Below are 52,063 nucleotides of genomic sequence, written 5' to 3'. Positions count from 1 at the left end.
ATGGTGTAAATTACGCCGTTCCAAGTCGAACTTGAATGTCGGACCTTCCGGACACAACAGGAGCAGTATGGAGGAATGTTATGTTATTTTTCTATTGTTTTTTTTTTTACGTTTGAAGAATCTGTCCCCAGTTACTTCAATTGTATTGGTATTGTATATCCAACGCTGTTTACCCTTGAAACTCAAAAAGTGTTTTGTGGACTCAAACACTTCACCCACCCCTCCATAGTGGTGAGTAGATAATGAGTGAATTTTCATTTTTGGGGTAACTTTTCAGTTTAAGGTGCCAAAGGTGACCCGAATTTGTTTTGTGCCATTTTAAATTCATATCCAGATTACACCTTGCCTGGAGCGCCGCATGTTTGCCAAAAAAGTCCCACATCTGTTTTGGGATATTTGGGACACATCCTTTTTTACAAGTGGGCCACTTTATTCTTACATCCGTTTTGTTCGGGCCATAAGAAGGCCAGCATCATTGCCTGAAGTGGCCCACACGCTCATACTACATATGAATGGAGAAGGATGTGATGCGGATGGGAGTTTGAGGTGAAGGTCATGATGCTTTTCATTCTCAATGTGTCATTATTGTAAGATAATGTGAGTGCTTGGAAGAGTGTGTGTTAGGGGAGGATCTCCGCAGGGGCTGGTACAGTCTGGGGTCACCCAGAGGAGCCCCGGGGCCCCTGAGATGTCCTCCCTGCTACAGGGCCCTTGGTGGTCAGTGGCTCTCCACGCTGTGATCCTGTCGCCCTGGTGTGCCGAGGTGCGCATGCCCACTGAGGAGGACGCAGCGGCTCCATGTGTGTTGAGGCGCATTATTTGGCAACAGACGCGGCAGCGGGGAGGGCCGAAAAAAAAAGAGGATATCCCCTGGCTTTCAAAAAAGCAACGATTTACCGAGGTTAACTGCAGACTAAACATCCCCGGGTCGACCATCGGCGACGATCGGGCCACAAAGCGACCGAGTAAGTTGACAGAGGTGAAGCCGAAGTTTTGTAGAGAGTGGATCGAGGGGAGCCTTTTATTCGGACGCGTCGAGAGGAGCCAGGTTTTCCTCCACCTATCTGTGACGATAAAGAAGCTGATGGGCTGTTGAAAAGTAACACTTCTCCGCAGAGCCAAAGGTTGAGCGCCGGGGAGGAGAGGAGGGGGCTGCTGAGCCCGAATGGGTTTTATTTCGGGTTTGGTGGAGCGTGGCAGTTTGTAAATATGAGCCGGGACCTGGTGTGGTAGCGGTGGAAGTCGTGGAACGAGGTGAGGATTAAAACGTTACACCGCCAACGGCTCAGCTTCGTCCGTGGGGCCGGTCGATGAAATGTACGAGTTCCGACTCGGAGGTTTTTCCTCGGGGAGGGGGGGGGCACCCAGGTAAACAGTCCCACTGAGCCCCACACAGCCTCACTTTTAGCGGCGGGATGAAACTTTGTGTCCCCCCTTCCGGGGCTGCTGCTGCCGCTGCCGCTGCTTGTCCCGCAGCGGGGCGCAGGCGGCCAGGTCACCGATTCGGGCTCGGTTCTGGTTGTTGTCGAGGGGGCATGTTGGCGTGGAGCCGCCCGGCTTGGAGGACTTTTCCTACTTAGGTGTTGACCCTCCCGCCGGCTGCTGGGGGTCAGACACGAACCGCTTGTTTCCGTGCTTCGTGTTTTTGTTTGTTGCGATGTAAGCTAACGCTAGCACCCGCTAACTAACAACAAGCTCACCTCCACTGAGGCGGCGTCAATAATTAGAAAAAAAAGCCGGCTGCTTGCACATGTAGTGTGGGCTGGGTTTAGTTTTTTAAAGGGCTGACGGTGGTTGTGGACGTTGTACTGGGTGGTGCAGGGGTAATGGTGGACGCTGCTGCCAGCTTTAAGCCCCCGTGGCGGTGGCACCAGTGTTGGTTCTGCTATCTGGTAGCTAATCTTCCTACTTCTCTCTGTGACAACCGTAGTCTTCCTCCTCTTAAAGCTGAACACACATATACACATATACACACACACACACACACATACACTTCCCTGCGCTTCGGGACAAAGCTGTAGCTGGATCTCTGTCCTCAAACCAGTTTATACACATTCCTCCATGATCTGTGGATGTGGACGCTCACAGATGGATTTTGAAACTTTTATTAGGAATGATCAAATGTTGACAAAGCTACACGCAAGCGCTGAGAGGTGCTGGTAACTTTCAGTGATTGTTTCAGACTTTGCAATTCAATGGAACATTTGATGATGTTCTGTTTTTGACATTATTATTATTCAAGATCTTTTACATCATGTCTACCCTGTTGTTGGAGAATAACAGTGATTCAATGTGCTAATTAGACTAATGACATACGTGTATGGATTCAAGAATGCATGATGTCATTATTCATGAATCTTCAATCGATTGATTTTATTTGATAAATTATTAATTATTCGTTTTTTCCACGGTCCAGAATAACAACTTCTTGGGCAGTCTCATGAATCTGAAATCAGTTAATCGTTGTCCTTTGTTGAGGTTGCTGCTGATAAATTCCCTAATTAAAATAAATTAATTCCCTAATGTATTTAACGTTCTTAGTGGCAATTGTTGTATAAATGGTACTGAAGCCAGGCCAGGGAAACGCAACACAACAGGGGCACTTGAAAGTCTTTTGGTAGACCGTGGAGGGTATGGCAGTGAAGTGGTCGGCTTTTAGGAGACTTTATTGCCTCTTTGTGGAGTTCTAGAATGAACACTCAGTTGTTCATGAGAACAGAGGCCTTGTAAAGTGCTTTTTCCATGTTAACACACCAGTGCACGGGTGCTTTGTTTACAAACTGTCATTGTGAACAATATACAGGTTGCCTTCAGTGGAGGGAGCAGAATGCAATGCTTTGACCCTGGGACTGCTGAACTACCTGTCGTGACAGACGGTGCCGAAGTTGTACCTCCATGGCACGATGCTGCGGTTGTTCCTCTCCATCCCAGAGTGACTGGATTCGTGGTATTAGAATAACAAGACTTGAGTGAGTCAGAGGGTTCAGTCTGGTTTTCCAGAGAGGACTGTTGCACAGTGTTGCGCACACAAGACTGATCCAGAGTAGTTGTGCAACCAGCCGCTGTTCTGGAAAGGGTCATCCGCTGGCCCTTGTTTTAAGCTGCTGCACATGACTGCAGGGGTCACAGGGCAGCTGTTTGGTCAAGGCTCTGTGACTTCATCAGATATATAGGGAGCCATTTGCTTTTTAATTGCCTTTGTTCTGCCTGTTTCGTGGAGACAATGGTGTTAGCTGCTGCATAAAACACCGACTTGTTAATAGTCTGAGTTATTTAATTGAGCAAGCTAGTGACCCACAAATATTAGTTTTGGCTATGACCAGCTCCTATGCTCGTTTGGTAAATTACACCCAGTCAGATTAAATTGTTTTATGTGTAATCATGCAAAAGTGGATGGTTTCATGTTAGTGCTCAGAGGCCATGGTCACTATCATTTGTTATTGAGAGAGATGCAGCCAGATAATTGATACGAATATTTTTGCGGGTGCAGCAATTTTACAAGGTGGTGTGTGTCTGTGTGGCTGCACAGTTTGAAACCCTTGTGTGGTGCAGGAATGCGTTTCCACAGGGTAAAGGTCTGTCGGTGGATAAATAAAATGCTGAACACATACTGCAGCCAGACATCATTGATGGTTTAGAGTGAGCACTGACGACTGAGTGGCTGAAGATTGACAAAGATTGACATGATCCACGAGTGACAGGAGGAATAAGCACCTTGGGGCAGGAAAAGATGGCACTGAGCAGAAAACCAGACAGGTGCAGATAAAGTGTAAACTCTGTTGAATGGAGAACCCCAGATGCCAGTTTAAAGTATTCTACGATGGTGAAAAGCCACACTTGCTAAGAGCTGAAGGCCTGCACAGTGCACTCTGATAACGTGGCAGTGATCACTATGATTTAATTACATAGCAAATGTTAACTGGAGGATGATGTGATGGTGTGATTAGATCAGATTCTACGATAATTGCTCCTGTGACGTTCACCAAAGACGACAAGCGAGACATGAAGTAATAACTCAATTTAATACTCTCATGGCTTATCACACATTAAAGTACACAGCCTATCTGCTTTAAATGTGTTATTAGGAACTCTGTAGATTAAGAAGCCTTACATGTTTATAAGGTATTAACTAATTAATGAACATGTCATGGTGATATGATAAAGATAGAGGTGGCGTTTGTTACTGGAGTCATATGGTGGTGTTAGTTAATGTAGTCTGAGTAATGAGCACACAGGCGCACGGTTGGCAATACTATGGCCAAAAGAGATAAAGTTCATTGACAAATTATCTGTTTTCAGTGAAGTTACTTTGCATTTAGCCTTACATGCATTGCTGTGTTACACTTCAGACATGAAACGTCAGGAGCTAATTTTCCATTGTTTGCCTTTCACATATGATGAACGCAGCAGGAGATTGTTTGGGTCAGACACGTTCACAACAACAGGAAAATGTCCAGACCACTAAGGTGAGGGATAGAGCAGGCAGGAGGCAGGACATGACGTATATATCCCACTGTGGAATTCATATGTTTTTGCTTACAGCAGATCGACACTGGCATCGCCCTTATCGACAAACGCTCTTGAATCTTGTTGTCTTTCTGAGTTGACATGTTTGTCTGCATCTTACTTGTATTGCTCCTCTTTTTCATCTTCAGATGTTTGTGTTTCTCCAGTTTTGCTTCAGGCTCACTGGCTCCCGGTGAGTTTTCTGGATATACTCTCACTCTGTCATTTTCCGGACATTTTATTAAGGGCATGGCAGAAATAGTTCTGGAAAATGTCCAGAGCAACTTGCATACAGCCCCTCTGTAAAGTTTCAGGAAAATGTCTGGACTTCAATGCATGTCTTTAAAGTGATATTTGCATACAAATTCAATGTTATGTCATACTTACTTAATGATTACACTGAGCTGAGGCTGCAGGAATTCATATTTTATAAAACTTCTTCAAACAGTGGTTTACATTAGACCCTTGAGAGACATTTTATTTAAATATAACCCTTGTCTTTTCTTTGTCTGTAGCTCATCACTAAGTTCGTCAATGTAAATTGGTCTTTTTTTATTTAAATATTTATTTACGTAGCATGGACTAGTGCTGGTGCTGTGACTTTACAGTTAATACCACAACATATATGTGACAATAACAGTGTCTATGATAACAACAGCACCAGGTAATATGCAGCGAGTACACATAATGTTATCACTGTACAAACGTGAAAGAAAGTTCATATCAATGCTCATATCTCTCCTCGTGTTCTGTTTGTAGACCTTGTACATAAATGCCACCCACCCCTACAATGGAAGACACAACAGTATTCTGGGAAATACACAGATATTGTAGAATGGTGAAGAAAGATGTGTTTTGTTAAAGGCCATGGAGACAATGTCACTTGTTTTCTTTGTCTATAGTATATTGCTGCAATTGAAAAGATTTAATCTATGACTCTGATTACCAGCACATCACCATGACCACCACACACTGTATAACGAGGAATTTACAGTGTTGTGAAGTTGTGTAAGTATTTTGGATTATGTTGATAATCATACCCTAAAAACCTTCATCTCACCTGCCTACTCACAGAAATTGTATTATATTGAAATTGATAGTGTCCTGTCACCCTCGTCCAGATAGTTAACAGTTAGTGAGTTAGTAAAGGTCGACTTGTATGTCAACTGTGTGTATCGTGAATATGTGTGTAATACCTGTAAAGTCGAGTTTTCCTTTCAGTTTTAGCTGCTGTTAGAGACTTTACACAAGTGATGTTATTTCGTCAGCTGGGTGGAGGGTCCATTCAATGTGTGTGTGTGTGTGTGTGAGGATGAGTGAAATGTGTGTAAACTGCCATGGAGATGAAACGCGAAACCCGTCGGCCATTCAGATCCCCTGCTACAAAGATAGGGTCAGTGTACGTGTAAGTTTGGTGGAAGGGGGGGTTGCGGGAAGACGTTCCCCGTGTCTAACTTCTTCCACCAGCATCATTTCACAGATACATGCACCAGAATTGATGACCATTACACCCAACCCCCCTCACACACACACCGTGGAAGCTCTTCTCCAGCACCTGAAGGGTTAAACTAGCTTCAGCTTCTCTCTCACACACACACACACACACACACACACACACACACACACACACACACACACACACACACACACACACACACACACACACACACACTAGCCAACCGGTTTAAACCGGTTTGCAGGAAAAGTGCTTTGTGTGTCCCAGTGAATCCTGGGAAGGGTCATGTCATGCGTGTCTCAGTGATGTCAGAGTATTAAAAAAAAAACTTCGACAGCTCTACTATCAGATGATTGCTCTGCATGCTACGTTGTGACTGCACGCACTGTACATTGTGATAGGTACACCGTGGACACACTGAGCCTGCTTTGTGCTCGCTACCATAAGCGTTCCGAGAACAGGAAGGGGAGGAGGTTGGAGTGTGTACAGTGTGTCCAGACATAGCCTAGGTCTCAAGGGTTAATTGTAGTCCCCCCCCCCCCACGGCAAAAAATCATAGCTTCCTGCAGTGTGGTGCTGGGCAGCCTGAAGGCCTCAGTTGGCAGGACTGGGCCTGGTCTCTGTAACATACATACTCATGTATGATTCAGAGCATAACTTTGTTGTCTTTGTGGTTGATCAGTGTACATACTGTACAGCAACCATGTGAGTGTACTCTGAATTTCATTTGTGCTTTCTGTTTGAGAGTCTGTGAACTTTGACCATCGGTCACTTCCTGTACCATGTGAGACAGCATGCGTTCACCTTTAACACATTTGATAATGACTAAAGTCATTTCAATGAGTGTGTACATATTATTATAGTATCATGGTTTTGACGTTTTAATTGAACTTAAAGGTAGGGTTGGTAAGTTGTGAACACTTTTTAAAATCTTATTTGTTGAAGTTCTTTCCACATTGTGATAAATGAATAAATAAAGTTGTCGGGGAAAAAAACGCCAGTGTCTATGGCCTTCACAGGACTGGCAAAAACATGACCAATCATTTCATTCAGACCGAATGAAATTATTCGCTGTTGTACCTGTCATTAACCGACCTTGTGAGACTTACAGACCTACACCTCTGAAGCAGAGACAGAAGCCAGAAGTTAGCGAGCCAGTCTAATGGTCAACTTTAGCTTCACTTATAACAAAAAGTGACAGAATAGTTGTGTGAAGACCTGTTCAGATACTGTGAAGTGTGATTGTTCTCGGACACAGTCTCTCAAACATTGATATATAGGGTGTGGTGTCTATTATACATAAATGGCTCTTGACATACTGATGTGGAAAGTGCATCAGAGATTTACACAGAACAAAGTGGTCGGCCTTTATCTAAACCTTCAAGGTAAACTTGTATCGACCCATGTGGTCCATCGTCTCTCTGTGTCTCCTCATGTCTGACTTGATGCTGAGAATTCAGAGCAGCCGCTGCATGGATGTTGTTTGTCTATTTAGGAGTAGTATGCAATGCTTATCTGTCTGACACACAAGCTGCTCTATCCACTGCTTCCAGAAGTCATCATCTGGTAGGACTTGATTTGTTTTCCCGGGGACATCAGATGTTAATGTATCTGGTTCTCCTTGGTGCCAGACCCGGGGGAGGGGGAGGTTATACACAAGATTAAGTCTTTGAAATAAATATAAAATGTTTCACTTGCACACATAAATAACTAAAGTACTCCTAGCCACTGGTCGTTATGAATATTGTAACAGAAATCATGCTCCAGTTAATTTTAGATATTCTCCCAAGTCCCTGTTAAACTCGATTTGATTACGATGTCATGTTCTTGCAGCTGTTTGATGTCTCACTGCAGCAATTTTTTTACCATCTTTCAAAATAACTCGTTACAATCAGGTGATCCAAAGATTTTTTTTTTTTTCATTTGAACTGAACACTGAGTATTTAGTGAGAACTCCTTTTTTGGTTTCCACTGAAATTTGGATAATTGGATGTTTTGAAATTGTACTTGAGTCAACATCTTGGTCATGTGACCTCACTAATTCAACCTGTTTAGTCTGGTGATCATGTGTTTTCTGCAGCTGTCTCAAGGTCATTTTTGTTTGAATTATGATATATATATATATATATATATATATATATATTAATAGCTCCGTAGTAGGGGTTGGTGGTCTGACGATGTTATACAGTGATGGGTCTTTAAGACACCTGCAAAAACATTGATGACGTTTCTATCACCTGACAGATAAAAAACTGAGTACAAATTTCTCAGGATGAAAAGCATACAGAGGACGCAGATGAGGATGTCAACTTGGAAAGACAAGATTCCAGAGCTTTTGGCGATGAGGGCTGACGCCGGTGTCAATGTGCTGTAAACAAGTTCTGCAGCAGTTGGAATTTATACGTCCTTGTCCTGCTTCTTGTATGTTCTACCCAGACGCCACCCCTCACATGAATGCTCCGGAGATTTTCCTGTTGTTGTGAGCACATCTGACCCGGACAATCCTGCTGCGTCGTTTATATGTGAAAGGAAAACTCAAAACAATTGCTTCCGCACATTTCCCAGAGTTCATGTTTGAAAATGGCTGTGGAGATATTTAGTGATATTTTATGGCATTTACACATTCACAAACTACATTCACAAACCAGACAGGGTGGCCAAAGAATATTCTAAATTCAATTCTATAATCAAATTGTTGATTGTAAAAAAAAAAAAACAGCCATTTGATTATGGCTTGGCTGTCTGAACTAAATTAACTGCACGATGGACAGGAGTCACTTTGATTGATTTAAAATGACATCGACAATGACGTAGATCAAACTGAAACAAACAAATAACTTAACTGTAACTGTGTGGTAACGATGGCAGAGAGGGCACAGCCCAACTCAGCCTCTGAGACTAGAGTGATTTGAACTTTGAGCTTCCTAAATAATACTTCTTGATCAGTGACATTGTAGAACCTCAGGGTAAAAAGTTGTACGTAAGCGAGGCTAACATGTCATTCCTGCACAATCAACCTGAGGGCACGTGTCAAAAATATGCAAACAGCTCAGTATGGCCTGATGTCTGGAGCTCCACCCAAACAGCCACATCTTGACTCATATGTGACACTCTAATGTGTAGATATGTAGATGTTTTTAATGAAAAATATACCTATTCAAACAGTTATGTTTGTCATATTGGTTTGCTCTCCCCTTATACATATAATGCAATAGAAATTTGAATGGTTAGTTAACTTTTTAAAGCAATATTCCAACAAAGTTTGGGCCATTTTTGACAGTGATACTACTAAATGGCTGTGCTGAACAGGGTCTGATTCATGTGTGATTGGACATAGCAGATCAGGAGCCGGTGCCAAAAAAGGACTCAGAATCACTAGTGCGGCAGTGGTTCGGTTATGCACCGTCAGATATTGGTCAAAGTAAAGTTATCTATAAACATTGCCTGGCAACAGTCAGCACTTCCGATGTAATAAGACAAATCTATTCGACAACCTTAGAAGGAACAACTTCCTTCGAGTGCCTCACTCAGATCGGTACAACTCCACTGATCTGTATCTCACGGGGTCCAGAAACACTGACAATTAAAGTCAGTTAGCGACACATGAGTGCAGGTGAAAGGATACAACAAAAGCAGCATCTGCTACTACTATGATCTTTTTCTACTTGAGAAAGAACAGTTTTTCAGTGGTTGTGTAATTTATTGACTTCTGATTCAAATTGAAGTTTAACTTCTGGTTTTATGAAAACAGTGTCAATATTTGGTTTTAAAGGTGCAAATAGAAAAGTCCATATGCTGGTTTTCGTCTGGATATTCTTGAAGGTAAATTTCAAAACTGGAGAGATAGATCGCAGTTCAGATTGTGGTGGTTTTCTGTGTTTAAAAACATGTCTTGATATTTTTGGGAAGAACTACTCTTACTCTGCAGTTTGTCAGACAATCAACACCTGAATGGTATAATGTTTTTTTTTTTTTACATTGAGCATTTCTGGAGTTGCTTTGGTTGTCGTACAAAACAAAGATAAATTTTGTAACCTGTTGACCAACTTGTTCACATAAATATGTAGAGAATATGTGCTGCTCTGATATACTTTTGTCTGGCTAAGAGGCTTTCTGTATTATTTCTGTAGCCTGTGGAATTTGATCGATAACTTTGATCCCCTTTGAATAAATAACAGTCAAGATAACAGTTATTTCTTCCTCTTTCTGCAGGGGATGTCTGAGGAGGCCGTGCGCCAGACGCGCAGCCAGAAGAGGGCGCTGGATAAGGATACTGAGCCCCAGTCTTTAGAATCCTCTGATGTTGAAAATGACAGCAAAAAGCCTAAACTGGACCCATCTGAACCCACAGCACAGGCTGAAACTACACCAAAACCTGACCCTCTCATGGCGCAGGATGGTCAGAGCCGGACTAGCACCGGATCAGAGGACGAGCAAGAGGACGAGCAAGAGCAAGAGCAGAGCAGCTTGCCTTTACCTTTAGTGTTACCATCGGCCTCCCAGACGGTTAAAGATGATGGGGAGACAACCCAGACACAGCAGGCGGCTGAACCCAGCGTGGACAATCGGACTGAATGCAATGATAAAGCCAGCAGGACGGAGCCAGCTATAGATGCGAGGAGCCGGACTCGACCGACAGAGCCAAAGGCGTCAGGTGGCATGCTGGCTGCGGGCGAGGTGAAGGCCACCATTAAAGTTGAAGTTCAGATGGGGGAGCAGCCTGTGGATATGAGCACGTCAAAGGGGTGAGGAACGGTTCACAGTAAACTCAGCTCAACTGAAACAAACACGAGAAAGTAACTGTCAGAAGAAGTAATGGGGTGAATGTGCAGGAAAGACTCGAGCTCCTTTTCTAAATTTGTACTCTTCAAAAAAAAACACATGGGAATTTACAAAAAGAGAAAATAGAATCTAAAAAGACTTAAATATGTTTAAAGTTACTTTATGAGCGGGATGTTGTTTAAACTTAGTGTTTGGGGGGGATTGTGGGTGGTGTTGTTGTGGTCAGAGGTGATGTATAACTTCCTCTTTGACTCTACCTCCATTTTCCCCCCACTAACCACCTGAACCCTAAAAAACTCCCCGCACACAAAATGAAGCCGTGTGTCACAAACCGGTTCCAGCCGGTTGTTGCCATGGTTTCCACAGTGGAAGGAGCAGTCAGGGGAGGAGGGAAGGGGAGAGGGTGGGGGGGAGGAAAAGTGAGTGTCACGTGATGATGACTTTGGGGTCATGTGACTTCTTTGGAAGAGAAGTGATTAATCCACAGGAAGTGATGATGGCGCTAAGCCCTGAGGAGGGACTAACACACGCACACACACGCAGGCAAAGAGACAGGCCTCACGTTGTCATGCGTTGACTTTAACGGCTCTTTATGCCTCATAGAAACCCATAATCTGTGAAACGACAAGGCCATCCTTGTTTTTTATGGGAGCATTGCTCATGGTCTTCAGTTGGTGAGTGACACTAGTCAATGAATTTAGGTCATCTTGCTGTCACATATAAAGCCTGCGATGTGAAGTCAGCGCCGTGCAGCCAAGGTTATAGATGTTTGTGGAATTAAGTGCAAAATGATCATCAGAAAACAGGATTTTGTAGACCAGAGTGACGGTTGATCCAAACAACCTCCAACCTTCCCCGCTTGTTTTAATTTCTGTAGCATGCTTTGTATGATGACGTTAGTCCTGTACAGGTGATTCTCTATTATACATTATATCCTGTTTGTGCTTTCAAACGGCCGTTTCACTGTGAAATAAAGACCTTTGACTGCTGCTTTGTGTCCCACCTTGCCCCTCTGTGGCATTTAGAACAGATCTGTTGTTAGTTAGTAGCATCGACATGAGGAGAATCTACGAGGAGAGTCTGGACTTGCTAGATCATCGTTGAGCAAATCAAGCCGCGGTCATAAATTATAATTATAGTTGAGGAGCAGACCTCTGTGAATTCAGACATTTCTAATATAATCTAATATTTGAGCCAGTTCAGGAGTGCTTCTTCACCTTGCCTCAAACAGCCTTGAAATATTGTTGCCCTCTTCAGCTCATGCTTAGCAGCTAAACAGTGTTTAAACCCAAACAACATTTATTTTAGATTCTAGTGGGGGACCCCAATGTCTTTATTTGAAACGTCTGAATAAAAGAAAAGGTGTGTATAAAATGATGTGCAAGGCCCCTATGATGTGTTAATTTGATGGAGAGATGCTGCTGTAAAAATATAATGTGTGTGTGTATATATATATACATACACACACACACACACACACACACACACACACATATTTTTTATATATATATTTCATATCCGGAAGTAAAGAGCTGGAACAAGCCTATGCACAATATTTGTGATTCTGTCAAACAAAATCCTAAAGCTACTTGCATAATAAGTCACATTATCCCGATATATTCCTGTTTTTGTGTTCATGATTTACAGTATTAGTGCTTGCATTTTAAAAAGCTGAAATATAAATCAGATTGTCTTTGTCTCCCTCATGTCCAGCAGTATAAAAAGGGAGAAACGCCCTCCGTCCCCTGAAGATGATGATGTAATCATCTTGTCGGATAATGACTCCCCGAGTCCTCCGAGGAACGGCCTGAGCCACTTTAAGGAGCTGGACACCGACCTTCTCATGGTGAGACAAAGAAACATGAAGCTACAAGTTGTACACTTCGTGCTGCTGTTCTGTTGAGATTGTTTCCTATGTTTAGGCTTTTTTCACAACCTCGAGTTTGAACTTCAAGATTTTTTTATGCTTCCATGTCTTTGAAAGCCTTTGCAAGAAGTTTAATGTTTTCCGATTGTTCTTCTGTTAGGTCTGACCTTTTCTTGGGAAGTAGATATCTCAGAAACACCTTGAGGGATTTTCCTTAAATTTGGCACAAACGTTTACTTGTGCTCGATCATGAAGCGATTAGATCTTGGTGATGATTCAAGGTCACTGTGACCACACAATGTGTTTTTGTTTTTAAAATACAATTACAATACATTTAAGTCTTCACCAAATATTGTATATTATGGTTGTAAAACTGAATCCTGATTGGTTGTTAGAGGCGCATATATATGTATGAGCATTAATTCTAGTAAGATCTTGACACAGGAAAGTGGGACATAGTGTGAAGAAGTGATTTTTATTTTTTACCTCATAGATTTATGTCAGAGATGCCCAGAGCTGCTGAAAATGTCCCATATCATGCATGACTGTTGGTGGAAACAAGGTCCAGATGACATTTTACATTTCAGTAGCTGGAGAGGTATTTTTGTCTTTTGTAAAGTGGATGGTGTAACAGGGATGTTCTGTGATCTGTTGCGTGTAGAAGAGCAGCCCTGAGGAGAGGGGGCGAATCATCAAGCAGCTGAAGGAGGAGCTGAGGCTGGAGGAGGCCAAGTTGGTTTTGCTGAAGAAACTCCGACAGAGCCAAATACAGAGGGACAATCTCCAGAAGGTAGACCATAGTTATTACCCACAGCTGCACAGGGTCACACAAAGAGTTGCACATCCCTACAACACAGGTCTTCCTCTTAAATTTATTTTTCTGTTCGTCGTTTATTATCTTCCTCTTTTTCCAGCCGTCGGGTCTGTCTGGCTCCTCTGCTCCTCCTCCTCTTATTCGAGGGACCATTGTAAGCAATAAAGGCTCCCAGCAGGTTAGTGTGGAAATATCACATACTGTTTGCACTCAGGTGGCAGTGTGGATCCCCCTCGTACTGTTGTTCAAACTGATGGTGCTTTTCTCTCACCAGATTTTGACGGGCAGGAGTTCAGGCACGGTCATCCCTCCGCCACTGGTAAGAGGAGGGCAGCAGATCTCGTCCAAACATGGCTCCCAGATCATCATGCCGCCTCTGGTCAGAGGGGCGCAGGTGAGTCATGGGAGGAATTTAAATGCTGTTATTAGCATGGTAATTATTATTTTGCTATAATTTTAGCATTCTAATTTTATTCATTTAAAACACTTTTTTTTTTATTTTATAAAATCTCATTGTCTGGGCATTGATATTCTAAGGTATTCGGCCTCACTGCTTTCTTTCACTCCTCCAGACAAACTGCTGGGTAATAATTATAATTAATAATAAAACATAATAGGACTTATGGTCTCTCTTTGCACCTCTCTCTCTCTGTGCCCTTTGCTATGGTGCTTTGGCTGTCCCCTCCCTCGTCCACCACCACCTTCGTGTGTGTGTGTGATGTCCCTCCATGTCGTCCCTCTCATTGTCCTGGTTAGACCATCTCTGTATCTTCACAGCAGATCCAGGCTCTCCGCCAGCAGCAGCAGCAGCAGCTGGCTGCCTCCGGAGGCTCAGGACCCCCTCCTCTGCTTCTGGGCCCCAGGACCTCGGCCCCTACAGCCCAGGGCCAGAGAGGAATGATGCAGTCAGGCCTCATCAGAGTTGGAAATAGTGCTAACATGATGGTCAGTGTCTCACCAGTGCTTCCAAGTTAAAAACAAGAGAATATATACCGCATGTGTTGCCATTCAGTCTAGAAGAAATGGTATAATATCTTACAGGGATGAATGTGTTTGACAGTAAAGATCTGTTTTAAATGTATCTGCTGAAGGAAGAAAGGTTTTCTGTTCACACCTCAAGTCTTGAGTTTAAAAGCTAAATTTTGTGACATCACAATTCATTTGAAAATGAGTCGTGGTCTAATGTGTAACATACACTAGTTAGATTTCAAGACTTGAGACCTTCAGTGCACAAACACTGAGGATGCACTGTTAGTTGGAGATGTTCAGTAGTTCGCTTTTTAAAAAGAAAAATATTTTTATGTTAATAGATTCTTGATTTTTCAACGAGGGAGCTCGAGGAGGTGAACTTTCAAGAATTAGAAATGAAATAAAAAACAATCAAATCCAAATCATTATTATAAGCAAAGTATTGTTTTTACATATTTTGAAAAGTGTTAGGAATCTTTAAATGGACAACAGCCTACTGCAGCCACAAGAGGGCAGAAAATAAAATGAATTCAAACAGGCAATATCAGATCCTTTTATGGGATAGAAATCTTTTAAGATCAGATATAAGGAGAAATATAACTTCCACTCGGTTGCCAACTAATTCATGTCTATTTTTTAGCTTTGACAGGTTAAGCACAACTTGCGTTGACGGCACACAACTATATTAAATAATATATTTTTTAATGAATGTCCACTATCGCTGCTAAAACATTTCCAGCTTCTTTTTTTCGATGAACTAATAAACAAAAAGGTGACACTGTGAAAATAAGGTAATCAGCTATTTATTTTATAAGCAGATCTGTAAAACCATAGACATGAATGTTATTTATAATAATCATATAGTAACCTCTGGATTTTATTTATATTTATACACTTACAGTTGATAGTATTTTTGTACATGAGCTGTCACAAAAGCTTTGAGTTAATGATCAGTTATTGTTCACCCTGGGACTTTGGTCACTTCTTTACTGCTCAAACAAGTCAAACACATTATGACTTTGACTGGATGTTCAAACCAGATGTCTTCTCTTCTGTCTCTTCACTTTTCAAAGGCCTCACAATCCAGTTTGAAGGGCTCCTCCTCAGGAAGCAGCGGTTTGTTGGGAGTCAACGACTCTCCAGCCAGCCGCCAAGCTGCAGCTAAACTCGCCCTGAGAAAGCAACTGGAGAAGACCCTCCTGGAGATCCCCCCGCCCAAGCCCCCTGCCCCAGAGTTCAACTTCCTGCCTTCAGCAGCCAATAATGAGTTCATCTACCTGGTGGGACTGGAGGATGTGGTACAGAATCTGCTGGATACCATACACAGAGGTGGGTTGGTTTTCTGTTTTGATGGATTTTCTTTACAGGTTCAGATAAAAAGATAAGCCAATGAATCTATCTATCAACTGAAAATTCCAGCTTCTAGATTTTGAGCATCTTAAAGTTGTATCCACTGGTTTTAATCTACATTTTAAACTAAGATAAGTGTCTGTGGGTTTCCTGTCTGTCTCCATTCAGGGAAGACAGGTGTAGCACTGTCCAAGGCCATTAGCAAAGACCCCTTCATCTGCACTCAGTGCAACACTGACTTCACCTGCCGCTGGAGGCACGACAAGACTAAAGTGCTCTGTGAGGACTGCATGTCGTCCAATCAGAAAAAGGCTCTAAAAGCCGAGCATACCAGTCGGCTGAAAGCTGCGTTTGTCAAAGCGCTGCAGCAGGAGCAGGAAATAGAGCAGCGAATCTTCCAGCAGACGTCGTCAGGGTCCCACGGTGGCTCCTCATCCTCTTCATCACTGAAGGCAGAGCAGCTGGTGTCTCAGCAACTGAAGCAAGCTCATGCCAGAGCGTCCGCCCTCCAGCACCACCACCAGGCCAGCCGAGCAGCCAACATCCTCCACCATCACTCCATCAAGGTTGGAATCAGTTTTTCTTTTTGAAAGTAACCTTTGTGCTATCAATAACTCACTAAACACTACAATTAGTAGGTATCACAGGTTTTTATGGATGTGGGTAAACCTGCTTAAAAGGCAATTGACTACTTTCTCATTGCCAGTAGAGGACTTTGCATTCATGTTCTTTTCCCCTGGTGGGTCACGTTAGATGTCACAGATGCATCAGAAACCTTGCTGTCTAGCTGGTGTTGCATCTTGCACATTACGAAGAAAAACAATCACTGTTACACGTTGTTAATCAACGACAAAAGCCAGATGTTTGTGGGTTTTTTGACCAGTGTAAAAGGTGCTGTAGTGAAAACCTCTCTGTGTGTCTCTGAACTCCAGAGTTCCCAGGGCCAGCTGTCCCACAGTGTCTCATCAATGGGGATGAGGGGCCTCCCCCATTCCTTCTCCTCCTCCTCCCAGCTGCAGAGTGCGGTGGCGGCGGCAGCCTTGGTCACCCGGCCAGGTAAGCACGCCCATGTTTCCCACCGTTCTGTCCAGAGTTCAAAGGTGAGCAGCAGTGGAATCGTCGGCGGCAGGATTATCAGCGGAGGCAGTGCCTCATCCACTGCATGGAAGAAGCAGAGCAACAGCAACACAGGTAGACGCACATACCAGCCCGACTGTGGCGCCTGACATCTGCTCTCTTTCAAATTCCTGTCTGGTCCCAAAGCAATCCTTACACTTCCTTAAATTCCAATTTTCTAGTGTTAAGGAGTCATTTCTCTCGAACAATCACACACACACACATTAGAGCAAAAAACCTAAGGTAAAGAAACATGCAGGAGGAAATGTTTTTGGACAAGGCAATCCCACTCTCCAGTTCCCCCTCTGCAATTGGTCTCATCTTCCTAATATAGTCCCTCAGTCTGGTGGTGTATCTGTTCCTGGGTGTCTCTCCTCTTCCTCCGAGTAGAAATTCTCTCATGTTTCCTTTTGTCTGTCTGTGTGCTGTGGGGACATGGGTGTCTAAATCATCAGGTGCTGCACTATACCACACTGCTTTTTTCACTTTACTCTAAAAGATTTAAACCGACAACATGCTGCAAGTCTCACACCCTGATCTGCTGCTCTGTTGCATGTTCTCAGGAGTGACTATGGCTTACGTGAACCCCAGCCTGACCGGTCACAAGACGTCGGCTACCGTGGACGCTCGTCAGAGGGAGTACCTGCTGGACATGATCCCCTCTCGCTCGTCCCTTTCGCAGACTGCAAACACATGGAAATAATACTCTTCTATTACTCCATTAGTTCCTCAGCTCCAATAATAAGGTCAACAGCACCCCCTGGCGGACTGTTAACCAAATACAATTTCTCAAATTGGAAAAAAAAAAAAGTTCCTTCCTTACTCACTCTTTGTTGTTTTAGTTTTCTTATTTTCTGTTGTTTATCTTGAGGTTCTTTGGTTATGGTGCAGAAATAATTTTTGATTTGATTGAGGCAAATAAGGAAAAACAAATACTTGAAGGGCTTCCCCTCTGCCCTGCACACCGGGCAGATATAATAAAAGTAAGAGGTTATGTCAGCAGTGAGTGCGCTGATAAACACGAGGACTCTGTTCTTTCTACCATGATGTGGGTCAAACTGACCCGACCTTTGACACTTGAATGGTTATAGTCATACCCAAGAGTTTACTTCCAGAATACATTTATTATAAGCAAAAACAACTGAGTTGTAAAATTTTCAGTACATCACCCCTGTAGTTTAAGGTTTGAATTTATTTTGTATTTACTTTAAGTTATTTTTTTTGACTGATGTTAAAAATCACTCTGTAAATTGTGGTTTCCACAGATAAAGAGTTAGTTCTAGCTTTGTATTTTTTGTTCCTCTTCCTGTTTAACAGCATGCCTCCCCTTAACCTCTCTGTTCATTTTGCACCTTAGCTGACGAAGCATGGTGTTGTTGCTTAATTCATCTGTAATTACCATCTGTATTTTGCTTATTTTATATTCGTGTCAACATTGTAAGGTTATTTTTGAGTGTTATGTCAGTGCTGAGATAATGCAAACAGAATTTCCCCCATTGGAGCCAGAGACCTTGCCTCCAATTTTTACAACTTTAATCCAGCATATAGATGACTCTGAATCCGTTGTAATCAGGATCATCTCCCTGCTCCCGAGACCCTGGAACACACAAGACCATTTTTTATCTTGTACCTCTCGACGTATTGCATAATTTCTCTGCTTCCCGATCTTAATTGCATTGTACAAACTTATGTTAAAATTTATTTGGTTTACTTTTTCCTAGCTCCTAAAGAAATAATAAAAAATTACTGATTTTAAACATGTGTTTCCATTTATTTGGGGTAATATAACATTCAATGTAATCAGGATGATATATTTAGTTTTTTAATGATGCTCATATGATCAAGTAAGGGAAATCACTCATGGAGTAAATGAGATCAGCGCGTTAAGAGGATATAAAACGTTTAGGCATGTCCCAACAACAACTAAGAGAGGAGAGGATAATGTAAACACCTCTGAGCACATTGATTAAGCATACGTGGCTGTGAGATGGAAACAGGAAAGACTTCTGGAGGCTGACGACACCCTCACAGGCCTCTATACATTAAAATATGAAGCTCAGAGGAATACACCCATTACACTTTATCTACTTAGTATCACTACTCACTTATACTTCAGAGGGACTGTTGTACTTTTACTTAAATGAACTTCAATTCAGATCACAACAGATCTCTGCACTTACACTTTGCATACTAAGTTTGAGACCTTACAGTATATACACCCTCTTTATGTGCAGTTGTTGACTATGCTACATTTATTCGACACCTGTACTATCTAGGGTCTGTGTCAATTAAGATTTTAATGTTTAAAAAAACATGATCACCTTAATAAAATAGCTGCATTAATGGTTAAACGGGGCAATAGTATTTAAAGTGTTTAAAATTAACTTAATTTCACATTAATAACATTAACAATACATGTTTATTATGTATTATATGTTTATCATCAATAATAATCCAATAATATAACTATAAGAATGTAACTGAAGGAGGCATTTTGCTGCATAATAAGGACTTTCACTTTTAATCCTTGAATTATATTTCTGCTTCTATACAATTCATCTGTAGTTATACTCCAGTGGAATTTTGGATGACGGAGGATTTTAGCTTGTAATAAAGTATTTTATACTGTGGTTACATTTGTTATGGTCAAGGATCTTAAAACTTCTTCCACTGTCTCTCAGATGTTATCTGTTGTGGTTATTTGTGACAAAAGAACAATAAAACTGCTTCTGCATGCTTCATAATGCAGTTTGAAACGTGTCTGTATGTGGATACCTTAATACTTATATTATACTATACTATACTAATAGATTTTCACATACAGGGAATTTGTTTTGGTGTGTTGGTGCATGATGATGAACATAGTAGAAAACCAAGAGGAAATTTAAATCTTCTTAAAAAGCAGGTTCATTGAGTTAAGGAGGAGGTTAATGACAAGTACAAAAATCCTACGTGAAAACTGTTCAATAAAAATATGAAAACATATTATATTCACAATCCCAAAAGATAGAAGTGGACGTGTGAGCATTTCAAACACTGCAGTATGTTTTCATGTGTAGGGTTTGTAGTGAAAGACCTGGTGCGTTTCGAAGTAGTAGTTCTCACTGTGACCGCAGGGGGCGGCAGCTCAGAGCGCTGCCGCAGCTTTCCTGCGCGAGTGAACAAGAGTGTGTGTCTGTGACGTCAGCTGCGTGGTGTTTTGGAGGCTGGAGGAAGATGGCCGGGTCCAAGGTGAAGCAGGACATGCCTCCTTCGGGAGGATATGCCGCGTTTGATTACAAGAGAAATCTGCCGAAACGAGGGCTTTCGGGTACGTGCACCTGACACTCAGTGTTACACTTTATACTTTGTGCACATGTCCAGACACAAGCTGGTAAAACACGTTAACTGCCTGACACTCACTTCCCACATAGCAGCTAATGCTAACGGGTCAGCGCCGGTGGGATGGAAACAGGCGATAATCTGCTAAAATCGTAATATTAATGCTGTTGTTGACTCTTTAATGAATAGTTGTGTCTTTTAACAGGTTCCAATGAGACCATGTATACACATCAATGTGTCTAAACAGCATTTCTGAACGAGTTCTTCTTGACAGCAGTGATAGCTGCTTGCTAACTAGCTAACAGTGGCTCTATTATTGTATCGTAAATGGAACATGAGTTTATTAAATTAATCCTATTTTGAAAGATGGTCACTTAAGCATCAACTGCTCATTTAACGTCTTAAACCAACAAAAAGAGATAAAGTTAATAACCTGGAACTGGTGCTACACATGAATCTGTGTCTGTACAGATCACACACTGGATTAAAACGCTACTAAAAGATCACATGTTGACAGGACAAGGAGTTTCATAGAAACAGTCGCACTGTCTTTATTATGTCACATCTTTATCAAGCTATTGTCGGGGGGGGGGACTAGTGATCGTGGTAAAATCAGCTGCAGATAGTGCACATTTCTGACCTAGTTCAATAAAGTATCATTACTCTAGTTACTCTATCGTTTCAAAAAACTGGTTGTGAGTTAAGCTTCTGAAGGTTAATTCTATCACACACACAATGACAGTTAGTCATTAATATATATATATATATATATATATATATATATATATATATATATATTTATCATTTATTCCATGTAAATAATTCCATTTGTAACACTAAGGGAGAAACTGGGGAATGTACAAAGATCCTATTGTTCTGTCGTTAACTGGGATGCACATATCATTTCTGTATTTGTATATTGAGGTTTATTTTGATACTGATATTGTGGTTGAAATGAACCATCCTAAATTCAAATGTAAATCATCTGTGGTGAAATTAAATGTTGCTGTAAATTCTGACTCTTTCATTCTGTCATCAACAGGATACAGCATGTTCGGCATTGGCATTGGCGTCCTGGTGTTTGGCTACTGGAGGCTATTTAGGTGGAACAGAGAGAGGAGGTAAGAAGACACATTGGGTTTTGCTCTCAGTAAAACTGTGTGATCATAACACAACAAGCTAAACTTGGTGTCGTTGTTTCAATGTTTGTATTTCGCAGACGCCTGCAGATCGAGGAGATGGAAGCCAGGATAGCCATGATGCCCCTGCTGCAGGCAGAGCAAGATCGAAGGTGACCATTTAAAAAAGCACAGCAAAAAAAACAACACAATTAGTGTTTTTGTCTGGTGGCAAAACCTGTAGTGTAGCTGTTTATGTAACAGTTACATTTCCTCTCTGTCCAGGACCTTACGAATGCTGAGGGAAAATTTAGAAGAGGAGGCGGTTCTCATGAAGGACGTTCCCGGCTGGAAGGTAAATCTTTGTTCTAGTAGCCCACTAGTTATTTTTGTCTGAAAAGTATAAACAAATAACATTGTAAAATATGCCAAGTGGTTGATAGAGTTATCGCCGGTGTCATATTTATTAACCCCTGAAACACATAGTCCTATATAAACATGCTGATCTGTTTTTTCTTTTTAGTTTCCATGTTTGCTTTTAAAATATTTAAGTATTTCATCTTCAGTTGTTCTTAAAAAATCTTATTTTTGATTTTCATCCTTTCATTTTTAAGATTATGCTCTTTAAAAAGACGCTCAATTTTGTGTTAATCCGCCTTAGTTGTTTCTATCGGCTGTAGCTTCAGGGTGTACTGTGGACAATATCTCAACCAGTGACCATTTAACATTTTATACCTTATCTGTATTTTGACCATCAGCAAATGTATATTACTAAACTGAGATCTGAGTATCTGCTTCTGTGATCAGTGTACTGTAAAGAGAGCTACAATAACTGTAGTTGTGGATGTGTTGTTGCCGTAAGTACTCTCTAGAAAGTCTCATTCACACAGATACATCTTCACTTCTATTTTCCACCTACCTATGAATGTACAGGTTGATTTGGTAAAGAACTTTCCATAAATTGCAGAAATCTATTTTAGCTTTAGAGAAACTGATATTGAAAAACAGGATTAAGGCAACGATAATACATGAAAACCTTTCAAATAAAATAATTTTTTCAGAGTATGTCCCAGACAATTTGTAGAAATGTTGAATTAATCCGTCTGGGCTGGTAAAAAACATGTCGCAATAAACCTGTTATCAGATGCAGCATTACGTCACGGTCTCTCCAACACTTGTGCAGGTTGGTGAGAGCGTCTTCAACACAGACCGCTGGGTCGCCCCTCTGACAGAGGAGCTGTTCAACCTCCGGCCCCGTGAGGAGCTTTTGCACAAGCGCTTTGGCTTCTTGTGGTACGTGTAGTCACCACCAAGACAAAGTGTACCGAGCTGCACCTCCTTCCTCAACCAGTATCAAGTGGACCTGAGTGCTCACGCAATTCTGCTTGTAAATGTTCAATATTAAAATTATTTTGTTTCCTGTACCTTATCCTGTTTTTTTTATGAAGTATACAGAATTCCTATGAAGGATCCTTTCCAGCAGTACACAATATATTGACTCCAACACTATACCCAAGTTTTTGCTTTAGAATAAATGCATCCCTTATTTTGCTACGGTTTTAATTACCAAACCTAAAATCAGATCCACCTGGACCAACATGGATTATGAACCACTACCATAAACAAGGTTAAGCAGAAAGTCTGGATACTCCAACTCACTATTTAAGCTTGCTAAAATTTCCCTTTTGAGAATTTGCAATGACGAGTTCTCAGGTTACCACTTCTCATGACTACTAAACAGAAATAGCTTTTAACTGTTCCACTAAGTGACCCATGAAAATGTTTGTCTTCAGGTGAGACAGGATGTTTATTTAAAGCTACATTACAAATAAGTGTTTTACATGAGGAATTAGTTAAGTAAACATCTTGTGTGAGAATTTAAATCCAATCTCAACACAAGTGTAAACCATTTTAACTAAATAGATAAAATTGAGGAAACATGCAAAATAAAACAGCAGTTTGTCATATTGAGTTTTATTTATGATATTGCGATACAAAAACATCAAATGGCAGAGTAATGCACATGTCTTGTGCACCAATTTCTTTCGCTTTGCCAAGATGGTAAATACTCTTCCATGCCAGAGAATTCGAATGTTGCGCCACTGTGCACACAGTTCTGTCGTCCCGCCAACATTTAATAACCATAAAGGCCATGGCCGTTTAGTTGGCAGGCTCCTCCCATGTAGCCACTGCATACATCTGCTGCACGTTGGCCCTGAAACAGGAAATAGAGAATCAATCAACATGGCAGATCTTTATGCAACAACGTGGCCTAAATAGTTGTCATTTAATACAAAACTTACCTGATCAACTGCATTATCGCTGAGATCTAAAGCTGCCACTTGAGCTGTGAGGGGATCCAGTGTTGCCTCAGACCATCTGTTCAATCTAAAGAAAGAGATTAAGAGATGAATTAAGTCTGGCAACTGGTGCTTTTGACAAAGACATAAAAAAAGTATGCATGCAACACTATTCATGAGTCTGAAACTCACCACTTATTTCATATGTAAGGGTGCAAAGAAAAACAACTGAATAGCCTAAGACACCTTACACATCAAATAGGACTGCTGTGGGGCATTACTGGAGCAAATTTGAGGACTAATGCAGTGAACAGAAGTGGACTGAGCACAGTGCTACCCATGACTTAAGAGGCCAATGCTTTTTGTGGACGAGGTGGAGCTCTGCATTCCCGGAGTGTCACAGAGGAGCTTCCCCCCCTCGAATGAAAATTTAAGTGTCAGAGAAGAGGCCATGGCATGTTGGTAGGCGACATCTGAAGCAGAGGACTAAAACAGCGACTAACTTTGAAGGTATTCATGGAAACAATGAGAACTGAGTTTGAAGGATGTGAGCAAAGCAAAAGGAGATTTTTACCTCACGTGCATTGGCCTACTTTCTCCACATATGACCTAGGCAAGAGAGCAGCTTTCATCTGAGGAGCACTTGTTGGTAGACGCAACACTTCGCTCTCCAAGGACTTGTAGGTTTTTGAAGTGGCTGACCTCTTGAATGTAATGAAGCATTAACATGACCAGACACCAGCTGATGTTTTCCCAGCAATTCCTTGTGCCACTTTAAGGGCTATTTAGTCAGACCTCATAAGGTGTGATCTGTTTTCTATGATGTTTAACATATCTGACTAACAAGTTGTTTGAGACACTCAGAATTCACTGGGCCAAAATGCAACTTTTATGATCTTAGGAAATCAGACAGTCTGACAAAAGTGGACGTTTACAAATTTCACTAAATTCTGCAAGACAACGTGAGACTAAACTGCCAATTTTTATTTTCCCTACTGAGACATCCATGTTTAATGTCAGTGCTTTCCGCAGGTGACTTGATTCTCACGCAGCAAATTACATTAACACATGAGCCTACAGCTCTCAGCTTTACTTCCCCCATGCGATAGTTTCGAAAGGCAAAAGAATCAAGATTATTTTCCACAGTCTGTTTAATAGGCTCCATGAAGCCAAACTGACAAAGAAAAAAAAACGTTGATCATACAAAGAACATAAAGTACAAAACTGTTCCCGGTTGAGATATTACTTTGGGGAAACGAAGGTACATTTTTCGATCACTTAAACAAGATTAGTCCATTTTACAGCACATTTAAAATGCAGATGTTGAGCACAGAAGATACCTTGGACAGACTGTAGCATGCTGCAATTTGCAACTTCATGAACAGCCGGCCACTTCGGATGTGTAGTTCACCAGTCTGAAAGGAATTCACTCTTTTGGGAAATTGAACACACAGGAGCCTCAGCTAAACTAAGGTTGATAGTAAAAAGGAATTTAGCATCAAATCCCCGGTCTGTTCTACAGTTAAGGGATCTCTTCTCACTCAGTCCAAATCCTGACAAGTGGTAGTCGAGTCAGTGACTGAGAAGGGAAATGAAGTACAAAAACAAAAAAAAGGTCAGATATTTCAATAAAAAAAACTCAGAATCATATAAGGAAACACTAAATGTGCTGGACAAGAAGTCTACAGCGACTGTAGTGGCTGTTCAACAAGAGCCATGTGGAGAGCTGTCTGATCCCCAAAATGGGACTTAAGTTATAGTACTTATCAGATTACAGAGATGCCCTTTAGTTAAACGGTCTTTTGGAGGAATAAAAGATGCCCAATCAAGCATGGTTAGAGTCTGGAACTGCAATTTATAACATGGGTTGTTAAGGAATGACCAAAACTCATGGCTACATTGTTTTAAGATAATTGAGCTACTACAACAGAACTACAAAACTAAGGTCAGCAATAACACGTGGACATTTTTCTTGAGGAGCGCATCTTTGAAATACAGCCAGCCAAGTGATGATCTTGAATCAGGGAGACGTTTACTCGTTTGTAGCTGAGGATAAGAAGTGGGCACACAGGTAAAGACACTGAAAGTTCCAACACTGGAGTCTCACAAAATCCCCTTCAACCCACCAGTCTTAAAACCCTCCCTCATTTTGCTTGCCTAAAGGGTTCCATCGGCTGAGATACGAGCAATGTAATAGTAAATGCCACCTAAGGTGTTTCAAATCGGCCTGGTTATCACAGTGGGATGGGGCTAGTAAGATCGGCCATCAGTATCAGGCGAGACATCAACTTGGGCTCAAGTATAAGACTGAGGGGCATACGCAATTCATGTCTTCACACGTTGGGGCTGTGAAACTGCCTTAACACAATGTGGATGTATGATGAGGATTAAGAAATCCCATTCTACGTATTCTAAGTATTTAACATGTTTTTTGAGATTGAAAATGTCAGCCCCAACACAAGTCTACATAAACTCATATCATTCATGCTTACCATAGCTGTCATATCCTTCACGGTAGGAACTAGAGCGCTCACCATATCCCTGACCCCTGGAAATTCAGCAAACAAGTTTGATATTGATTAGCATTTAATTAGTTAAGCAATTAATTAGCACCCTAGCAATGTGTCACCAACTAATCGTTTTCATTCAGTGTTTGCACAACTTACCTATTGTCTCTGTAGCCGCCGCCACCACCGCCGCCTCCTGATGAGTATCCCCCACTCCTGTAGCCGCCGCTGCCGCCGCCACTACCACCACCAAAGCTCCTCTCTCCACCTCCTCCACCTCCACCAAAGCTTCTGTCACTGTAGCTCCTGTCCCCATATCCCCTGTCGCCATTGAAGCCACCACTTCCACCGAAATCTAATGAAAAGACAATCAGTAAGTAAGCAAGTGACCAAATGAACAAAATAACAAAAATAACAATTTACAAAAAAGTTTTTAAAAAAGGGTCGCAATACATACTGTCCTCACCCCGGGAGTAACCCCGGCCGCCCCTCCCCCTGGAGTTGTTGAACCTGCCACCTCGTGGTGCTGAACCAAAACTAGTTCTTTGACGTCCACCTCCCTTTCCCGCTTCATCAACGCGAATCGCCCGGCCATCAAGAGTCTGGAACACAAAACCCTCGTTAATATATATACACACAGACGTCAACAACGAGATGGATGGACCGCTTCGATACAGAAGGGAAACAAATTATAGAATTTTAAAATTAAAATCTAATACACATATGTGTATAAAAATGATAACATGTTTACCTTGCCGTTCATTGCATCCAATGCATCTTTGGCGTCTTCTGCGTTGTTGTACTTAACAAAGCCGAAGCCACGAGACCTTCCGGTCTCTTTGTCTCGGATCACGTCGACTAAAAGAGGAAAACGGTCAAAAAAAATTAATATAACCCGTTGAAATACTCGATCGTGTCGAGTGGACTGTGATTTATCAATGGGAAGATTGAAATGTAGGAGGCGCTACCTTTCTCGATGTTTCCATATTTGCCGAAGGCCGCGCTGAGAGACTCCTCGTTGGTCTCAAAGCTCAGTCCTCCGATGAATAATTTACCTTCGTCCGACATTTTATGTGTGGTTAAAAAACACACCTCAAACACCTACAGGCACAAAGAACACACACATTTGTTAAACCACCGCTACTTCGGTAAACATCGACTGCCGCGTATGTAGGTCACTGGTACCGTTACACGAGGCAAGGTCCACCCCTCCCTGCGCAATCGTGCAAAAATCAAAAGTCCGGCGCTAAACGCGGCATCAAACTAGACTACAAATAAAATGGTTTAATTTCATTCGGATTCGTCGAAAAAACTCCATTAGCTAAGTGGTGCATAGTTAGGCTTCGGGCCTGCAAGCGTGCCTCGGCTCAGTTAGCGGATCAGCTATCATCTTGTCCTGTGGGCGCCATTTTGTAGCACCGAGCTGATGCGTCCACTTTGTTTCACGGGCCGCCAGTTACCGCCGCCTCATTCTCCGCGTTATATAATTGTAGCGATTAGCACGTATTTAGAGATTAGCGGAATCAAAATGATATGTTCCATATTAATTACAACGGAACAAGAGAACATCGCTTAAACACGGTCGAATAAATCGTTTTCGCACATTTTCTCATCATCGTGCTTTGTTCGAAACACGGTTTCTTAAAAAAATTAAAAATACCATAAAGCAGAAAACACGACAACTCGCATCAATCTGTGTAAGAAACAAAGAACGCGAGGAGAAATGTGCGCATGGTGCGTGTTTAAAGAGCATTTACCGTTTCTCTGTCAGGCAGCGGAAGGACGATCAGCGGAGCCGCAGGTCGAATGAGGGAGAATGGAAGCGGCGCTCGGCTTTTCAGCGCTCACCCGGCTCTCTTCTTCTGCGGAAACTCGACACGTAACACGCCGGCTCGACACCGCCACCTACCGAGCCGGCTGGTCTAAGCGCCACGGGTTGGGGGGAAAAAACAGAATATCTCCTCTTTGATGAATGGTACGTCTGATGTGGATTTTAAACAGAAACACAGTTCACCCCTCTTGTCAATAATTACAATCAATAATCTATTTCTCCCTCACGGACAAAAATCCACACATGAATCTAAATGTGCCATCTGTAAAAAAAATTTAATAAATATACAAAGAAATGGTCTCGCTCCAATTCGTTTTCATACCAAGTGATACAACACCCAGGATCACCAATATAAATATGAATAGCTTTTTATTGATGAAAGCAGATCATATACTATTTTATGAGAGGAATTCATTACACACACACTCTTCTTCGGATTGCCCTGCATTCCTCGTAGATGCAGATCTCGTAGAAGATCGTAGATGTTTAATGCACTGAATGTAAGTCGCTTTGGATAAAAGCTTCCGCCAGAAGACATGTGATGTGATGATTTTGATTATTACAAATGCTTTACGCAACAAGACGCATTTAATTCGACCAGTATCTGTTGATTACTGCATCTCTCAGGTCTGTAAATCCTCTGAACTAAAGTGGGGGACAATGTGCACAGAGTCACAACAGCAGCAGACATGTTTACGTTCCACAGCACACGTGCAGGACGCACACGTAGATACTGTGCGTGGAGCGGACATAGCCGCACTCCTTACGTATTGTGCTGATTTGAACAAATCTCAGCCACGAACTCCCCAAATACAAACAGTTTATTGAATCAAAAAGAGAGGAGAACGCTCTGGATCGCTGTTATACAATAGCCCACCGCGGTGCATTGTGGGACACTCTGACCACGCCATGGACAGAGTGATTCCCGCCAACAGGCAGAAAGGAAAGCTCCCTCTCTGGTGTTTGCACTGCACTGACTGACTGCTGCATCAGGGTGAGTTACAACAACGACAAACCCGGGTTCACAGCCGAACTCGCACAGTGAAAGGGATAGTTCACCCAAAAATGAAAATGCACTCATTATCTAGTCACCACTATGTGGATAGAGGGGTGGGTGACGTGTTTAAGTCCACAAAACACGTTCAAGGGTAAACAGTGCAACAGCTTAATCCAATTCAATGGAAGTAACTAGTGACCACGTCTTCAAACATATAAAAACAAGAGAAAAAAAAACATTAAATGCCTCATGGGGTGTCATTCAAGTGCCCTTCAGCCCCAGACATTCAAATTCGACAAATGGCGTCATTTAGTCCATGTTTTTTGCCTAAATGTCTCTGATATCCTCCTCTGGAGCAAGCATTCGTGTGTGGATCACAGCAGACATTTAGGCTAAAACATGGTGTCAATTATGCTGTTTCAAGTTGAATTTGAATGTTCTGGACTGACAGACACTTTGATGACACCACAGGAGCAGTATGAAAGTATTTTATGTTGTTTTCTTTACGTTTGAAGAATCGGTCCCCCAGTTCTTTCAATTGTATTGGATTAGGCTTTTTGCCCCTGAAACTCCAAAAGTGTACTCAAGTGGTCTAAAACACTTCACCTACCCCTCCGTTGGGATAGTGGTGAGTAGATCAATTTTCGGTGAACTATCCCTTTACGGTTGATGAAGGAGAAGGCATTTAGGAGTGTGGATATGTTTAAAGAGTCCAAGTCCAAGTTTAGAGATGCTAAACAACAGTACTCAGAGAACTTTCAACACTAATTCTATGCTAACGACTCTGCTTCTGTCTGAAAAGGGCTCGGACAGATCACAAACTACAAACCTTCAACCCCCACTCCATTAACTACTTGCGCCTTTAACCAGCTGAACCAGTTCTACGGTAATTTTGAAAGACAATGGTCTACACCAACAACAGCTCAGCAGGGCGCAGTGACTCTTCACACCTTCCCCCTCTACCACAGTGTCACCCATTTCCATCCTGAATAGGGGAGTCAACCAGCTCTTCAGGAGACAGAACCCCCCGCAGAGCAGCTGATCAGCTGTCTCCAGTGTTCACAGACATTTTTAACACCTCACTGGAGACATGTCATATGCCACCCTGCTTCAAATCCTCCACCATCATCCCCAAAAAGCCAAGGACCACAGGACTTAATGACTACAGACCCGTTACCCTTACTTCTGTGGTAATGAAGTCTTTTGATCGCTTAGTCTCTCCCACCTCAAGGACATCACCAACCCCCTCCCAGACCCTCTACAGATGCGGTAAATATCGCTCTCAACTTCATCCTCCGGCACCTGGACTGCCCAGGAACCTATGCTAAGATCCTGTTTGTGGACTTCAACTCTGCATTCAACACTTTAACCCCCTGCTCTGCTCCAGGGGTGAGGAATAACCGAAGTGTCCCCCTTCGCTAACTTGAATGTGTCCTGGGCGTCTGCAGTCTCGGGTTATAATCCATCTTGAGCTAATGAAACTAGCCTGACTTTTTCTGCAGATGTAATCCCTTCCATTGCTTCCAAATCATCACATGCTGTAGGGAAATAAATGGAATATTTACCTAATATGACATATATATGATACATGGATGTGTGATTGTGTTAATTGTGGATAGGCGAGTAATCCTGAGTGAATTAACATGAGAAATGTCGCTATCAATGACAAAGAGCAGTAGATGAATAGGCTACTAGAAAAGGACTTGATAAATTCAGAGAGCCCAGGTTTTCACACTTCTTCCTTTATTCCTTGCATATTTTTTCCTTCTGACAATTGCATGAGCAAAATATTTTGAGCAACATCGTCTACATAGGTCAAAACATACAGTTTACATTCAAGACATGTATAGTTAAGGCATTTTACACATAAAACACACACAACAAGAGGTCTTTGTCCAAACAACACAGACACATAACAAGACAAAAATTACACCTAAGCTTTTGTGGCATATGCTACACAACAATGACAACCATTAATGGTCGGAGATGAAATAAGCTCAGTGTGACGACAACCACAGGAATTTAGAGTCCTCAGATCTTTTAATAATACATTCCTCAGAAATACTCAAAGTATAAAATCAAAGCACAGAACCTCTGATCTTTTTTTGGGGGGAGTTTACTCCACTGTTATTTCACCTGTTGCACAAAGGTTTTTCAATGTTAGTTGCTTCTATTCTTCAGTAAGCTGCCACTGCTGTCACAGTGAGTGGACCTCTCGTGTCCGGTTGTCTTTCAGGGGTGGTGTTGACGATGTTGGTACGGGTGAGACGTTTGTGAGAGGTGCAAGTTCCTTCGAGACCGCCTGCGGAGGCGCCGCTGATGCATCAGAGACTGGAGGTGCTCGAGCTTACACTGCAAGTTTTGATCCTCCTCCGTGGATGAGCGCGGGACGGGACTCTCCTTATCTACAGGACAGAGAAAAAATAAACTGTCAGACATACTACATAAAATGTAAGTTGTCTTTAAGTGGGTTCTGCCACAAGTCGAGACATATATTCATGTTGGAAGAGCAAGAAGTGGAGAAAATAACTTTCTTTGATGGGGAATAGGACACACACATACTTTGCTATGAAAGTATTCATGGGAAATGAAGTTCACACATGTAAATCCAAGAGAGAGAATGAATAAATTGATAATGAAAGCAATCTGGAAATAATCAAAATAATTTAAACGCATTTTGCAGGTAACTACAATGGCTGTTAGAGCGTGCAGACCTCCACCAAGGCCGAACACTTTCTTTATAAAACCACACTCAACTTCACTAGATGTGGATATTTATTTGGATTTGCCCACACTCATAAAGATCAGTCCCTTCAAGCAATGTTAAATAAAGTGGAAAAAACCCTCTTGGATCCTCTTGGTCAAAGGAAAGATAGAAGTCCACTCAAACTTGTATGGTTAACTCGTAGGCTTCACCCCACATACATGACACTGAGGTCGCTACGTTTTACAGTTCTCCCACTCCTCTGTGTGAATAGATATTTGAAAACTAGCACAGCACTGAAACTTTGGTCATTGTCATGCAAACCTCTTGAACTTCTGTTGTGAAGTGTTGGATTAAGACTCTCTCTGTTCATATGGACCCTTATATTCGCCGTCGTCCCTGAGATTTACTGTAGGCCTATACATTTTGTGTGTAAGTATATAGTCCTGCAATGTTCAATGGCACAGTTGCTTGTTCTCTGTGTTTTCAACATGAAATCTGGTCATGCTGACCTGGAGCTGTGCTGCAGTGCTCTGCCCTCTGGGTCACCAGTGGTTTGGCTCTTGCTCTGCTGGGCCCCTCTGCTGTGAGCACTGGCCTGACTGGGTTGTTTAGAACGGGACAGTGGCGCTGAGAGAGGGTGGGCGGTGCCCCCTGGTGGTGACAGGCAGCTCTGAGTAGGTCGCTGAGGATCTGGAGGATGATGCTGACTCCACGGCGGCGATGGCTGATACCAGTCTGACTGTGAGGAGCCAGACTGCCTGATGGGCAGAGGAGAGGAAAGAGAGAGAGAGCAGGATATGGATGAAAAAGTTCAAACCAACACAGTTGAAAACTGAGCTGCTTTGTAACCATCGCATAGGAGGTTATGTTTTCAACCACATTGTTTGTTTGTAAGCAAGATTACACAAAACTACTAACTATCGGATTACCACAACATTTGGAGGACGGATGTGGTACGGGTAAAGACAAAACCCAGACATTTTGGTCCGGATGCAGGGTTTGTTATCCCTTTCTTAAAAATTGTGAGATCAGGTGCTTTCATAATTTTACTTGATTTCTCAGAGAATAATCATGGATCTTGATGAAAAAAAATCTGACATGTTTAAAACCATGTTAATGGTGGTTTTCATAAGAGGCCTGTTGGGCCTTGGCAGAAGGCTTAGGCTTTACTGTGTGTTGTGTTTTCTGCTGCTTCCACAGAGAGAGACTTACCAGAGAACGTGCCGGAGAAGACGCCTGGAGAGTGGCTCTCAAAACTCTCTATGACTGCTCCTGGCTGCTTGCACAGCTCTGCAGCTGAAGACGCATGATCATTAGTCTGTGAAAAAGAAAGAGGGAAAGTTTATCTCTTGGTTTCACCATCTGTGAAATAAAAAGGGGAACTAGAAACAACTGGATGTTTCCTTCACTTTTTTTTACAGTTTTTTTGTGAAGGTTATGTTATTTACTTCTGCGGTAGAATATGTGAAGCTAACCGTTTTGAAGGTTGAGGCCGGCACTGGGCTTGGGGGTCCAGGACTGGAGCCGGTTGGAGCAGGTGAGCAGACTGGTGTGGCTGCTTGTTGAGGACAGCCGAGACAACCAGAAGGCAGAGAAGGATCACAGGGAGATGTGTGTGTAGAGTGACAGGATTGAGGTAGAGATGAGCGTTGTTGGCCGTTTACAGTGGGGACAGTGGTGGATGAGTGGGGGGTGGGAGCTGTTGCGATTAATGAAGTTCTGGGTCTTTGAAAGCTGTGTTGGATCGGGGATGTAGAGTCAGCAGATTGAGGTGAGGGGGTTTGGGGAGCAGGTGAGGTAGTGGAGGCAGAGCCAGGGTGGCTCATGCTGCCAGTCGTCTGGACTCTCATGCCCCCGACCTGCTGCAGCTCCTTCACATCCTGCGCCGACAGCTGGAGCTGCACGTACATCACATGAGCACCGATTCCCAGGTTAATGGTCAGAGGGGAGTGTCCAGACAGGAAGTCACTGATCTGCACGATAGTCAGGAAACAAACACTTCAGCCGGTGACAGTGAGTTTGGCTGAACTGACAACACCAGGGGCAGATATAGGATTTTTCTAAATCAGGGGCCTTAAAGGGGCCAAAATCATTCACAGTCAATTATACGTCCATCATCCATGCACAACTCCTGCTTCAGTAAGGTGCACGTTAAGGTCATTCATTGTTTACTTTTAGCTCTATAGTTTTGAGCAAAGCCACACCACTGAACATATTTGAGAATTGTTCGTCAAACAGTATTTGTGAATGTAACACAAACTAATTATAGAGGGCTGGCTACCATAAAAAAAAAATAAAAAAAACTGCAGGTCAAATTCATAATCAAAAATTATTTCATACAAATCTTGTATGAAATCATTTTTCGCCTTTTAAATTAACTTTAAGCAACAGGACTCTGCTATACCTCACATGAAAGGTTAGCGTGAAGGTTTGGGAATGGAAGTCAATGCGATGTTCTAATAAGGACATAGCTGCGCAAACGTGTGTGTGTGTGTGTGGGATGTTTGCAGAATGCAGGTTTGCACATTTTTCCACATAGGAATGTGAGGGATCTTCTTTTCCTGTACATTCTCAGCTGAGCTGTTGTTCTCAAGTGAGAACTACGTGATGTCCACTTTAGATTATAGTTTATCGACACAAAGCAGGCCTGGTTTTAAATTGGGAAATGTGTGAGGGATTTTCTGACCGGTCTCACAAAATATGTGACACCAATGCATAGTTTGAATTCTTCCAAGGACAATACTGTTATTTCTGCACCACATTCAACAAGTTGTCTTACTACCTGTTTGCAGCATACGGTGGCCCTTCACATTATACATCAAAATCTCACCTGAGATTCGGTTAAACTTTCCAAAACGTCCATCACAGTCCTCTCAGCCCTGGCAGTGGAGCACTGGCAGTAAAAACAGAACATTTCCATGAAGCCTGATGTACGTGTGTAAGCGTCAGTTGACAAGTGAAGGATGTGCATCGGCTTACTTACGACTAAACCAGCTTCGATGACAGGGACCAGGGTCAGTTTGCTGCCATCTGCTACTCCCAGCTCCTGCAGTCTTCCTGCTGTCAGCTGCCTGGTTCGTAATATTTGTATTATTGTATGTATGGCAATTTGTATTCATCACGAGGACACAGTTTCACATGTAAGTCTCACACACACACACACACACACACACACACACACACACACACACACACACACACACACACACACACACACACACACACACACACACACACACACACACACAAATGCAGGTCTCTATAGTTGTGAGGACACCTATTGACATAATGCATTCCCCAGCCCCTTACCCTAACCATCAGAACTGAAGGCCTAGCCCGTACCCTAACTGTAACCTAAACCTAATTCTAACCCTATAACCAAGTCTTAACCCTCAAAAAGCGATTGAATTTGTGAGGACCAGACAAAATGTCCTCACAACGTCAGAATGTCCTCCAGATTATGCTATAGAACCAAAATTGGCCCTCATAACTATAGCTAGAACACACACACACACTTAATGATTTACCAGCATGCAGGGTCTGCAGCCCACCTGTCTTTATGCAGCAGCACGGCTCTGTTCCTCTGCAGCCTGAGTCTCTGGGAGATCCGTGTCCTCAGCCCCTCCACGGTCTCTCCCCGGGGGACGGTGAGCTCCACCGGGCTGCCAGTGGTGGAGGTGATGGACAGACGCATGGTGGACTGACCGGTGGAGGCTCCTCCGGCCCCGCAGCCGTACACATCCCTCCGCTGCTGCTCCATCCAGCTGACAGTGTGAAACCTCCCAGTTCAAACCAGACTCTGGTCCAGAATCAGCTCGCACGGGATGAGACAGTGTTTCTCTTCTGGGTTGTGATTCTCATTCCTCCGTGAAAAACTGTGACGCGTCTTTAAACGTCTTTAAAAACCGAGGATTATAGGTCGATTTCACCGCAACAGTTTCTCTTCCTGTCTGAGAGACGCAGCTTTACTCCACCGAGCGTAAAACACCACAGCCAACTCCCTGTAAGCCCCGCCCGCCTGGACACACAGCCAATCAGCGAGAGCCGAGGGGACAGTCAGCCTGTACTGTCCAATCAAAACGCTTTATTCCCGACGTGGCTCCACCCTACTTTGTGCCACACTCACCATTCATAAATGATGCAATGAACACAGCACACCACATTTTGTACAGGATGTGGAAATGTTAGTTCTACCACATCCATTATTATTTTTTGATTTATATCTTTTAAGAATTCAGTTTGATGAAATGATCGTCTGCATCAATAATCCCTTTTGTATTCATATTTTTTAAAGATTTAAATACCTGACTAATTAAATCATTGACTACATCAATAGCTCTAATTCTGTTAATATTTTTTAAGACTTCAAATATCTGTCGAATGAACTGATGGACTATATAGGTAATTTATTTTTATTAATATTTCTAGATTTTCAAATATCTGTAGATCTAAATGATTTACCTTATCAATAGTATGATTTCTACTCATAATATCTTTAATTTCAAATGATCGACTGTATGTTAGATTTTAAATGTTTAAATATATTGTCACTATTGAAAGCTTCTTCAAGATAATTCATATTTCTGGATTACTGACTGTGACTCAAGGCATCATGAGAAACACATCTAGTTGGATTCCACCTCCTGTGAGGGTGATTACTGCCCTGTTGCCCTGGAGGGGTTTTTTGGTTGATGACACACAGGTTGATGTGTCAAAACAAATTGCAGGACACGGATGATACTAACATCAATCACTGACTCATCAGTTCATCTGTTTATGTGGCGTGAAACAAGGCATCACCTTGAGTTGTGAAATCGGAGCTCACTGATCATAAAACCAGTATCAGATAATCTGGATCTTCTTGTTAGCAAGGAGACATAGACACTGGGCAAAAGATATGCAGGTAAGTCAGGTTGAAAGGCAAAATATATATAACTTTATTTTCTAAAATATATAGATAAAAATACAAATTTGTTTTAGACATTTGTTATGGATAGAGGATATGAAGAATGAGCCATCATAGTAAAATATGTGAGCTTGTGCAACATAAATAACAAACTTTTATTCACACACCTGTCCTCCAAAGCATATATGGATCTATATAAATAAATCTTTATTTGGATCTGCACCAAATGGCAGACTTACAGACATCAGTCCCCTAAATATGCCTGATTTTCTTCATCAAGATCCATGAATTATTCTGTAAGAAATCCACAAGAATGTAAGGATATGGAACAACATTTAATGGGTTCTTATTGGGTCATGCCCCGTCCTTTCACATGGAAATCTGTTCAGCTGTTTTTGTGTCATCTTGCTTCCAAACATATAATCATTCTGAAATATGTTTCAAATTGTTCAGTTAAGATCAAACATGTGTGTTTAAAGAACATTCTCAATCCCTTCTCCTTCGTTTTTTTCCTTTTCAAGGTCACATGGGTGCCGGAGCCACGTCCCGTCATGCACAGGGAAGCACCCATCGCATGCACATATATGGATGCTGGATAACCCTCACTGCTCAGACCACGGTGTTATTTGTATTCTGCAGACGTCCACATCCTCTGCTTTATTCGTGTCCACCCTGTGTCGACGGCAGCGGCGCCTCGGGCTGCACCTGTCACATGATGCACACAGGAGAGGAGCTGCTCTGGAGTAAAGTAACTCGGGAAGTGGGCAGCGAAATGCAGCTAATATTTGTCTCCTCGCTGCTGCTAAAAATAGCTGCACCCATAACACCCCCGCTTTGTCCAGCCTGCGTCACTCCTCTCCCATATAACCTTCCTCTCCTCCCCTCCCTCACCCCCACACTCACTCCTCTGCACTCTCTCCTAAATGCAGACATGTAGTGATCTTATCATTGTGTCTTTTCCGTCTATCAGTGTGTGGGAAAAACAGCATTTATTCTTGTTTCTCCTTTTCGGCTTCCCTTGTTTTAGAATCATCGTCTCTGTCTGTATGAGACGCTTCATAGATCTATGAAACATGTAGTGTTCTTATCATTGTGTCCCTTCTGTCAATCAGTGTGTGGGAGAAGCATGTATTCTTTTTTTCTCCTTTTCTGATTCCCTGTATGAGACGCTTCATAGATCTATGCTCTGTAAATCCCTGAGGATACTGTCACGTGGACACACAGAAGATGAAATCCAAGAGCCCAGCTTCATTGGAATTCAAAAGGAATCCCACACTCATCCCCTCTTGGTCATTTCTCCTTTTACGTGACTGAAGGAACTCTGCGTCCCATAGAGCCATTTTCCCTCGCTCCCTCCCTCCCTGAGACTACCCCCCCAACCCTCAACCGTCCCCCCCATGCATTTCTATGGCAGCGTGTCATACTGAAAGGGAGAGGTCACTAGTTTACATTTATCAGGCAGGCCTCGCCGAGAACAATTCCACAGGATGTCCTGCTCTCCAGTGCGTGCGCAGACGCAGCTCTGACGTCAGCAACACACACACACACACACACAGGCTCTGTATATGCTCTCCCCTACATTCCTCCCACCCCCTCTCTTGGCATCATTTCCCAGATGTTTCAATCCGCTGCTATGTTACACCTCAGAGTCCCAGGAATTTCAGAGATTGTATGTGAGGAATCTGCCCTGCTCATTTCACCAAGGATCGTCTTACTGACAGACTGAGAAAACATCAAATGGCCTCAGGTTGTCTGAAAATACAGACGCACAGACGGAGGAGAGCTCTCAAGGCTCTCTGATGATCTTTAAGGCATTAGCTCATATCCTTAACTTGGGTGATAATCTGAATAAATCACTGAATGAATTTCTTATTATGGTCTTAACGTCACTCATCTGTTTCAAACACAGCTCTGATTCCCAAAATACTAGTTGTTTGTATATACCACAGTATTTAATACCTATCACTAGTAAAACTATAAACTATTTAGTCAATTTAAGGGTATTAAGAGTTTGCTGAGGTAAGCTCTATACTGTGTGTCATTCTTGTTAATAGATGAGTTTAGTTTTACTGGTTCAATTCGTAAAAAGCAAGCAGCTGCTAAGAAGTGTGCCCACAGAGGGGACGCTTTTTTTTCCTGTAAACTCTATAAACAAGTCCCAAGTCACATGCTGTGTTTAGGTTTTAGATGTTTAAAGAAATCTCTCAGGCTGTTTGAGTAAAGTAAACCCTCTTAAGCAGCGGAAAGTTCACAGGAGAGCTCAAAATATCCCAAAAATGTTCTGGTGCACCGTGCCTGTCTTCTCACTGCCTGAGAAGACATGAAAAGTCAGGAAAGTTCACATTTACACGTCACACGGATCACAGGCACGTTCCTGAATCAAACGCATAAACTGTGACACCTCTGTCTACAGCAAATGTTAACTCCAGTTTACATGTAGGTCACAATTCCCCCAGCTTAAGCTGCTGGACTTTCGTGGTTATTCCCATCACTCAACCAATTGTTCTTTGAGCCGCTTTGCTGAAGTTTTTTAGAGGGAAAGTTTTTTTCTGCAGAGACATTGAACAGGTTCTTCAGACGTCTGACTAACTTTGCTGCTTCAGCCTCACCGTCCTCCCACTTCGTGTTATCATCCAGCTCCAGATTAGACCTCTTGCCACTTTGCTGCCAAGGCATTTTCTATTTGTGCAAAGCCTTCATTTTCTACATCACACAGAAGAGCACGCTGCGAACGGCATGATTGCAAGAAGGAGGTTGGATTAGAGTTTGTGGGCTAATTTAGTTTTGCCAGCCTGATGGAGGAATGACTTGATGTGAGAGAAAGGACTCAGGGGACCGAAAAAAGACAGACATATAATTGAAAAGGAGTCAGACTCTGAAGTAACCCTCCTGCAGAGGTCATATTGGTCATACTCAATTACTTAAGACTTATCTGAACCCAAACAAACAAACTATATCTACAAAGAGCAACAGCAGCCCCAAGTTGAAACCAGCCAACTGGTAGATATGCACAGGATTAATACGTTCTGCAAACTGGCACGAATATACACCAGTATGTAATTCGGTTCTCCTGGTAAAGACTGGTTACGTACATGAGCAGGTCACCAGATACAATGCAGGATAAAAGTGTTTCCCAAAAGAGCCTAGTGTGCTTTATAGACAGTGTTTTAATGGACCTTGGGGGCCATCAGGCTAAAAGGAGCTGGTGGCTCCTACGCAACTGTGCACTAACTTAATCAACTGCCCTCAGGGGCCTCTTTTCAGTTTGGGGCAAGAGGCATTTGTCCTCTTTTCATATCCTGAGTATAGACTCCTCTTTAAACCCCTATAACCCATGCTTCCCCTGATAGATGCAATATAGATTCAAGAGTCACAAACTTTATTGTCATTGTGCGAGCACTACTAGTGTCAAGATTTACAATGGAAAATACTCAAATACACAAATAAGCAACTTTGTAATAGAAATGTAAAATAAGCAAAAATAATTATAAAATAAAGTTCTGCAATAAAATATTAGTAAACACAAGTGGAGGTAACGAAGCTTTACATCAACACTTTCCTCACACACCAATATATTTTGCCCTGATTTAAATAGATGTCTCTAGATCGCCCACCTTGTTACCTCCAAGTTCCCATAAAGCCCAGTGTGCACTATATAAACCAAGCAGAACTCATACTGGGACGTTACCTGTTGCAGGTTTGATGTATTGATGAAACACAACTTTATCTCCGGAGCTCAGGGCAGTTGCCCCCCTGTTGGTAATTCTGTCACATGTGTAAAGATAATGAGATAAGAAAAAGAATTCTGGCACCATTTTGCACTATTTGTAAAGATGCATATCTTCTGTGTTTAGTTATTTGCTGCTATTGTTGTTTTTTATGCTAAATTTGTATATATATATATTTACACTTGAGAACTTTCTCTTATTGGAAAACACATAGTGACATTTTCTCCTTTTGAATGCCTTTGTTAAATTCCAGAGACGTGAAACTCTTTTGAGCCGGAGGGGTCGTCTGTGAGTCTCGTCATGGCCCTTGACGGTCTGCACCTTCCCTGGATTGAAAAAAACAAAAAACATGACATGAGGAGCTTCCATTTTAAGTACAGAATATTCAACATGAGAACTACTATAGTGCAACGATGCCACCATGTGGTGAGAGATGAGATTACAAACGTCCACGACAACAATCTATCTTCTTGCATCTTGTCTGGTAACAAGAAAAACACTGAAACACAGCAAAGAGAAAATATTCAAATGCAGAGTTAGAATCGATCTTCGGTTCTACTACTACTTATAAGAATTCTAATACTAAAAGAATCAATCAATCGATCTGTCAGCAGCTGCCATTCATGAGCAAAATACTGTGAATGACGACGGGGTTCCTCCTCCATCGTACATCACCAACATCACCACCTCCACCACCACCATCATCCTCATCATCATCACCAGTGCAGGTCATGTGCTGCGTCGGGAGCGGGCGGTGGGTGTGTCCAATCGCGTGTGGTTTCATTCATAACTCCAGTCTTTATTCGGAGCTCAGATTAAAGTATGCAGCCGGGGCAGGCTGCCTGCGCGCCGCTTCACACGGACTCCACAGCCCGGTGAGTGCCACCTCCGCCCGGCTCACATCAGCACCACTTCACAGGCGGCGCGATGTGGTGCCGTTTCATTATGTAACATGTGGGAATAACCGACTCGACTCTAGATGATCGCAAAACATCTGCTTTCGTGAGACACGTTCAGTGCGCACGCAGGGGGCAGCGCGCGCGGCGATGCCCCGCACATGAAGCTTCCTCCTGCGTGATTCTAACGGTGATTGATTCCCCGCAGACTTGAGAGCAGACGACGCAGAGATGAGGGACCGCGCTGATCGGAGGGTTTGCGGAGAAGAGGCGAAGATGCTGCTGCCGCCGCTGGAGCTGCCGCTGCCGCTGAGCGCCGCCGCCGGCTGCCGCGCGTCGCTGTAGTCAGTCCTGCACAAAGCGGGGGGGAACAGCTGCTTCAACATAGACCGTAAGATACAGCACATCTGGAGCACATCAGCATCCAGGCACACGTCAGGATGATAGGCAGCCCCCCCCCCCCCATTCATCTTCACTCTTCATCATCACTTCATCACTGCTGGAGTTGTTTCTGTCTCCCTCACATGTTATGAATGAAGTGGGCGGATGTCTGTCTGTGTGATGAGGTGAGAGAAGACGCGAGGGTGTAGCATGTCATTAGACCCTGAAACGCGCGCAGGCACACGCACACTCTTCCGCTTTCTCTTTCTCTCTCTCAAACACACAGACGCACACGCACACACACGCGCTTGCATTGGATTGATATTTTCTGCACCAGCCGGGGTCAGTGTTTTCATTTTTACCTTCACTGTTTACTCACAGATTAAACGATGCTGAAGCCCAAAGGTCTCTACTGTTCATTGTAACTTACAACTGGATTACATGCAGATTGTTTCAGTGTAGGACAAATGTATAGTAATAATAATAACAATAATACAGTAATAATCATCATCATCATCATCATCATCATCATCATCATCATCATCATCATCATCATCATCATCATCATCATCATCATCATCATGTCCTTAATAAGACACTAGAGATAAGTAACAATATATTTATGGCTTGAATGGATGACTATGTAATAAATATGATCGTTATTATAATATAAGGAAATAGAAAAGGAAAAAGGGAAAATGTTAGCGTTGCATTTTATGAACATTGTGATGCATAATGTCATTTCATTTTTATATTTAGCTTTAAACCATTTTAACTGCCTGTTACTTCATCAGCAAAGACGAGACAGATGTGATTTGCACTGGTCATGTAAAAAAATAATAATAATACAGAAAACAACACAGGAAATGAATTCCAAAAGAAAAAGAACAAAAAATATAGAAAGTCTGTGTTTTCAATGCACCAGCCGTGAAACCTTTAAATTAATCTGCTGTTTGCTCTTGTGTTTGGAAGTGCATGGTCAAAGTGAGAGAGAAACTATCAAGAAACACACAAACACACACACACAGACACACACACACACACACACACACACACAGACTTAATGGTCTGCTGACACTGACCATGTGTGAAGCATCCCCCAAGATAATTGAATAGAACAAGGATATGTATGTGGTGTGTGTGTGTCTCTGTGTGTGTCTCTCTGTGTCTGGGTGTGTGTTGTTCTCTATTGTCGGAGCGTTCTCTCTGCTCAGAGCTTTGTCCACATCACATTTACCTTGAGCTGCTGGTATGTGTGAGACATTACATAAAACAGGACTCTCACATGGTGAGGGAATGTGTGCAGCGTTGGCAGTGTGTGTGAGGAAAGCATTCATGGACTGATGTTACACAAGCCGCACACTGTGTAAATAATCATGTACTGTCAGCTCCTCTGTCCGTCAGTTAGTACACTCATCTGTCTGAAGTCTATCGAGATGAGATGTCATTGAAAGGGATTCTTGGTTATCACACTGTATTAGTTCATCTTCAGGAGATGTCAGATTATTTCTAATCACATTGGGTTTTATTTCCCAGCGTTCAGACCAGAGAGCAGTTGGGTTTACGTCAGTTTGGTATGTTTAAGGGGCATTACGTCAACTTTCCACATGAGGAGTTGTGTTCAGGCTGTTGAGTGATGTTCTCTGTGGCTCTGGAGGTAGAAAATAAACCTGTGTCATCAGGATGATCTTTGCTTGGGATTGTTGAATCAAAACCCTTTATACAGATTTTTTTATCTGCTAAATAGTGAGATTCAGGCGTGGTGACTTTTAAAGATTATCAGAATAAAAAATCGCCTGAAAAACAGTTTCATAACCTTGTCTGAAACAGTCTTTTTCACAGCAGATGCTGCCCCATTAGGAAAGAACCAGGTGCATTAACAATGGCTCTTTTTATTCAGGGGTCCCTGTAATTCATTTGATTATTACTGTGCTTTTCCTACAGAGGCAGGTCACAAAGAAACTCTGTGAAAAAGGTTGCAGAAATTGTAGAACATGATCTGTCAAGTAATAACTGATAATGCTTATCTGGTTCCTATGAACGGTAAATATCTGTATTCATATTTTTAGCAAACATTAAACACTGCATTTGTTGGGGACTATTTTCAGCTGTGGATGAATATACATTCTGTGCTCTCATGAGTACTCAACAGCAGCAGGATGATGTGTGCACAGTGCAGGAAAGATTGAAAATAAACTACAGTTCCCACGTTCATCGTAATGAAAGAAAATGTCAGTGCAGCAGCATAGCTCACTGATGTGTTTTATTGTTTTTTTTAAAGAATAATAGAGCTCTAACATACAGAGGAAAACATCTATAAGGATTTTACTACACAGACAATTTATGTAAGTGGATTGATTCACTTGTGGTTTGAGTCTTTTCATGGGATAAAACATTTTAATATCACCAAGCTTATTCCTAAAAATGTCAAATCTTCCCTCACGCTGTTGTAATGGTATTTCCTATAGAAAGAGCAGCTGTGTCTGACCTCCTTCACTTTCTCATTCCTCTGCAGGGTTCACTCACGCTGACCTGGACCATGAGCAATGATTTGCCTCTTCTGACAAGTCTGACTGAGAACTCCACAGTGAGTATACTGCTGGGTCCGACACCAACACTTTAAGATTCAAGTTCAACCAATGCAGCAACAAGCCAAAGAAGCGTCAAGTGTTCCACCATTACTGTTTGGCAGCGAATGCAAGAGCTCTTATTTATTGGCAAGATCAGTTTCCACAGTCAAATGAGCTCCCTGACACACCCAAGTGGTTGCAATTGGAATCGACCGCAGAAAAAAAAACGCTCTCGTTCAGCTCTCCTGTTTTCCACTGGGGATTATCCAATGCATCTAGTTGAGGGTAATTGTGCTCTGCAAAAAATTCACTTAAATTAAAAAAAAAAAGATTAAATGGTGCTTCAAGGTCCTGCACTTTTGTTATATTCTCCCACTCGTTTGAATTATAATTTTATTCCATCTCAATCCGATCAGGCCTGTATTTACAGGAAGTATAAAGGACTGACTACTATCGCACACTGGCAGATAAATATAATCATTTTGCATTCTATAAATAGCCAGAAACCTTCTCCCTTCCCCAAGCTCACTTTTTCTGTTACTTACAAGCTAGTCATTTTGTTATAAATAATTTCGAAAACCCAACAAAGGAACCCTGTTTTTATGCTTTCGTAAAACAACATCCTCATTCTAAACATATTGTCTCAAAATGTGTGTCACTTTCTGCTAATAAGTCGATTATTTCATCAGAAAATATAAAATCTTGGTGTGGAGTGTAGGGGATTTAGAGGAGGTTCAAATATTGCCAGGTTAAAGAAAAAAATCATACAATGTATCCTATTTTATCCAATATTTGTGACAGATGTAAATCTTCAGAAGGTGCTCGAGGCCACAGCTTTTGGCTTTGCCCTAAGATTGTCCCCTTCTGGCAGGATATTTTTAATTGGTATTCTAAAATGTATGATCTACAGATTGAACCTGATGCCCCGGTGGCCCTGTTTGGCTGCTCAGTAGCTTCTCTTCCACATACTGTACAGCAGACACTTATGTTTGTTAATTGTAAAGAGAATAATACTCAGTGAATGGAAAGCTACCAGCGCTCCTTGTTCCTCCAGACGGTTAATGGAACTAGTTTCAGGGAAACACCTCGAGAGGCTTCGAAGCAACACGCAAGGTTGTCATGAAACAATTGAGAGCACCTGGGGCCCAATCATTAGGCACCTTAACATCCCTGAATCCCACCATGTATAGTGTAGTTATAAATCTACTTCTCTATTTATGCTTTTGTTTGCTTATTAAATTTTGTAAGGGTGTAGATGTTTTGGTCTGTGTAATGAAAATGAGAGAAAATGATGTAGCAACCAATGGTATTAAAAAAAAAAGAGCAGCAGGTCTGAGGTGTAGCAGCAGTGGAGGACGACTGCGTGTGCTGCTTGTCTTTGTGTCCGCCTCAGGAGGACAGTGGGGACATCTGATCCAGCAGCAGTGATTATCTGACAGTTAAAGCTGTCTGTGCACAGGGAGAATTGACTGTCGCTTGCCTCCGCACTGAGTGTGTTAGAAACATGGCCTGAAGACTGGCCAGAGCCGTCCACTGCTGCAGCTGATTGATGGTGTTGTTCCTCCTGTTTGGCTGAGCTTGTAAAAACAGCAGATTTCATTAAGCTACAGACGCTCTGACAAATTCTGTGTGTGTGTGTGTGTGTGTGTGCATGTAACTGTGAGTATCAAGGTGTGTGTGTCGCCACTAGACTGTGATGGAGCTGTGAGTCTCTCTCAAACACACACACACACACACACACACACACACACACACACACACACACACACACACACACACACACACACACACACACACACACACACACACACACACACACACACACACACACACACACACACACACTGTATGTGCAGCTTTAAACGTATTATACTGAATCTCCCCATAGGCTTCATCTGAATATAGGCCACCACAGCATCGAATGTAAAAATATTCTTTGTGTATGTGACACTGTGGTTAGTTTAACATGTTCTGGCCTGAAGCCGGTTTGAGGTTGAATGAAAAAGGGTTTTAATTCACTCTCATGCACATAATCCTCACAATCCTGTGAGTTTATCAGCAGGAAACTACAGCTTCTTCTATTCAGCAGCTTCGTCGTCTCCTCCGGGTGGCGACTTGAAGCTGAAACACATTAATTGATGCTGTGTCTCATGGAAGCACCTTTACCGTGAGAGCAGTCACCATAAAATCAGCTGCTTTTGCAGATTCACACACACACACAGGCATGATCAATGATCAACTGGAAAAAAAAGTGGGCAGATTAGTTGCAGTGTGTGGATCTTCCATCAGCTGCAGACTTGGGTTTTTTTCAGCTGTTCCTGTTAAAGTCAACATAATTCAACATAATTCAAAGGTTGGCCTGTGCTACACGAGGAGCTCCTCCACTCCGTGGTTTCCTGCAAAGCAGTGCATAATGACAACCTTTCACATTTATAATGCTAAGTGTAGCAATAAATGAATATTCCTTTTGTGGAGGTGAAAATAGCCCAATTATTTCCACTCTCTTTTGAAACTGACATCAGAAGAAGAGCCAGAAAAGTGTGGGGATTGCTCATGGGCGTCTGCATCCTCCTCCGATTTCCATTTTTAGCTGGCGGAGGACTCATTTCCCCCTCATTGAGAAGAGCTGGGAAATTGAATTAAGGGTCTCGCTGACGTTTCGATTAGCATCCCCAGGCTCACTCAGCCAAGACTGAGAGTATTAATCAGAGGGAGTAGAGAGGAGAGCAGTTGTCTTATCTGTATTTGTGTGTGTGTGTGTGTGTGTGTGTGTGTGTGTGTGTGTGTGTGTGTGTGTGTGTGTGTGTGTGTGTGTGTGTGTGTGTGTGTGTGTGTGTGTGTGTGTGTGTGTGTGTGTGTGTGTGTGTGTGTGTGTAGGCAGGATGTGTACGAGTTAGTGTGGATAAGAATCACTGTGAAGAGGAAAGGGCTTAAGAGAGTCTATCAGTGTTAATTCCACTCCTGAGCTGACAGCGTAATGCGACATAGTGACTCATTGCTACGTAGCTCAAAGAGAGAAGAATCAATTTCTGTCCCAGCCCAACTAACAACCAAACATGAAAACAGATATGTAAGCTTCCGACTTATGGTTCTATTAAAAGAACGATTTATGAGCCACGGCTCTGCTTTCTGAATACAGGTAATGGAAATGTATTTGAGGTTGAACAGCTCAAACATTAACAGGGAAGTGTGAGTAGCAGGGTTTGACTGATAATGATACTTGCAGTGACACAGATATTTATTTTAAATACTGTGTGTGGTTTTGAAATTGTATTCTTGTCAGCGAGGGGAGTTAGGGTGGTGTGTATGTGTGTGTGTGTGTGTTGTGGTTTTAAGGCTTGGTTAGTTGGGAAATGGACTTTTGGATTTCCCCCCTCTCACTAAAAGAGTTATGAATACAGCATAAACATAGTAATGATTAAAAGCTTTAAACACACAAATTCAAAAGCATGTGATTGAATTACATTTAGTTTGAAAAGCCACAGATTAACATACCGCATGTGCCTGTTAGTGTTTAAGAAGGTAAAACCTTCATTCTGATGGAAGCAATGACCTGAGCTCTCTGTGTCTGAAGCAAATATACTGGACGGATTATTCCAATGTACACCAGTGACTTAATGGCACATGTTTGTGCTTTTGCAGGATGGGCCTCCAAACTCTGAAAGTAAATTCACCTCCATACATTTAAATTGGAAAGCTACAATACCAAACGGGGGGAATGTTGAAAGACTACAGATTATTTTTAAATGTGATACTAAGATATTTTGTCAATGTGAGGCAGCTCATTAAAAGATGAGATTAAAGGTTTGTCCAAACAGTGAGCTGGTATTTCATGCCGAGGTGTGGCAGCACACCAGATGTACATGTTTTGTCTCTCTGAATCTTTCCATTTTCTAAATAAGTATCACTTTAGCGAGGTGTCCACTTTGACCCTGACCCAGTCTGCGCCCTCTTTGGTTTAACATCAAACAAATCCTGTGTTCTCTTACCAAACAAATCCTGTGCTCCACGTGAGCTGTTTGATCCCTGAAGTGAATCAACACCCTCCATCACCCTTTTTCTATTTAGGTGATGGATGATGTGTATTTTATCAAGCCAGAGAAAAAATGAAAACACACATTCAAAGGGTCTTTTCAAGCCATTGTTAGGATGTGGATTTGGATTTTTTTTTTTACGAACTTTAATCTCTTGAGTTGGTGGGCAGGTGGGGGGTTGAACGAATGGCGATTTTCAATTTATCAACGTTTCTGTTGTATAATGCCTTTTGGTATTGAAGGGATAAGTGAGTCACTCCAAGTTAAAAGTGTTTCTTGTATCTTCTGCTCTCGTGGGACAAAAACTATGAAATGATGAGATTCGAGTGGGACAGATTCCGGTGTACATATCTGCTGCTGTTAAATGTTACGCAATTAAACCATTAAATTCATATACAGTGTGGTGTCATCTTTTTACAGCCGAGAAGCTTAATCAAAAAATCTTTAAAAGGAATTGTGGTCTAATTCCAATGCTATTCAGTGTGTTTTTCACATTTCACTGTGCCTGTAATGTTGGCAGCAATGAATCTATAAGTTAATAGCTAATATACCAGTTCTGTAAATTGCACTTTCCAGGATCCTAACCTCTTCTCCTGGTTGCCCCCCCCTCAGGAGGTGCCTGTGTCAGCAGGCCAGGTGGAGAACTATGTGCTGCTGCTGGTGCTGCTGAGTGTTTTTGCCGGGGGGACGCTGGTCCTGCTCTCCCTGCTGCTCCTCTTCTGTCACCACTGCTGCATGGGCGGACGGCGCTACTCCAGGTGGGTGCCGCTGCCTGCTGAGCAGCACAGTGCGTGGGACTGGCCCGGTTCGTCTGCAAACACAGGGGAGGGATTACAGGAGGCAACATGATTATGGCAGCAGTAGATCAAAGCAGATGTGAGACCGAAGGCTGTGATGTCTACTGAGAGAGCACAAAGAGTAAAACTGATGTTCGTCTTTCAGAGCCAGCGATGACCCTGAGAAGACAAACACCACTTATGCTGAGGATTCTCAGCCCACCCAAGGTCAGAGCTGTTTTTTAAAAAAAAGTTTGTTCTCTGCATGTGGTCTGGTTCACTGACGTCACTAACTATTATTCCTGTCGTCCTTGCCTTGTTTGTCACTCAGAGATCACCATTCGTCTGGATGAATCAGATGCTCTCTCAGCTTCCAGCTGCCATGAGGGAGAGTCAGAGCGATTCGTCTCCACTGGGTCGACTGGTCGCAGAGTCTCCTTCAATGAGTCTGCTCTTTACGAACAGGAGAAGACGACACAGGAAAAAGGACGCAGGTACAAATCATCTGGGCTAATATCCAGTTTTACAGCTTATTTGATAAAAAACGGCTGAGGATTCATGAGTTCTCCTCCTCTTCAGGTACACTCTCACTGAGGGAGACTTCCACCACCTGAAAAAGGCCCGACTGACCCACCTTCACCTGCCGCCGGCCCCGTGTGACCTAAAGATCCTCACCATCATGGAGTGTGACTCAGCGGACAGCAGCACGGTCAACATCAGTGAGACCGCAGCTCAGAAACTGCCCCTCACCATCTACCAGGTAAAACGATTCTGTCTGGTTGAATCAAGGCGGCTGCTTTATAATTTGACTTTATAATTAACAGTAACAAAGACAACGAATCAGGTTGGTTTTCTCATTTGTGTCGTGTGTGTATTTCTGTCTGCAGCCTGCTGAGAGAAGAGTCCCCGACTGGCTGAGACAGAGCCTGAGTGGAGGGCTGCCAGGAGACCCTCACCACTCCATCGTCCTGGAGCAGGGGCTCAGGCAGACCTCATCGGCCATGAAACCACAGCACACACGGTCCCAGACAGTGAGTTTCAACATTGTCCACTTTGTTTTGAGAATTTTGAAATGGGCATTAAACAATAGAGATCACTAAATCTAGACATCCAATTGGCACAGCTTCATTAAAGGTTACGTCAGTCAGTCAAGCACTTTGGTTAAGACTTAAATAATGTAATCTACCCAATGGAGGTCCATGAAACCTCACTACAGACATTCATGGTTCCTGTGCAGTCACTCTTATTGACTTTAATGATCCACACAGTTTGTAGCAGTGATGTTTTGAGATAATTGTTGCATTTGGGCTTTTAAGAACGAGTGAATTAATTGCAGGAAAAGTTGTTGGGGATTCATGTTCCCCCCATGATGAACCATAACACCTTTGGGATGCTTTACCTTTATCGGACGTCCTCATAATACCACTTCTGCAATATTTCCTGGATTTTTGGCCTCGAGTCCCAGTTTGGCCAGGGTCTTTCTGTGCGAAGTTTCTACGTTCTCCCCATGTCTGTGTGGGTTTCCTCCAGGTACCTCCTCCCACAGTCCAGAGACTTGCAGATATGGGTCAGATTGATACATTTTCCATATGTGTGAATGGTTGTGCACTGTATGTTGGCCCTGTGATATGATGGCATCTTGTCTCGGGTGTATCCGGCCTCTCGCCCAATGTCAGCTGGGATTAGTTCCAGCTCCCGCCCCGCAAACCTATAGCTGTAGAGTAAATGGGTAAATGGATAGATGGATGATGGATGATAGATGATGGATGATGGATGGATGGATGATGGACATTCCATGAACAATAATTGCTTTCTACTGTTACAATGACAGATTAGTTAACGCAAATTCAGCTTTGCAAAGAAAGGTTCTTCACAGTGGATTGATCAACACATATAACTAACACACACACATACACACAGCTGTGAAGAGCTCGAACCCAGTGATGCACTGTGGCATCAGTCACCACTGCAGATGAGTGACAAGACAAACTGCTGTCCCCTGAGGTCCTTCCCTCTGCCCGTCACGATTCATCTCAGCTTATCTGCCTCAACCTCTCCTTAATGTCTCATCACCTCCCTCCATCCTCCTCTCTTTTCATCTCTCCTGTCAGATGGAGGCTATCGGCGACAGGGTAGAGGCTGAGAGCGAAGGGAGTATGAGAGGAGAGCTGATTCAAGCTCAGGGCCAGACTTCAGTTCTACATTTCTTCTCTAAACTGCGGCGCCACGCTAGTCTGGAGGGGGCGGGGCCTTTCTTCAGGAGATGGAAGTTCGACAGCAGCCACCGCGCTGCCAGTCTGGATGCCAAAGGTTTGGATAAATGTTATGAATGCCCGAGTACAATTTGATTTGTGGGTAAGCTTTGTAAAAGTGGAGCATGTGAGTTGATGAGAAGGCGAATAGAATTAAGTTCACAGCTCTGTTTTCATGGGAATTAGGTTCGCCCAAGAGAAGGCCCGTCCAGAGACAGAGAGCAGCCAGTGAAACCACCGATCACACCGAAGATGAGTCTATATCTCTCCAAGATGAGGTCATGGAATCCTTTCCACACACTCCCGTCCAGACCAGCGAGCTCCAGTCCCTCTCTGCAGAGTCTCTGTCTCACCACACTACTACACCCCCCTCTTCAGTCTTCCTCAGCAGGTACATCCCCTCCCATCGTACCATGACCAGCACCATAACAATTCTCAGAACTACTGATTAACTGACTGTTTTCCATTTGTGCAGGCTAAACCTGGAGGCCATGCTGGAGGTAGGTAGAGGCAGCAGCACCAGGAGAGAGGAAACCTGTTTGCAAGCAGACGACTGTCATGCTAAGAGACATGACGAGGCCACAACCAACGGGACAGGAGTGGAAACTGAAACAAAACTAGGTGCGGTTGTAAGAACAGAAGCCGTGGGAGTCAAGCTGGAATCGAAGGAGTATGACGACTTTTTTGGGGCTCAACAAGAATCTGCCGACAGGTTTGAAGACATGTTGAAGAAAACGAATGGTGCAAAGACAGAGGGCGTGGCAGCAGATGTGAGGAGAAAGAATGAGGCGGACGTAGACGACGGAGAAGACGTGGTGTGGGGAGCTGAGGCCCGGCGAAGGGATGACTCCGGGTCGTCTCTTTCCTTCATGATTCGCC

At 42.7% G+C, this 52,063-nt stretch overlaps 5 protein-coding genes across 11 annotated transcripts in view; 3 read left to right on the top strand and 2 right to left on the bottom strand.

The window, feature by feature from the left end:
- Positions 1 to 770: 770 nt before the first annotated feature.
- On the top strand, positions 771 to 18,617 carry LOC118117784 (transcriptional repressor p66 alpha). 7 transcript variants are annotated; one of them, XM_035170330.2, is made up of 11 exons: positions 771 to 965; positions 10,175 to 10,707; positions 12,461 to 12,590; positions 13,273 to 13,401; positions 13,526 to 13,603; positions 13,700 to 13,819; positions 14,182 to 14,370; positions 15,468 to 15,723; positions 15,913 to 16,310; positions 16,677 to 16,935; positions 17,424 to 18,617. In XM_035170330.2, exons 2-11 carry the CDS (start codon positions 10,178 to 10,180, stop codon positions 17,561 to 17,563), a joined length of 2,229 nt encoding a protein of 742 aa, XP_035026221.1. In that variant the 5' UTR covers positions 771 to 965; positions 10,175 to 10,177; the 3' UTR covers positions 17,564 to 18,617. The 7 variants fall into 7 exon arrangements, with proteins under 7 accessions (XP_035026221.1, XP_047197954.1, XP_035026218.1 ...); XM_047341998.1 differs by having other exon boundaries at positions 772 to 965; positions 14,206 to 14,370; XM_035170327.2 differs by having other exon boundaries at positions 772 to 965; positions 12,458 to 12,590.
- Positions 18,618 to 20,014: 1,397 nt separating this feature from the next.
- Positions 20,015 to 22,721, top strand: ndufa13 (NADH:ubiquinone oxidoreductase subunit A13). The gene is made up of 5 exons (XM_035169627.2): positions 20,015 to 20,170; positions 21,224 to 21,302; positions 21,401 to 21,472; positions 21,585 to 21,654; positions 22,483 to 22,721. Exons 1-5 carry the CDS (start codon positions 20,077 to 20,079, stop codon positions 22,600 to 22,602), a joined length of 435 nt encoding a protein of 144 aa, XP_035025518.1. The 5' UTR covers positions 20,015 to 20,076; the 3' UTR covers positions 22,603 to 22,721.
- Positions 22,722 to 24,732: 2,011 nt separating this feature from the next.
- On the bottom strand, positions 24,733 to 28,011 carry cirbpa (cold inducible RNA binding protein a). Its single transcript, XM_035169625.1, has 7 exons — positions 27,864 to 28,011; positions 27,075 to 27,207; positions 26,858 to 26,964; positions 26,564 to 26,708; positions 26,266 to 26,461; positions 26,092 to 26,147; positions 24,733 to 25,178 (listed from the first exon to the last, which is right to left on the bottom strand). The coding sequence occupies exons 2-7, from the start codon at positions 27,172 to 27,174 to the stop codon at positions 25,141 to 25,143; spliced, it is 642 nt and encodes a 213-aa protein (XP_035025516.1). The 5' UTR covers positions 27,175 to 27,207; positions 27,864 to 28,011; the 3' UTR covers positions 24,733 to 25,140.
- A 2,644-nt stretch (positions 28,012 to 30,655) lies between these two features.
- On the bottom strand, positions 30,656 to 35,647 carry LOC118117427 (midnolin). Its single transcript, XM_035169623.2, has 7 exons — positions 35,193 to 35,647; positions 34,625 to 34,712; positions 34,472 to 34,534; positions 33,117 to 33,614; positions 32,854 to 32,959; positions 32,151 to 32,399; positions 30,656 to 31,339 (listed from the first exon to the last, which is right to left on the bottom strand). Exons 1-7 carry the CDS (start codon positions 35,399 to 35,401, stop codon positions 31,167 to 31,169), a joined length of 1,386 nt encoding a protein of 461 aa, XP_035025514.1. The 5' UTR covers positions 35,402 to 35,647; the 3' UTR covers positions 30,656 to 31,166.
- Positions 35,648 to 40,966: 5,319 nt separating this feature from the next.
- The window catches only part of LOC118117304 (voltage-dependent calcium channel beta subunit-associated regulatory protein), a 15,269-nt gene continuing 4,172 nt past the window's right edge, over positions 40,967 to 52,063 (top strand). Inside the window, exons 1-11 of the mRNA XM_035169443.2 lie at positions 40,967 to 41,150; positions 41,380 to 41,562; positions 44,068 to 44,139; positions 48,769 to 48,914; positions 49,099 to 49,160; positions 49,264 to 49,426; positions 49,512 to 49,692; positions 49,820 to 49,963; positions 51,044 to 51,242; positions 51,371 to 51,575; positions 51,660 to 52,063. The exon at positions 51,660 to 52,063 is cut by the window's right edge and continues 4,172 nt beyond it. Coding sequence (XP_035025334.2) covers positions 44,092 to 44,139; positions 48,769 to 48,914; positions 49,099 to 49,160; positions 49,264 to 49,426; positions 49,512 to 49,692; positions 49,820 to 49,963; positions 51,044 to 51,242; positions 51,371 to 51,575; positions 51,660 to 52,063 — 1,552 coding nt within the window. The 5' untranslated portion in view covers positions 40,967 to 41,150; positions 41,380 to 41,562; positions 44,068 to 44,091. The remainder of the gene's footprint in view (positions 41,151 to 41,379; positions 41,563 to 44,067; positions 44,140 to 48,768; positions 48,915 to 49,098; positions 49,161 to 49,263; positions 49,427 to 49,511; positions 49,693 to 49,819; positions 49,964 to 51,043; positions 51,243 to 51,370; positions 51,576 to 51,659) is intronic.

Source organism: Hippoglossus stenolepis, chromosome 11 (genome assembly GCF_022539355.2).
Source record: "Hippoglossus stenolepis isolate QCI-W04-F060 chromosome 11, HSTE1.2, whole genome shotgun sequence".
Lineage (NCBI taxonomy): Eukaryota > Metazoa > Chordata > Actinopteri > Pleuronectiformes > Pleuronectidae > Hippoglossus > Hippoglossus stenolepis.
This window is presented reverse-complemented; position numbering and strand designations above follow the sequence as displayed.

What these genes read in the sequence shown, in the direction of transcription:
- LOC118117784 (XM_035170327.2), top strand. Translation starts at nt 10,178, where the DNA reads ATGTCTGAGGAGGCCGTGCGCCAGACGCGCAGCCAGAAGAGGGCGCTG. An exon ending in CTCTGGTCAGAGGGGCGCAG is followed by an intron (nt 13,820 to 14,181) that starts GTGAGTCATGGG and finishes TGTCCTGGTTAG; the next exon opens with ACCATCTCTGTATCTTCACA. An exon ending in GAAATAGTGCTAACATGATG is followed by an intron (nt 14,371 to 15,467) that starts GTCAGTGTCTCA and finishes CACTTTTCAAAG; the next exon opens with GCCTCACAATCCAGTTTGAA.
- ndufa13 (XM_035169627.2), top strand. Translation starts at nt 20,077, where the DNA reads ATGGCCGGGTCCAAGGTGAAGCAGGACATGCCTCCTTCGGGAGGATAT. An exon ending in GCCGAAACGAGGGCTTTCGG is followed by an intron (nt 20,171 to 21,223) that starts GTACGTGCACCT and finishes TGTCATCAACAG; the next exon opens with GATACAGCATGTTCGGCATT. An exon ending in AGGTGGAACAGAGAGAGGAG is followed by an intron (nt 21,303 to 21,400) that starts GTAAGAAGACAC and finishes TGTATTTCGCAG; the next exon opens with ACGCCTGCAGATCGAGGAGA.
- cirbpa (XM_035169625.1), bottom strand. Translation starts at nt 27,174, where the DNA reads ATGTCGGACGAAGGTAAATTATTCATCGGAGGACTGAGCTTTGAGACC. An exon ending in TTACTCCCGGGGTGAGGACA is followed by an intron (nt 26,462 to 26,563) that starts GTATGTATTGCG and finishes TCTTTTCATTAG; the next exon opens with ATTTCGGTGGAAGTGGTGGC. An exon ending in TGAAGGATATGACAGCTATG is followed by an intron (nt 25,179 to 26,091) that starts GTAAGCATGAAT and finishes TTCCCTTCTCAG; the next exon opens with TCACTGACTCGACTACCACT.
- LOC118117427 (XM_035169623.2), bottom strand. Translation starts at nt 35,401, where the DNA reads ATGGAGCAGCAGCGGAGGGATGTGTACGGCTGCGGGGCCGGAGGAGCC. An exon ending in TCATCGAAGCTGGTTTAGTC is followed by an intron (nt 34,535 to 34,624) that starts GTAAGTAAGCCG and finishes TTTTACTGCCAG; the next exon opens with TGCTCCACTGCCAGGGCTGA. An exon ending in GCACTGCAGCACAGCTCCAG is followed by an intron (nt 31,340 to 32,150) that starts GTCAGCATGACC and finishes TCTGTCCTGTAG; the next exon opens with ATAAGGAGAGTCCCGTCCCG.